Raw genomic sequence first — 72089 nt, forward strand, 5'->3', positions numbered from 1 at the left:
CAGATGTAAAGTATTAAACTACCAATCAATAATTAGTTTGGATCAGCAAGGTAAAAAGTATAATAAAATATAATGTTTAACAATTTAAAAGAGACCTTCAAGCTCAAACTACAAATAATAAACATATTGACATGCAATGACATACTGTACATACTGTAGTACACTAGCAAAATTGTGACGTAATGTGTAAAGCAGTAAAAACTGTGTCCTCATACACATATAATTAGCTTCAAAACTATAGGTGCTACGCCAACAGGGCAAGGTGATGTATAGTGGACTTACTAGACCACTGATGATGCAGTGATAGTTGTATACCCGATACTCAAGAGACAGGAGAATGAGCTTCAAAAACCAAAGATATTTAATAAAGAAAGCTTGACAAAAGGGAAAAGGTGCCTGAGGGGTGAACCCTCTAGAACAAGACACTGTACCACCTAGTGGAGCACTGGGCAAGGTATACCCCTATACAGGTGTAAGGAGGAGAACCGGCCTCGGTGTTCCTTGTCCGGGATGAGTCTGGAACCATCGGTGCTGTCACCCAGGTTGCCCGATACTCAAGAGACAGGAGAATGAGCTTCAAAAACCAAAGATATTTAATAAAGAAAGCTTGACAAAAGGGAAAAGGTGCCTGAGGGGTGAACCCTCTAGAACAAGACACTGTACCACCTAGTGGAGTACTGGGCAAGGTATACCCCTATACAGGTGTAAGGAGGAGAACCGGCCTCGGTGTTCCTTGTCCGGGATGAGTCTGGAACCATCGGTGCTGTCACCCAGGTTGCAGGGGGGAGAGTATAGTGCCCCGAACAGACCTTTGAACTTGAGATCAGAGGGCATGGAGAATATAAGAAGGGAACAGTGCGTGGAAACGGGAGCTCTGTTGGAGGGAAGCTGTGGTGTGTAGAGGCAGAGTGAGAGCCCTCTCGTGCTGTGTAGTCGGGAAACAGTAGGCCCAAGTCAGGGAGGCCTATGGAGACTTACCGGAGACTGTAGGAAGAGACGTCTTCGAGAGACCTCGACATCCACTTCCACAGTGTCACTGAGCGTGAGCGCGTCTTCCCCACGATCCTACCACAGGGGGCGCAGTTCGAGAATCGATACCCCGACAGTGAACCGTGTGCAGCCGCTGTACATTTACATTAGCGTTGATTCGATGCTTCTAAAGAAAGGACTGTTCTCTCTCCATCGTGACTCACCACGGAACCAGGATCCTCAAAAGGACATTCCAGGACCCTCATCGACACGGGAACCCAGGATTCATCTTGGACCAGGACGACGATGGATTATTCAAGTGTTCAGGCCGGAACGCCACCCCCATCTTTACAGAGATTAATCCTCAACACCGCTGGACTGATAAGTTTGATATCTTTTTATCTCCCTCAACCCTTTATTGTCCCTGCTATACCCATGCCTACCAACCTCAGTTTTATTATCCTTATTATCCTTATTCCCCTTATGTACCCTCTCCCTGCGTGGAGTAATGCTGTTTCATTAAAATCCCCTGTTAACCTTTGTTTTACCTCCGACCGTTACTGCATCCTGGTACATGCTCACACAGGGATTCCCCCATTGCAACACCAGGAGGCCTAAATGGCACGAATCCCAGACCAGAGGCGCAACCCATACAGACCGTATAGAAGAGACTGTGGAATACTAGCTCTGTTGGTGGAGAGAATCCCGAAAGCTTTGTTTAATCCCAGAAAGGCTGATTCAGCTGGTTGTGGTATCTGGATGGATCCGTGAGGAGAGGCTTGGTGAGCCTGGAGTGGAAATTGGAGTGTCCAGAAGTATCCAGGATAGGGAACTGCCAGCAGAAGATTCTGAGGAGACAGAGGTATTAGTATAATGCAAAGCAACAGTCTTCAAATTGCAGAGCACAACAGAGTGTGGCATGAGCAGAAAGCAATGATCCTACAGAATGAACATGTTTCCCAGGCACCTCCCTTAAGGGGAGGATGCCTTTTATGCACAGAGCATCACAGCACAGACAGCCCTAATAGAGAACAGGTGCCCTGCAGCTTTAAGTATGTGCTGGAAGCGGGGCGTGCCTCCTAAGAGCATTTCCAGGAGACCTGCCATGGGAATGCAGTTTCCTAACAGAGAAAGGAGCCATGGGCAGGGTGAGCAGTACCTGTGGAGCTGCGTGAATGACACCGGTGTTTCTGCACTGCGGAGACCGGACCCACAGCACGGCAGGTGCATAGCGCCATGTGGTGAGCGCCGGTCTCCCTGTCCATGAGAGACCAGACCCATGGCTGAAGGCATGACAATAGGTTAGCACATTACATATAAATGGGAATGATCTCACCAATATTCTGCAGTGATGTCCACACATTGCAATCCAGAACTGAGCTCTCTGCTGTTTACATCGAAATAGGCGATCCTCTTTGGAAATGAGGGTGAGGGGGAAGTCATTCATTAGCCACACATTACCTCACCAAAGAAAAATCCCATTGGATAGCTGAAATCAGTGCCCCATAATACTCCCAACATGTTTCATTTGGCAAATCTTCAGGGGAAATAGTGACCAGAAAAAACTATATAAGGGTCCGATATGTCAGCTGTTAAGACTGAAGAGATATGTGATTCTGCATCTTCTTTATGGGGAAAAAGCGGTCTGGCGCCATGTCATGGGTGTTAAATAACCCGCCACTGTCGCTAAAGAACGTTACTTCCGGTGAGCTCATGTGTGGAATGAGCATCGGAGCATTAGAAATTGCTTGGTTCGAGTAATGGACATCTGAGTATTTTAGTGCCTGCTCATCCCTAGTCAGAAATAGAGATGTGCCAATATGTTCGGATAACGCTAGCTGAATCTGAATTTGCCATATTCGTGCCAATTTTATGTTTAAAGATCGTTTACGAATAATCGGTCCTGCCAGGGGCGTAACTACCGCGGTCGCAGGGGTCGCAATTGCGACGGGGCCCCAGTGCTTAGGGGCCCCTAAGAACTCTGAGCTACAAAATGGGCCGCCGGCCCTTTAAATAAATCTTCTTTACAGGCCCTGGTGCGCGTGCACTCTCTCAGTGCATGCGCGATCACGGGTGGGACTGCACTTGTCCCGCAGCAGAGCCCCTCCACCGCAGAGAGCCGCACACCACAACTATGGCTGCAGCTGCTCTGTGCGCACAGGACCTGTGATGAGGTCACAGGAGGGGAGGAGTCGGAGTCACATGATTAAGGGCTTCCATGTAGTGCAGTGCTGGTCGTCATCGTGCTGGAGGAGGTAAGCTTTTGTGTGAGGTCAGGAGGGGTTTGTGTGGATGTAGCAGAGCCGTGTGTGTATGAGGTGTACAGAGTGGAACCGTGTGTGTATGAGGTGTACGGAGCGGAGCCGTGTGTGTATGAGGAGTACGGAGCGGAGCCGTGTGTGTATGAGGTGTACGGAGCGGAGCTGGGTGTGTATGAGGTGTACGGAGCGGAGCCATGTGTATGAGGTGTACAGAGCGGAGCTGGGTGTGTACGAGGTGTACGGAGCGGAGCTGGGTGTGTATGAGGTGTACGGAGCGGAGCCGTGTGTGTATGAGGTGTACGGAGCGGAGCTGGGTGTGTACGAGGTGTACGGAGCGGAGCTGGGTGTGTACGAGGTGTACGGAGCGGAGCTGGGTGTGTACGAGGTGTACGGAGCGGAGCCGGAGGTGTACGGAGCGGAGCCGGGTGTGTACGCGGTGTATGGAGCGGAGCCGGAGGTGTACGGAGCAGAGCCGGGTGTGTACGCGGTGTATGGAGCGGAGCCGTGTGTGTATGAGGTGTATGGAGCGGAGCCGTGTGAGTACGAGGTGTATGGAGCGGAGCCGTGTGTGTACGAGGTGTACGGAGCGGAGCCGTGTGTGTACGAGGTGTACGGAGCGGAGCCGGGTGTGTACGAGGTGTACGGAGCGGAGCCGGGTGTGTACGAGGTGTACGGAGCGGAGCCGGGTGTGTACGAGGTGTACGGAGCGGAGCCGGGTGTGTACGCGGTGTATGGAGCGGAGCCGTGTGTGTATGAGGTGTATGGTGCGGAGCCGTGTGTGTACGAGGTGTACAAGGCGGAGCCGGGTGTGTACGAGGTGTACGGAGCGGAGCCAAGTGTGTACGAGGTGTACGGAGCGGAGCCGGGTGTGTACGAGGTGTACGGAGCGGAGCCGGGTGTGTACGAGGTGTACGGAGCGGAGCCGGGTGTGTACGAGGTGTACGGAGCGGAGCCGGGTGTGTACGAGGTGTACGGAGCGGAGCCGGGTGTGTACGAGGTGTACGGAGCGGAGCCGGGTGTGTACGAGGTGTACGGAGCGGAGCCGGGTGTGTACGAGGTGTACGGTGCGGAGCCGTGTGTGTATGAGGTGTATGGTGCGGAGCCGTGTGTGTACGAGGTGTACAAGGCGGAGCCGGGTGTGTACGAGGTGTACGGAGCGGAGCCGGGTGTGTACGAGGTGTACGGAGCGGAGCCGGGTGTGTACGAGGTGTACGGAGCGGAGCCGCATGTGCAATGTGTACAGAGCTCAGCCGCGTGTGTAGGAGTAACTGTGTGTGGCCATTATACTGTAGGCAATATCATGTGTGGCCATTGTACAGTATAGAGCACTATGTGTGGCCATTGTACAGTGTGGACAGGGGCGTAACTACCGCGGTTGCAGCGGTCGCCATTGCGACCGGGCCCGGCAGGTCAGGGGGCCGGCAGGTCAGAGCAGGGCCGGACTGGCCATCGGGCACTTCTGGCAAATGCCAGAAGAGCCGGTGCCAGTCATGGGCCGCTCGATCCACCTCCCCCCGCCGCCGCCGACTCACCCCCCCCTGCCGTCGCATTCAACTATACCGGCGTCATAGGTACAGTTGAATGCAATGACGGAGGAGAGAGCGTCTACAGACGCTCCCTCTCCCATCATTCCCCGCTCTGCCTCTGACACTGCGGGTGCGCGATGACGTCATATCATCGCGCACCTGTTGTGTCCCGGGCAGACTGCAGCCCAGCCTGAGACCGGAGCAGGAAGCAACGCTGGCAAGAGGAAAGGTAAGGAGAGTGTTTTTTTTGTTTTTTTTACTGGACTGTGGTGGCATTCTCTGGGGGGGGGGGGGGGGCGAGAGATGCGGGCTGTGCTGTATATGCCACTGTGCGGGCTGTGCTGGATAGACCACTGTGCGGGCTGTGCTGGATAGACCACTGTGCGGGCTGTGCTGGATAGACCACTGTGCGGGCTGTGCTGGATAGACCACTGTGCGGGCTGTGGTGGATAGACCACTGTGCGGGCTGTGGTGGATAGACCACTGTGCGGGCTGTGGTGGATAGACCACTGTGCGGGCTGTGGTGGATAGACCACTGTGCGGGCTGTGGTGGATAGACCACTGTGCGGGCTGTGGTGGATAGACCACTGTGCGGGCTGTGGTGGATAGACCACTGTGCGGGCTGTGGTGGATAGACCACTGTGCGGGCTGTGGTGGATAGACCACTGTGCGGGCTGTGCTGGATAGACCACTGTGCGGGCTGTGCTGGATAGACCACTGTGCGGGCTGTGCTGGATAGACCACTGTGCGGGCTGTGCTGGATAGACCACTGTGCGGGCTGTGCTGGATAGACCACTGTGCGGGCTGTGCTGGCACCCAACACCATGTTGCAGTGCAGGAGATTCCTCCTGCACGGCAACAGTCCGAGGCGTATCTAGGGGAAGGGTGCAGCCGGGGCACGTGAGAGACAGGAAGCAGCTCCAGTCATCACGATGAGACAGCTTCTCAGTCTGTATTTTTCCCCCCTCATACATCTCATGTACGTCTGAATGAGATCGTATTTAAGAGAAAGCCAAAATAACCCCGGGATAGAAGGCGAGAGCAGGGGGGAGGTGCGGGACAGAGCCGCTTTAGTCAGGAGAAGCTGAGGAGCTGCAGCCGGTTTACATCAGCCACCCCTGTACCAGAGAGGAGATTGTGAGTTGTGTATATGAGCTGGTATCTCTGGTGTGTGTGTGTGTGTGTGTGTGTGTGTGTGTGTGTGTGTGATATCTGTAGTATGTCTGTGTGTGATATCTGTAGTGTGTGTGTAATATGATGTGTGTGTGTGTGATATCTGTAGTGTGTGTGTAATATGATGTGTGTGTGTGTGTGATATCTGTAGTATGTGTGTGTGATATCTGTAGTGTGTGTGTGTGTGTGTGATCTGTAGTGTGTGTGTGATAACTGATGTGTGTGTGATATCTGTAGTATGATGTGTGTGTGTGTGTGTGTGTGATATCTGTAGTGTGTGTGATATCTGTAGTATGTGTGTGTGTGTGTGTGAGGCAGCGGCGTAACTACCACGGTCGCAGCTGTAAGCGGCTCTGGCAGGTCAGGGGGCCGTGTGTCCCCTTGAGCCTGTCTCCCTTATGCTTGTGTCCCCATGTGCCAGTCTCCCTTGCCCATTAGTCCCTGTGTGTCCCCATGTGCCTGTCTCCTTTGTCCCCTTGTGCTTGTGTCAGTCTCCTTTGCCCACTAATCCCTGTCAGTCTCCCTTTCCCACTGGTCCCTGTGTGTCCCCTTGTGCTTGTATCCCTTGTCCCCTTGTGTCAGTCTCTTGCCCACTAGTCCCTGTGTGTCCCCTTGTACCTGTCTCCCTTGTCCCCTTGTGCTTGTCCCTGTGTGTCCCCTTGTGTCAGTCTCCATTGCCCACTAGTCCCCTTGTATCAGTCTCCTTTGCCCACTATTCCCCGTGTGTCAGTCTCCCTTGCCCACTAGTCCCTGTGTCCCCATGTGCCAGTCTCCCTTGTCCACTAGTCCCCGTGTGCCCTTTGTGTCAGTCTCCCTTGCCCACTTGTCCCCGTGTGCCCCTTGTCAGTCTCCATTGTCCCCTTGTGTCCGTCTCCCCTGCCCACTAGTCCCCTTGTGACCTTCTCCCCTGCCTCCTAGCCCCCATGTGTCCCCTTGTGCCTGTCTTCCTTGCCCCCTTGTGCCCTCTCCCCTGCCCCCTCATCACCATTTGCTCGTGTCTTTCTCACTGCCCCTGTATGGAGGGGCTGTATTATACTATGAGGGGGGCTGCATTGTATTCTATGGGGGTTACATTGAATTTTATGGCGGGGGGGGGGCCCATTTGGAAGTTCGCACCGGGGCCCATAACTTTGTAGTTACGCCACTGGGTCCTGCCATATGTGTGACACATACACTTTGTAATTGTTCAAATAATTTTACTCTATATTTTTCTTTTATCCTTCTAGTTGTTTTTGTTTTAATTACCCTGCCATGAAAAGTAGTATCAAAAAACTACTAGGTAATCAATTACAGCCAGTATTGGAGTGGAGTACGACAAAATCAGACCAACAAAACAGGTGTACAAATCAGTCCTGTGTGTGACACTTTTTCAAAGACAGTCAGGAGCAGTAAAATTGTATTTTTTTATTTAAGCAATACAAAGTGACTATGACTAAACCAAAATGAACATGTTCAAAACAAAATGCAGACATTAGAGAACATGATTTCCCTGTGCAGAGAGCACAGAATGATTGAATTGCAGAGTAGGCTTTTGAGCAAGCACAGCCAGTACCTGTTGTTCACACACGCTGCCTAAGGGCTTATTCACAGATCAGTATTTCATCAGTATCTGTATGCCAAAACCAGGAGTGTCTCCAAAGCACAGAACAAGTGTCAATCTTTCAACTATAGTTTTTATCTGTAAGTTTCACTCTTGGCTTAGGCTGACAAACACTGATGGAAAATACTGACCAAATACTGACATGAGAATGAGCCCTAATGGGGTATTAGACACAGTGACAGAGTGATCTTCTCTCCTATCTCTCTTCCTATCAATTGCATATGTATTATTCTCCTTTTTTCACACACTAATTTTCATTGCTGTTACACACTATCTGTATAGTATCAAACATAATTGCAGCGTTCCGAAGCCGGCCCTCTGCCGTTGGATTGGAGACCCCGCGGCATGACGCGGGAGCCATATAGCTCCATCACCTGAAAAATAAAAAGGTCATAGCTCTCAGAATAAAGTGATGCAAAAATAATTATTTTTTATATAAAATAGTTTTTATTGTATAAAAGCACCAAAACATAAAAAAATTATATACAGTGCCTTGCGAAAGTATTCGGCCCCTTGGAACTTTTCAACCTTTTCCCACATATCATGCTTCAAACATAAAGATAGCAAATGTAAATTTTTGGTGAAGAATCAACAACAAGTGGAACAATTGTGAAGTTGAACGAAATGTATTGGTTATTTTAAATTTTTGTGGAAATTCAAAAACTGAAAAGTGGGTCCGTGCAATATTTTTCTGTTCCTTTACTTTCAATGCAGCAAACTCACTCCAGAGGTTCATTGTGGATCTCTGAATGATCCAATGTTGTCCTAAATGCCTAATGATGATGAATATAATCCACCTGTGTGTAATCAAGTCTCCATATAAATGCACCTGCTCTGTGATAGTCTCAGGGTTCTGTTTGAAGCACAGAGAGCATCATGAAGACCAAGAAACACAACAGGCAGGTCCGTAATACTGATGTGGAGAAGTTTAAAACCGGATTTGGATACAAAATGATTTCCAAAACTTTAAATATCCCAACGAGCACTGTGCAAGTGATCATATTGAAATGGAAGGAGTATCATACCACTACAAATCTACCAAGACCCGACCGTCCCTCTAAACTTTCATCTCAAACAAGGAGAAGACTGATCAGAGATGCAGCCAAGAGGCCCATGCTAACTCTGGATGAACTGCAGAGATCTACAGCTGAGGTGGGACAGTCTGTCCATAGGACAACAATCAGTCGTACACTGCACAAATCTGGCCTTTATGGAAGAGTGGCAAGAAGAAATCCATTTCTCAAAGATATCCATAAAAAGTGTTGTTTAAAGTTTGCAACAAGCCACCTGGAAGACACACCAAACATGTGGAAGAAGGTGCTCTGGTCAGATGAAACCAAAATCGAACTAATGCCAAACGATAAGATTGGCGTAAAGGCAACACATCTCATCACCCTGAACACACCATCCCCACTGTCAAACATGGTGATGGCAGCATCATGGTTTGGGCCTGCTTTTCTTCAGCAGGGACAGGGAAGATGGTTAAAATTGATGGGAGGATGGATAGAGCCAAATACAGGTCCATTCTTGAAGAAAACCTGTTGGAATATGCAAAAGACCTGAGACTGGGATGGAGATTTGTCTTCCAACAAGACAATGATCACAAACGTAAATGTTATGATCCTTAGTGGTTGAGGATGACAAATTACTCCAGCTAAGTAACATACATAGGACAAGCTCTAGGGAGGTGGCAAACTGGACTGACCGCAAATCTGAACCTATCCAAACACACTAGAAGTAGCCGGTGAACGTGTCTAAAAATCCTAGACGTCTCGAGCCAACCTGAGGAACTAACTACCCCTAGAGAGAAAGAAAGACCTCTCTTGCCTCCAGAGAAATAATCCCCAAGATATAGAAGCCCCCAACATATAATAACGGTGAGGTAAGAGGAAGGCACATACACAGGGGTGAAAACAGATTTAGCAAATGAGGCCCACTAATACTAGATAGCAGAAAATAGTAAAGGGGTCTGTGCGGTCAGTAAAAAACCCTTACAAAATATCCACACTGAGATTTCAAGAACCCCCGCACCAACTAACGGTGTGGGGGGAGAAACTCAGTCCCCTAGAGCAACCAGCAAGCGAGGAAATCACATTTTAGCGAGCTGGACTAAAAACATAATAAATGCTGATAATCAAAAAATGATCAAACAAAAACTTAGCTTGTCTTGGAGAGACTGGGAGCAAGGTAGTCACAAGGAATCTGAAGAGCACAAAATACATTGAGAGCAGGCAAGGAACTGAGTATCCAGGTGAGCTAAATAAGAAACCAACCAAGGATAACGAACCAGCTGATGCTGCCAACCTGCAGAAAGACAACACTACACAGTACCGCTTATGACCACTAGAGGGAGCCCAAAAACAGAGTTCACAACAGTACCCCCCCCTTGAGGAGGGGTCACCGAACCCTCATCAAGACCCCCAGGGCGATCAGGACGAGCCGCGTGGAAGGCACGAACCAAATCGGCCGCATGAACATCAGAGGCGACAACCCAGGAATTATCCTCCTGACCATAGCCCTTCCACTTCACCAAATACTGAAGCCTCCGTCTAGAGATACGAGAATCCAAAATCTTCTCCACCACGTACTCCAATTCGCCCTCGACCAGCACCGGAGCAGGAGGCTCAACAGAAGGAACCACAGGTACCACATACCTCCGTAACAAAGACCTATGGAACACATTATGAATGGCAAACGATGCTGGGAGATCCAAACGAAAAGACACCGGGTTAAGGATTTCCAAGATCTTATAAGGACCGATGAAGCGAGGCTTGAATTTAGGAGAGGAGACCTTCATAGGAACATACCGAGAAGACAGCCACACCAAATCCCCAACACAAAGTCGGGAACCCACACCGCGGCGGCGGTTGGCAAAGCGCTGAGCCTTCTCTTGTGACAACCTCAAATTGTCCACCACATGGTTCCAAATCTGCTGCAACCTATCCACCACAGAATCCACCCCAGGACAGTCAGAAGGCTCAACCTGACCCGAGGAAAAACGAGGATGGAAACCAGAATTGCAGAAAAAAGGCGAAACCAAAGTAGCAGAACTAGCCCGATTATTAAGGGAAAACTCGGCCAATGGCAAAAAAGTCACCCAATCATCCTGATCAGCAGAAACAAAACATCTCAAATAAGTTTCCAACGTCTGATTAGTTCGCTCGGTTTGGCCATTAGTCTGAGGATGGAAGGCCGAAGAAAAAGACAAATCAATGCCCATTTTAGCACAAAAAGTCCGCCAAAACCTGGACACAAACTGGGATCCTCTATCAGACACAATATTTTCAGGAATGCCGTGCACGCGAACCACATTCTGAAAAAATAGAGGAACCAAATCGGAGGAAGAAGGCAACTTAGGCAAGGGCACCAAATGGACCATCTTGGAAAAACGATCACACACCACCCAGATGACAGACATTTTCTGAGATACCGGAAGATCCGAAATAAAATCCATGGAAATGTGCGTCCAAGGCCTTTTCGGAATAGGCAAAGGCAAAAGCAAACCGCTGGCACGAGAACAGCAAGGCTTAGCCCGAGCACAAATCCCACAAGACTGCACAAAGGAACGCACATCCCGCGACAAGGAAGGCCACCAGAAGGACCTAGCCACCAAATCTCTGGTACCAAAAATCCCAGGATGACCCGCCAACACCGAAGAATGAACCTCGGAAATAACTCTGCTAGTCCATCTATCCGGGACAAACAGTCTCTCTGGTGGACAACGGTCAGGTCTATCCGCCTGAAATTTCTGCAGCACTCGTCGCAAATCTGGGGAAATGGCAGACAAAATCACTCCCTCTCTGAGAATACCAGCCGGCTCAGAAACTCCCGGAGAGTCAGGCACAAAACTCCTAGAAAGTGCATCAGCTTTCACGTTCTTCGAACCAGGCAGATATGAGACCACGAAGTTGAAACGGGAGAAAAACAACGACCAACGAGCCTGTCTAGGATTCAGGCGCTTGGCAGATTCAAGGTAAATCAGATTTTTGTGATCAGTCAAGACCACCACACGATGTTTAACTCCTTCGAGCCAATGTCGCCACTTCTCAAATGCCCACTTCATAGCCAACAACTCCCGATTACCAACATCATAATTCCGCTCGGCAGGCGAAAACTTTCTTGAAAAGAAAGCACATGATTTCATAACAGAGCCATCAGAGCTTCTCTGCGACAAAACAGCCCCTGCTCCAATCTCAGAAGCATCAACCTCAACCTGGAAGGGGAGAGAGACATCTGGCTGACATAAGACTGGAGCTGAAGAAAATCGGTGCTTCAGCTCCCGAAAGGCCTCCACGGCCGCAGGAGACCAATTAGTCACATCAGAACCCTTCTTGGTCAAATCCGTCAAAGGTTTAACCACGCTAGAAAAATTAGCGATGAACCGACGGTAAAAATTAGCAAAACCCAAGAACTTCTCAAGACTCTTAACAGACGTGGGCTGAGTCCAGTCATGAATAGCCTGGACCTTGACTGGGTCCATCTCCACAGTAGAAGGAGAAAAAATAAAACCCAAAAAGGAGACCTTCTGTACTCCGAAGAGGCATTTTGAGCCCTTCACAAATAAAGCATTAGCACGCAGGACCTGAAACACCATCCTGACCTGCTTCACATGGGACTCCCAATCATCAGAAAAGACCAAAATGTCATCCAGATAAACAATCATAAATTTATCCAGATATTCTCGGAAGATGTCATGCATGAAAGACTGAAACACAGAAGGAGCATTAGAGATTCCAAAAGGCATCACCAAGTACTCAAAATGGCCTTCAGGTGTATTAAATGCTGTTTTCCATTCATCTCCCTGCTTAATGCGCACAAGGTTATACGCACTACGGAGATCTATCTTGGTGAACCAACTGGCACCCTTAATCCGAGCAAACAAATCAGACAATAGTGGTAAAGGATACTGAAATTTTACTGTGATTTTATTCAGAAGATGATAATCTATACAAGGTCTCAAAGAACCGTCCTTCTTGGCCACAAAAAAAAAATCCTGCACCAAGAGGGGAAGAGAATGGGCGAATATGTCCCTTCTCCAAAGACTCCTTTATATAACTCCGCATCGAGGCATGCTCTGGTATAGACAGATTAAAAAGTCGTCCCTTAGGGAATTTACTACCAGGAATTAAATTTATAGCACAGTCACAATCCCTATGAGGAGGCAGGGCACTGGACCTGGGTTCATCAAATACATCCTGGTAGTCAGACAAAAACTCAGGGACCTCAGAAGGAGTGGAAGAAGCAATAGACACCAACGGAGCATCGCCATGAATTCCCTGACAACCCCAACTTGACACAGACATAGCTTTCCAATCTAAAACTGGATTATGAGCCTGCAGCCATGGCAGACCCAAAACGACAACATCATGCAAATTATGCAGAACAAGAAAGCGAATCACCTCCTGATGTACGGGAGTCATGCACATGGTCATTTGCGTCCAATACTGAGGTTTATTCTCAGCCAATGGCGTAGCATCAATTCCCCTCAGAGGAATAGGAAATTCCAAAGGCTCCAGGGCAAAACCACAGCGCCTGGCAAACGACAAATCCATCAGATTCAGGGCAGCACCCGAATCCACAAAAGCCATAACCGGGTAGGATGACAAAGAACAAATCAAAGTAACAGACAAAATAAATTTAGGCTGCATAGTACCAATGGTGACAGGTTTAGCGATTTTTTTAAGCGTTTAGAGCATGCTGAGATAACATGAGTAGAATCACCACAGTAAAAGCACAACCCATTTTGACGTCTATGACTTTGTCGCTCAATTCTGGTCAGAGTTCGGTCACATTGCATAGACTCAGGTCTCTGTTCAGAAAACACCGCCAAAGGATGAGCAGATTTGCGCTCCCGCAAACGCCGATCAACCTGAATGGCTAAAGCCATAGAATCACTCAGACTTGTAGGGGTGGGAAACCCCACCATAACATTCTTAACGGCCTCAGAAAGACTTTCTCTGAAATTTGCAGCCAGGGCACACTCATTCCATTGAGTAAGCACCGACCATTTCCGAAATTTTTGACAATACACCTCTGCTTCATCCTGACCTTGAGAGATAGCCAGCAACGCTTTTTCTGCCTGATTCTCAAGATTAGGCTCCTCATAAAGCAATCCAAGAGCCAGAAAAAATGCATCTACATTAAGCAATGCAGGATCTCCTGGCGCCAAAGAGAAAGCCCAATCTTGAGGGTCGCCACGCAACAAGGAGATAACAATTTTAACTTGCTGAGCGGAATCACCAGAGGAACGAGGTCTCAGAGATAGAAATAACTTACAATTATTCTTAAAGTTTAGAAACCTAGATCTATCACCAGAAAACAACTCCGGAATGGGTATCTTTGGTTCTGACATAGGGCTATGAATAACAAAATCCTGAATACTTTGCACCCGTGCAGTCAGATGATCCACACTAGAAGTCAGAGTCTGAACATTCATGTCTGCAGCTGAGCTCAAAACCACCCAGAGTTCAAGGGGATGAAAGAAGCTAAACAGACTGCAGCAAAGGAAAAGCGGGAGGAAAAAAAAAAAATGTACTCAGGTCTTCTTTTTATCCCACTTCTGCGATGCATTAAACACTTTTGAGGCCTGCTCTACTGTTATGATCCTTAGTGGTTGAGGATCACAAATTACTCCAGCTAAGTAACATACATAGGACAAGCTCTAGGGAGGTGGCAAACTGGACTGACCGCAAATCTGAACCTATCCAAACACACTAGAAGTAGCCGGTGAACGTGTCTAAAAATCCTAGACGTCTCGAGCCAGCCTGAGGAACTAACTACCCCTAGAGAGAAAGAAAGACCTCTCTTGCCTCCAGAGAAATAATCCCCAAGATATAGAAGCCCCCAATATATAATAACGGTGAGGTAAGAGGAAGGCACATACACAGGGGTGAATACAGATTTAGCAAATGAGGCCCACTAATACTAGATAGCAGAAAATAGTAAAGGGGTCTGTGCGGTCAGTAAAAAACCCTTACAAAATATCCACACTGAGATTTCAAGAACCCCCGCACCAACTAACGGTGTGGGGGGAGAAACTCAGTCCCCTAGAGCAACCAGCAAGCGAGGAAATCACATTTTAGCGAGCTGGATTAAAAAAATAATAAATTCTGATAATCAAAATTGATCAAACAAAAACTTATCTTGTCTTAGAGAGACTGGGAGCAAGGTAGTCACAAGGAATCTGAAGAGCACAGAATACATTGAGAGCGGGCAAGGAACTGAGTATCCAGGTGAGCTAAATAAGAAACCAACCAAGGATAACGAACCAGCTGATGCTGCCAACCTGCAGAAAGACAACACTACACAGTACCGCTTATGACCACTAGAGGGAGCCCAAAAACAGAGTTCACAACACGTAAAGCAAAATCCACAATGGAATGGTTCACAAATAAACGTATCCAAGTGTTAGAATGGCCAAGTCAAAGTCCAGACCTCAATCCAATTGAGAATCTGTGGAAAGAGCTGGATTGCTGTTCACAAACGATCTCCATCAAACCTCACTGAGCTCGAGCTGTTTGCCAAGGAAGAATGGGCAAGAATTTCAGTGTCTCAATGTACAAAACTGATAGAGACACACCCCAAGCGGCTTGTAGCGGTAATCGCAGCAAAAGGTGGCGCAACAAAGCATTAAGTTAAAGGGGCCGAATAATGTTGCACGCCCCACTTTTCAGTTTTTTAATTTCCATAAGAATGTAAAATACCCAATAAATTTCGTTCAACTTCACAATTGTGTTCCACTTGTTGTTGATTCTTCACCAAAAATTTACATTTGGTGTCTTTATGTTTGAAGCATGATATGTGGGAAAAGGTTGAAAAGTTCCAGGGGGCCAAATACTTTCCCAAGGCACTGTAAATGAGATATCGCTGTAATCGTACTGACCCGAAGAGTAAATCTGCTTTATCAATTTTATCACATGTGGAACGGTATAAATGTCCCCCCAAAAGAAATTCATGAATTGCTGGTTTTTGTTCATTCTGCATCATGAAAATCGGAATTAAAAGTGTTAAAAAAAGTGATGTGCCTGAACATGGTACCAATAAAATCATCAACTCGTCCCACAAAAAATAAGACCTCACATGACTCTGTGGGACCGAAATATGGAAAAATTATAGCTCTCAAAATGTGATGCAAAGACTATTTTTTGCAATAAAAAGCATCTTTTAGTGTGTGACAGCTGCCAAACATAAAAACACGCTATAAATAGTAAATCAAACCCCCTTTATCACCCCCTTAGTTAGGGAAAAAAAATAAAATAAAAAAATGTATTTATTTCCATTTTCCCATTAGGGGTAGGGTTAGGGTTGGGGCTAAAGTTAGGGTTAGTGTTGGGGCTAACTTTAGGGTTAGGGTTGGAGCTAAATTTAGGGTTAGGTTTGGGGCTAAAGTTAGGGTTAGGGTTGGGGCTAGGGTTGAGCGAAACGGGTTGGCAATTTTCAGAAGTCGCCGACTTTTGGCAAAGTCGGGTTTCATGAAACCCGACCCGACCCCTGTGTGGGGTCGGCCATGAAGTCGGCGATCTTCTGAATCTGGAATCGGAATTCCGATACCGATTCCCGATATGTTTAAGATATCGGGAATTGGTATCGGAATTCAGATTTAAGTGTAAAATAAAGAATTAAAATAAAAAATATCGCTATACTTATCCTCTGACGGGCCCTGGTACTAACCGGGAACCTTCCTTCCTTAGAATCAGCCTTCCAGGACCCTGCGGTGATGTCGCGGTGACGTCGCGGCTTGTGATTGGTGCGCGGCCGCCCATGTGACCGCTCGCGCGACCAATCACAACAGAGACAGGATATACTATATCTTGATATTCTTGGTTTATCAGACCTACGGGCTACAAATGTTTGTATATCTGATAGCATCTCTAAAGAGCGTATATTCTATCACAGTGGATAAACCTGCTTTTTCAGCTTACTCACTACAAGCTGGTAGGATACACAAAAACATTGACATCTAATTATATTTCTTCTAGTACTGACCAGAAAGAACTAGATTTAGCTAAACAGTGGCTAACTATGAGTTACTGGATAGATATTTGCAAGATACACGCAGACACTTGTATGGAATTTCCTTTCCAGAACAAATCTGTTGTAAAAGAGCAACAATCCAGCCCTTAGTTTTCCTAGCTTCCTTCACTTGATTGATTACAAGTAACAGTGGCTGATTGCTTTCTATGGTTTACACTTTATTACTAAATTTCATGCTCACATACCTGTGTACATGCCACAAATAGGCTAAGCTCAATGCCAGAAGGCTGCAGTATAAGTTTTACAAGAGCTAGTATCAGTATAAATTCAGGCCATGTTAGCATCACTGCAGAAGTCATATGTGAGTTTGGGGCTACACAGGGATTTTGGCAGTAGACACAGATTGTGTGGGTAAAGACCACTAGTAGTCACTAGGGTTGAGCGAAACGGATCGGACAAATTCAAAAATCGCCGACTTTCGGCAAAGTCGGGTTTCATGAAACCCGACCCGATCTTAGTGTGGGATCGGCCATGAGGTCAGCGATCTCCACGTTAAAGTCGCGTTTTATATGACGCTTTCACCACCATTTCTCAGCCAATGAAGGAGGACGCAGAGTGTGGGCAGCGTGATGACATAGGTCTCGGTCCCCACCATCTTAGAGAAGGGCATGACAGTGATTGGCTTGCTTTCTGCGGCGTCACAGGGGGTATAAAGGGGCGTACACGCCGACCGCCATCTTACTTCTGCCGATCTTAGCATAGGGAGAGGTTGCTGCAGCTTCATCAGAATAAGGGATATAGTTAGGGAGGGAACATTAACCCCCAAACTGCTTGTGCTGTAGCGATTTCCACTGTCCAACACCACCTTTTTTTTGCAGGGACAGTGGAGGCTATATCTTTGTGCATCAGCTCTGTAGCTTATTAGGCTGCCTTATAAGGCTCGCTGATAGCTGCATTGCTGTTTGCACGCTGCTGTGCAAACCAACTGCTTTTTTAAAAGCAAAAATCCTGTTGCTCCTTTCTGCACAGTTATCTTGTTTATTTGTCCACAGTGCACTTTTGTGTGCAGCAGTCCTTTTTATTGCTGCCATACTTGTCCTGAGATCATTGTAGGGAGATTGAAATTGTACTACAGTCCTTGGATTTTTTCATATATCTTCCAGCCACTTTCTGCCACTTACATTGTGTTGTTTTATACACTGGGCCTGAGTTTTGGTTCAGTCTCCCCCCCAAAAAAGGGAGATTGAAAGTCTCACAAAGTGGATATACTACAGTCCTGTTAGTTTGTCGTATATCAGCCAGCCACTTTCTGCCACTTACATTGTGTTGTTTTATACCCTGGGCCTGAGTTTGGGTTCAGGCTCCCCCTAAAAAAGGGAGATTCAAATTCTCACAAAGTGGATATACTACAGTCCCAGGGGCGTAACGACCGCGGTCGCAGCGGTCGCCATTGCGACCGGGCCCCGCAGGTCAGGGGCCCCGGGCCGGCAGGTCAGGGCAGGGCCGGGCTGGACATCGGGCACTTCTGGCAAATGCCAGAAGAGCCGATGCCAGTAGTGGGCCGCTGCACTGTTCCTCCCCCCCCGCCGCCGCCGCCGCCGCCGCCGCATTTAACTATACCGGCGTCTATGACACCGGTATAGTTCAATGCAATGATGGAGGAGAGCGTCACCTGACGCTCCCTCTCCCATCATTCCCCGCTCTGCCTCTGACAGTACACTGCGGGTGCGCGATGATGTCATATCATCGCGCACCTGCAGTGTCCTGGGCAGACTGCAGCCACCAGGAGCAGCGCGGGCAAAAGGAAAGGTGAGGAGAGTTTTTTTTTTTCTTTTTCACCGGACTGTGGGGCCATTATCGGGGGGGGGGGGGATGAGATGCGGGCTGTGCTCTATATACCCCTGTGCTGGCTGTGCTCTATATACCCCTGTGCTGGCTGTGCTCTATATACCCCTGTGCTGGCTGTGCTCTATATACCCCTGTGCTGGCTGTGCTGCATATACCCCTGTGCGGGCTGTGCTGTATATACCCCTGTGCGGGCTCTGCTGTATATACCCCTGTGTGGGCTCTGCTGTATATACCCCTGTGCGGGCTGTGCTCTATATACCCCTGTGCGGGCTGTGCTGTATATATCCCTGTGCGGGCTCTGCTGTATATACCCCTGTGCGGGCTGTGCTGTATATACCACTGTGCGGGCTGTGCTGGATATACCACTGTGCGGGCTGTGCTGGATATACCACTGTGCGGGCTGTGCTGGCACCCAACACCATGTTGCAGTGCAGGAGATTCCTGCAACAGTCCGAGGCGTATCTAGGGGAAGGGGGTGGGGGGGCGTCACGGAGGTAGGGGGGGGGGGCCCCATTTGGAAGTTCGCACCGGGGCCCATAACTTTGTAGTTACGCCACTGTACAGTCCTGTTAGTTAGTCGTATATCAGCCAGCCACTTGCTGCAACTTAGATTGTGTTCTCACCATGGAAGACAGTAAGATCAAAAGTAAATTACAGCAGTAATAATGTCCCCTGATTGGCCCCTACAGCAATTATGTCCCTATTTGCCACCATAAAACAATAATGTATGTTCCTCATCCTGACCTCAATACAGTAATTATGTCACCCCTTTATTTAATAAGGTGCCAGATCCTTAGTCCCTTTATTTAATGTCTCCATCTTGGACCCCAATGTCCACCTTAATAAGGTCCCTATCCTGGGCCCCTTCCAGTAATAATGTCCTCATCCTGGGCCCCTTTATTTAATGTACCCTCCCTGGGCCCCTATGTCCGCCCTATGGCCACTACAGAGGGGGGATTCTTCTCACCTTCTTGCGCTCCCCAGCATCCTCTTTTGGCTTCATATTCGGCGTGGTCATTACAATGGCTGCCGACTGCAGCTGTGACAGGGCGCTCTGCTCTGTGACAGGCCACGCGCTGATGTCACATAGCAGTAACATTGAAAGGCCGCCGGCCTATCAAAGGCTGCAGGAGTCATTTAACAAAACTGCTATGTGACTTCAACACATGGCCTGTCACAGAGCAGAGTGCCCTGTCACATTAGCAGCCGGTATTCATTTTGATGTGCTTTGTCGCCAGGGTTGGCTCCAGGTTTTCATGGGCCCCTTTAAAGGCCCCGTCTCACATAGCGATTTACCAACGATCACGACCAGCGATACGACCTGGCCGTGATCGTTGGTAAGTCGCTGTGTGGTCGCTGGGGAGCTGTCACACAGACCGCTCTCCAGCGACCAACCATGCCGAAGTCCCCGGGTAACCAGGGTAAACATCGGGTTACTAAGCGCAGGGCCGCGCTTAGTAACCCGATGTTTACCCTGGTTACCAAAAAAAACAAACAGTACATACTCGCCTTTCGGTGTCCGTCAGGTCCCTTGCCGTCTGCTTCCTGCTCTGACTGAGCCGCCGTACAGTGAGAGCTGAGAGCAGAGCGCAGCGGTGATGTCACTGCTGTGCTCTCACTGTACGGCCGGCAGTCAGTGAGAGCAGGAAGCAGACGGCAAGGGACCTGACGGACATCAGAAGGCGAGTATGTACTGTTTTTTTTTTTTTACATTTACGCTGGTAACCAGGGTAAACATCGGGTTACTAAGCGCGGCCCTGAGCTTAGTAACCCGATGTTTACCCTGGTTACCAGTGAAGACATCGCTGGATCGGTGTCACACACACCGATTCAGCGATGTCAGCGGGGCCTCAACGACCAAAAAAAGGTCCAGGCCATTCCGACACGACCAGCGATCTCGCAGCAGGGGCCTGATCGCTGGTACGTGTCACACATAGCGAGATCGCTACTGAGGTCGCTGTTGCGTCACAAAATTTGTGACTCAGCAGCGATCTCGCTAGCAATCTCGCTATGTGAGACGGGGCCTTAACATATGCTACGATTCCTGATGCACAGATAAAAAAACAGATATAGTACAAAATATAGGCACCACACAGTGCGCCATACAGTATTACGGTCACCTCATAGTCCTTCATACAGTATTATGGTCAACCACATAGTCCTCCATACAGTATTCTGGGCACCTCATAGTCCTCCATACAGTATTATGGGCATCTCATAGTCCTCCGTACAGTATTATGGTCATCACATAGTGCTCCATACAGTATTACGGGCACCTCATAGTCCTCCATACAGCATTATGGTCAACCACATAGTCCTCCATACAGTATTATGGGCACCTCATAGTCCTCCATACAGTATTATGGGCACCTCATAGTCCTCCATACAGTATTATGGTCAACACATAGTGCTCCATACAGTATTGCAGGCACCTCATAGTCCTCCATACAGTATTATGGGCAACCACATAGTCCTCCATACAGTATTATTGGCCCCATATAATGCTCCTCCATACAGTATTATTGGCCCCATATAATGCTCCTCCATACAGTATTATTGGCCCCATATAATGCTCCTCCATACAGTATTATTGGCCCCATATAATGCTCCTCCATACAGTATTATTGGCCCCATATAATGCTCCTCCATACAGTATTATGGGCACCTCATAGTCCTCCATATAGTATTATGGGCCCCATGTAATGCTCCTCCATACAGCACATCATGGGCCCCCTGCTCCTACATACAGTATTGTGGGCCCTGTGCTTCTCCACACAGTATTATGCCCCTCAGCTCCTCCACACAGTATTATGGGCTCCCTGCTCCTCCACACAGTATTACGCCCCCCCAGCTCCTCCACACAGTGTTATGCCCCAGCTCCTCCATACAGTATTATGGGCTCCCCGCTCCTCCACACAGTATTATGCCCCCCCGCACAGTATTATGCCCGCACAGTATTTCCCCCCAGCTCCTTCACACAGTATTATGCCCCCCGCACAGTATTATGCCCACCACCTGCACAGTATTATGCCCCCCCGCACAGTATTATTGCCCCCCTGCACAGTATTATGCCCCGCACAGTATTTCCCCCCCCCAGCTCCTCCACACAGTATTATGCCCCGGGCCCCGCACAGTATTTCCCCCCCATCTCCTCCACACAGTATTATGCCCCCACACAGTATTATTGCCCCTGCACAGTATTATTGCCCCCCTGCACAGTATTATGCCCCCTGCACAGTATTATTGCCCCCTGCACAGTATTATTGCCCCCTGCACAGTATTATGCCCCACACAGTATTTTCCCCCCAGCTCCTCCACACAGTATTTCGCCCCAGCTCCTTCACACAGTATTATGCCCCCCGCACAGTATTTCCCCCCCCAGCTTCTCCACACAGTATTATGCCTCCGCACAGTTTTCCCCCCCAGCTCCTCCACACAGTATTATGCCCCGGGCCCCGCACAGTATTTCCCCCCCAGCTCCTCCACACAGTATTATGCCCCCCTCCCCCTGCACAGTATTATTGCCCCCCCCCTGCTCCTCCATAAATTATTATGGCCCCCAGTCAGACAAAGAAAAAAAAAATCCTCACCTCTCCCGTTCCCAGTGCAGGTCCGATGCACTCAGCATCTCTCCGGCTCTGCAACACTCAGGACAGAGAGGCTGAGCTCGCAGTGATGACGTCATCGCACCCTCTGCCCTGAGACGTCGCTGAAGACACTGCAGCTGCCGCAGGAACCAGGAGAGGTGAGTATTAGAAGGGGGGCCTGATGCCAGCTCTGGCATCGGGGGGGCCCCTGGTCGTGGCGGCGGTCGGCGCCGCCCGAAGATTTAAAGGGCCCACGTCTCTTTTTTTTTTCTTCTTCCTCCTCCTCCTCCTCTTCTTCCTCCCTGGGTCGGGGTTCACCGGGCATTTCACTGGTATCCCGGTGGGCCAGTCTGACCCTGCAGTCATGTATCAACTATAGCATTACATCAGCATTCACGCTCTGTCAACAAAGTAGAGCATAAGAGAAGCAACTATTCTGTCAACGTGTCTATATCGGAAGCCGCTGAATCGCTGGCAGTCTGTGACCAGTCTGTGCTGACAGAGATCGGCGTTGGGCGCAACAGGCAGGTACTTAGCAACTACTTGCCTATTAATTTTTAAGCCCATAGTAAAAAAATAAAAATAGTCCTTGATAAACCCTCCAATGTTGAATATTTCCTCTAAAATGTACGACTTGTTCACACTAGCATCTGGCTATATTTCAGTATCACAAATAATGATGGTAAAAACTTATTTTCTTTTCTCTTGTTGTACCCGGTATATTTCATGCATTTTTAACCATTGGAGCATTAAAGAAAAGCTTCCTTTCTGAAGAAAATGAATTGAAACTTGGTCTAAGGGTATATACAGTCTTTTTTCATGCTGATCTACTTGAGAAATCAACAGTAAACCTACTTTAAATATTCTGAATACTCTTTGATGTTGATTTTAAAGTGGATCCACTTCAAACTACATGTTGAAAAATTCTGTGCTTACTGTACATATCCTAGGGCTTCAATAATATGACAATATTATGTATGCTGAGACTTTACTGTGGTCCCAAAGTTACAGCAAAGTTTGTTGAAGAGGGAGCAGTAACCCAGTAGAACCTGGTGCTTCAGGGAGCATGATAGCCTCTCTGCTATGTAAGACGAGAAAAATCCCATATACAAAAAGGATGTAAGTATAAAAATAGAAGCTTCATTACCGGTCATAAAAAAATAAAGTAGAAACCAGAATGAGCCACAGAGAAAAAAGGTGACTTGACAGCCAGAGGAGAAACCCTAGAAAACAAGAACATAACAATACAGAATATCAGCAGCAACGGACTGTGCATAGACACAGCAATTATTTATATATATATATATATATATATATATATATATATATATATATATATATATATATATATATATATATATATGTGTATATATATATATATATATATATATATATATATATATATATATATATATACATATATACACACTGCTCAACAAAATAAAGGGAACACACACAACAGAATATAACTCCAAGTAAATCAAACTTCTGCTGTGAAATCAAACTGTCCACTTAGCAAGCAACACTGTTTGACAATCAATTTCACATGCTGTTGTGCAAATGGAATATACAACAGATGGAAATTATTGGCAATTATCAAGACACACTCAATAAAGGAGTGGTAATGCAGGTGGGGACCACAGACCACATCTCAGTATGAATGCTTTCTGGCTGATGTTTTGGTCATTTTTAATGTTGGTTGTGCTTTCACACTCGTGGTAGCATGAGATGGACTCTACAACCCACACAAGTGGCTCAGGTAGTGCAGCTCAACAAGGATGGCACATCAATGCGAGCTGTGGCAAGAAGGTTTTCTGTGTTTGTCAGCGTAGTGTCCAGAGGCTGAAGGCACTACCAGCAGACAGGCCAGTACACCAGGAGACGTGGAGGGGGCCGTAGGAGTGCAATAACCCAGCAGCAGGACCGCTATCTCAGCCTTTGTGCAAGGAGCAACAGGAGGAGCACTGTCAGAGCCCTGCAAAATGACCTCCAGCAGGCCACAAATGTGCATGTGTCTGCACAAAAGGTTAGAAGCTGACTCCATGAGGATGGTCTGAGGCCACAAATGTGCATGTGTCTGCACAAAAGGTTAGAAACTGACTCCATGAGGATGGTCTGAGTGCCCGACGTCCACAGATGGGGGTTGTGCTCACAGCCCAACACCGTACAGGACGCTTGGCATTTGCCACAGAACACCAGGAATGGAAAATTCATCACTGGCGCCCAGTGCTCTTCACAGATGTAAGCAGGTTCACACTGAGCACATGTGACAGACGTGACAGAGTCTGGAGGCACCGTGGAGAGTGATCTGCCTGCAACATAATAATAATAATAATCTTTATTTTTATATAGCGCTAACATATTACGCAGCGCTTTACAGTTTGTACACATTATCATTGCTGTCCCCGATGGGGCTCACAATCTAAATTCCCTATCAGTATGTCTTTGGAATGTGGGAGGAAACCGGGGTGCCCGGAGGAAACCCACGCAAACACGGAGAGAACATACAAACTCTTTGCAGATGTTGTCCAAGGTGGGATTAGAACCCAGGACTCCAGTGCTGCAAGGCTGCAGTGCTATCCACTGCGCCACCGTGCTGCCCATCCTTCAGCATGATCGGTTTGGCAGTGGGTCAGTAATGGTGTGGGGTGGCATTTCTTTGGAGGGTTGCACAGCCCTCCATGTGCTCGCCAGAGGTTGCCTGACTGCCATTAGGTACCAAGATGAGATCCTCAGACCCCTTGTGAAGCCATATGCTGGTGCGGTTGGCCCTGTGTTCCTCCTAATGCAGGACAATGCCAGACCTCATGTGGCTGGAGTTTGTCAGCAGTTCCTACAAGAGGCATTGAAAAAGGCATTGAAGCTATGGACTGGCCCGCCTGTTCACTAGACCTGAATCCGGTTGAACACATCTGGGGCATCATGTCTTGCACCATCCGCCAGCGTCATGTTGCACCACATACTGTCCAGGAGTTGGCGGATGCTTTAGTCCAGGTCTGGGAGGAGATTGCTCAGGATACCATCTGCAGCCTCATGAGGCGCATGCCCAGGCTTTGTAGGGAGGCAATACAGGCTCATGGAGGCAACACACACACAACTGAATATTATTTCCTTGTCTTGAGGCATTTCAACTGGAGTTGGATCAGCCTGTAATTTGATTTTTCACTTTGATTTTGAGTATCTTTCCAAATCCAGACCTCCATGGGATATTCATTTTGATTTACATTGATCATTTTTATGATCAATATAAATCACAATTGATATCCCATGGAGGTCTAGATTTGGAATGGTACTCAAAATTAAAGTGGAAAATCAAATTACAGGCTGATCTGTAGTGTGTGGCCTCCACATGCCTGTATTAAAGCATCAGTCAACTCCCGGACAGTCTGTGGTGCAACGTGGCATTGGTGGAAGGAATGAGACATGATGTCCCAGATATACTCGATTGGATTCAGGTCTGGAGAATAGGCAGGCCAGTCCATAGCATCAATGCATCATCATGCAGGAACTGCTGACACACTTCATCCACATGAGGCCTAGCATTGTCATGCATCAAAAGAAATCCAGGGCCCACTGCACCTGCATATAGCCTCACAATGTGTCTGAGGATCTCATCTCAATACCTAATGGCAGTCAGGGTACCTCAGGCTAGCACATAGAGGTCTGTGATGACCTCCAAAGAAATTCCTTCCCACAGCATCACAACCCACTGCCAAACTGGTCATGGTGGAGGATGTTGCAGGCAGCAGAAGTCTCTCCACGACGTCTCCAGACTCTGTCATATCTGGCACATGTGCTCAGTGTGAGCCTGGTCTCATCTGTGAAGAGCACAGGGTCCCAAAGTTGAATCTGCCAATCTTGGTGTTCTCTGGTAAATGCCAATTGTCCTGCATTTGTGGATGTTGGCCCTCATACCACCCTCATGAAGTCTGTTTCTGACAGTTTGAGCAGACACATGGATGTTAGTGGCCTGTTGGAAGTCATTTTTCAGGGCTATGGCACTGCTCTTTCTGTTCCTCTTTGCACAAAGGAGGAGGTAGCAGTCTTGCTGCCAGTGATGTGTCGTTTGTTGAATGATCCAACACAAAGAGCCAGCTCCCTGCTGTGAACGATGCGAGCTGACACCCCAGTGAGAGCCACTAAAATTCCTGAATGGCTCTCACTGGGCGTAAAATTCAGGACTTTGGCAGACATAACTCCACCCACCTGAGCAAAACCCCACCCACTATTCAATGTATTTTTTTCCTAGCCAGTGGGCGGGGTTTGGGATGCCTGATCAGGTATTCAATAGCGACCCATTTAGGATCCAAAAAGAGCCGGCTCTTTTTGGTGAGCGGAGCCATGAGAGCTGGATCACCAAAAAGGCCCGGACTGCCCATCACTACTTGCTGCTAGGTTGTTGCCCTCCTATGGCCCCCTCCATGTCTTCTGGTGCACTGGCCTGTCTCCTGGCACAGTATACATGCTTTGGACACTGTAATGACAGACGCAGCTACCATTCTTGCCACAGCTCACATTGATGTGCCATCTTGGATGAGCTGCACTACCTGAGCAACTTCTGTGGGTTGTAGACCCCACCTCATGCTACTGTATCTCTAGGGGTAAGAAGAATGGCAAAATGCAAAAGTGACCAACGGTGGTCTGTGGTCAGCACCTGGAGAACCACTCCTTTATAGGGTTTGTCTTGCTCATTTCCTATTATTTCAATCTGGTGTCTGTTCCATTTGCACAACAGCAGGAGAAATTGATTCACAATCAGTGTTGCTACATAACTGGACAGGTTGATTTCACAGAAGTGTGACTGACTTGGAGTTACATTATGTTGTTTAAGAGTTCACTTTATTTTTTGGAGCTGTGTATATATTTATATATTAATCAGAAATATATAAATAGGTAAATATGATATGCTAATTAAAAAGAACCTGTCATGCTGGAAATTGCTATTTACTTGCCAAAATAGAGTTAATCTACATTTAAAAACAGCTATAATGATGCCTGGATGCCTTACTGAAAGCGTGGTTATCGGGAGAAGATGAACTTATTTCCTCACTGCAGCCATTAACTTTCAGTCATGGGGGTGGGTATGGGGAAGTTACAGTCACGTTCAGGGTAGGTGCACAAGTTCAGTAAGCGCTGTGAGTTGGACGCTACGTACTTGTGCAGCGTCCAACCCGCAGTGTCCAGATGTTACAGCATAGTGGATGGGATTTCAAGAAATCCCATGCAAACTACTGGTGAATGAATGAGATGCTGCCGGCGCAACATCAGTGACTAGCGGTGCCGTCACTGATGTTGCGCTGACTCACAGCCTGACCCGCGCTGAACTCTGGACCATGGGAGAATGTACAGGCCTTTTCCCATGCTCCAGACTTCAGCATAGGTCAGGCTATGAGTCAGCGCAGCATCAGTGAACGCATCACTAGTCACTGATGCTGCGCTGGCAGCATCTCATTCATTCACCAGTGGTTTACAGCCGTGGTGGTCGCATCTTATCACCAGCGCACCTGTACACAGTGGTCTGTCAAAGTGCTGGGGTCTGTATACAGCCTCCGCTCACTGTATACTGACCAAATCTGGGAGTGATGACTGTAACTGCTTCATGCATGCCTGCAAGGCTGAAAGCTGATGACTAGAGGAAATGAGTTCATTATCTCTCTGTAGTCACACCTTCAGTAAGGCAACCTGGCAGTATTGTAACTCTACTTACTTGCCGAATAACTTTACATCTTCGCATGAATAGTGTTTTCCAAGGTGACAGAATATGGACAGTGCAGCAATGTTAGAATGGCTCAGGGAACTAGTGAAAGAACACATTATTTATGCTAAAAAGAATGTTAAAACAACATATTAGAGCATATTAGAGTATATTGGGTATAGGCCACATGTGGGCACCATACCAGTAGGAGGAGATACCAACAGGTATGCATTGCTTTATTTATGTTTATTTCTTAGATTTTTGGCTGATATAGAGTCAAAATATTTTGTTTTAACAATCTACTTTGATTAAATAGTGTGTTGTTTCACTAACCGAGACATGCAGCTTCCAATATCTGTGCATTGCTCATATTCTCCCCTATTTGCTGTGCCCTATTTATATATTTTTGGCTGTATACACTGCTCAAAAAATAAAGGGAACCGTAAAATACCACATCCTAGATATCACTGAACGAAACATTCCAGTTGCAAATCTTTATTCATGACATAGTGGAATGTGTTGAGAACAATAAAACATAAAAATGATCAATGTAAATCAAAATTAATATCCCATGGAGGTCTGGATTAGGAATGATACTCAAAATCAAAGTGGAAAATCAAATTACAGGCTGATCCAACTTCAGTGGAAATGACTCCAGACAAGGAAATGATGTTCAGTAGTGTGTGTGGCCTCCATGTGCCTGTATGACCTCCTTACAATGCCTGGGCATGCTCCTGATGAGGTAGCGGATGGTCTCCTGAGGCATCTCCTCCCAGACCTGTACTAAAGCATCCGCCAACTTCTGGACAGTCTGTGGTGCAACGTGACGTTGGTGGATGGTGTGAGACATGATGTCCCAGATGTGTTCAATTGGATTCAGGTCTGGGGAATTGGCAGGCCAGTCCATTGCTTCAATGCCTTCATCTTGCAGGAACTGCTGACACACTCCAGCCACATGAGGTCTGGTATTGTCTTGCATTAGTAGGAACCCAGGGCCAACCGCACCAGCATATGGTCTCACAAGGGGTCTGAGGATCTCATCTCGGTACCTAGTGGCAGTCAGGCTACCTCTGGCGAGCACATGGAGGGCTGTGTTGCCCTCCAAAGAAATGCCACCTCACACCATTACTGACCCACTGCCAAACCAGTCATGCTGATGGATGTTGCAGGCAGCAGATCTCTCTCCACATCATCTCCAGACTCTGTCACGTCTGTCACATGTGCTCAGTGTGAACCTGCTTTCATCTGTGAAGAGCACAGGGTGCCAGTGACGAATTTGCCAATCCTGGTGTTCTGTGGCAAATACCAAGCATCCTGCATGATGTTGGTCTGTGAGCACAACCCTCATCTGTGGACATCGGGCACTCAGACCATCCTCATGGAGTCGGTTTCTAACCGTTTGTGCAGACACATGCACATTTGTGGCCTACTGGAGGTCATTTTGCAGGGCTCTGGCAGTGCTCCTGCTGCTGGGTTGTTGCCCTTCTACAGCCCCTCCATGTCTCCTGGTGTTCTGGCCTGTCTCCTGGTAGCGCCTCCAGCCTCTGGACACTACGCTGACAGACACAGCAAACCTTCTTGCCACATCTCGCATTGATGTGCCATCCTGGATAAGCTGGACTACCTGAGCCACTTGTGTGGGCTGAAGAGTCTGTCTCATGCTACGAGTGTGAAAGCACAACCAACATTAAAAAGTCGCCAAAACATCAGCCCAAGGCATTCGTACTGAGATGTGGTCTGTGGTCCCCACCTGCAGAACCACTCCTTTACTGAGGGTGTCTTGATAATTGCCAATAATTTCCATCTGTTGTCTATTCCATTTACACAACAGCATGTGAAATTGATTGTCAAACAGTGTTGCTTCCTACATGGACAGTTTGATTTCACAGAAGTTTGATTTATTTGGAGTTATATTCTGTTGTTTAAGTGTTCCCTTTATTTTTCTGAGCAGTGTATATACATACACACATACATATATACACACATTGGTTTCTTGGTTCATGGCTATTTATATTCTGAAATGTTATCCACCTCTTTTCCTTGGTGTCTCCTCTCACTGTTATGTTTCCTCTCATCTCTATGACTCATGTTGCCTTTTTACGTTATCATTTTTATGGTATGTAACAATAAAGTTGTATTTTTATACTTACATCTTTTTTGTCTATCTGCCATTTTGGCTATATAGTTTTTCTGTTTATCTTTCTGTGTCAGTAACCACTCACTACCCCATGTGATTATTATCTGAGGGGCTCACTATTATGTTCTATACACAGATGATCTGGCGCTCCTGTCCACATGACTGGGAACTGTCCCCCCATTCACCACAGGAGCCGGGTGACCGACGCATGCGCTGCTACACTCTGCATTATATATTACTTCATTCAGACTTCACTACACAGGCACACGCGCAGATAGAACGGCAACTGTGCACAGCTGATAACTATCCTTCTACGTCCCTCTTTTAACATCCAATCAACAACACCACACATACTATTTATACCAGCATACCCCCTGCCTTGACACGCCTCCCGTCGGGGCAGAGGGACGCCGAGGGATTTCCACGTGGCTGCACATCATCTACTGTATAATTTTCTAAGGGTCACTTCCGTCTTTCTGTCTGTCTGTCTTTCTGTCTGTCTGTCTGTCTGTCACAGATATTCATTGGTCGCGGCCTCTGTCTGTCATGGAAATCCAAGTCGCTGATTGGTCGCGGCAAAACAGCCACGACCAATCAGCGACGGGCACAGTCCGGCGGCAAAATGTCCGCTCCTTACTTCCAGCAGTCAGTGCCCGATCCATAATCCCCTCCACTCAGCGCTCACACAGGGTTAATGGCAGTGGTAACGGACCGCGTTATGCCGCGGTGTAACGCACTCCGTTACCGCTGCTATTAACCATGTGTGACCAACTTTTTACTATTGATGCTGCCTATGCGGCATCAATAGTAAAAAGATCTAATGTTAATAATAATAATAAAAAAAAAATTCGTTATATACTCACCGTCCGTCGGCCCCTGGATCAGGAACAGCCCTTTCCCGCTCCTCGCGACGCTCCGGTGACCGCTCCATGCATTGCGGTCTCGCGAAATGATGACGTAGCGGTCTTCTGAGACCACTACGTCATCATCTCGTGAGACCGCAATGCACTCTTGGGACCGGAGAACTATGTTGAATAACCTTTGTTTTCAGATCATTTGACAGTTGTTTTGAGGAGCCCATGATGCCACTCTTCAGAGGAGATTCAAACAGGAGAACAACTTGCAAGTGGCCACTTTAAGTAGCTTTTCTCATGATTGCATACAGCTGGCTATGAAGTTCAAAGCTCAATGAGGTTACAAAACCAAAAAAAGGGCTTTAGTAAGTCAGTAAAAAGTAGGTAGGAGTATTTAAAACAAGAAAATGATAAGGGTGCCCATACTTATGCACCTGTCAAATTTTCTTTGAATGCAGATTGCACATTTTCTGTTAGTACAATAAACCTCATTTCAAGGCAGAAACATTACTGTGTCCAACAGTTATTAGATATATGAAACTGAAATAGCTGTTGCAAAAAAAAACAATTTTTATAAAACATTAAGCTTAAGATTAATAGGGGTGCCCAAACTTTTTCATATAACTGTAAATAATTGCAATAGTGCACTGTGGCTAATTTATCCAAGGCATCTTGTAATGACTCTACTCTGGCTATAGGGATTAGAATTAGGATTTGTTAGACCTTGATGTTAATCTGGTATCAAATTTAATTAAACCGACTATAAATATGTGGATTGTTGTATATATACTTTGATATTATTCCATATTATCCTGTATATGGCGGTACTTTTTGCATTTGTATCTCTGTTTTTGTGCTTGTTTGTGTATTTTTAAATTATTTAATAAAGACAGTTGTTGAACTTTATTTGGATATCTGGCATTGGCTTCCGTTGTTTTTGTAGGTTTTGCATACATATTCTAGAATACCCGATGCGTTAGAATCGGGATATCATCTAGTGTAATATAACTTTCTAACATTTATCATCTGAGAGCAAAATAACTTTTAACAACATTGTGCACATAGGCACAGGGGGACAAACATAGATTTACCCAAGAAAATGGGAATGTACTAATAGTGTTTTTTTGTTCTCATACATATCCTATGTGCATAAGGAATTCTATTAACTCTCACACAGTGGGAAACTAACTTACACTTCACTAAGGGTAATTATTAGAGAGATATTTATTTTATTGTCTATGTGGCCAATGTTTTGGAATACCCTAATGGAGTTCCTCTTTAAAGGATCTAGTACCCTTGTGATAATGTATATCTTGGTTTTAAAATGTTTATTAATAAAGTAATATTTTAATGAAAAGTACAGTGTACTACTTTTGAGATCATTCCTTATTGATGCTTGGTCACCATCACAGTGATATATCATTCAACATAGTAGTACGTTACCCTCAATGTTGAAGGGTGTTATTTTGGGCACCTCATTGTGAATAAATGTTCTATACATTTGTCTGGTATGTCTTGTTTGCAATTTTGACTGTCATATAAGACATAATTAGTATTTTAAATAGCACATTGCATGTAGGGTATTGTTATAGATTTTGAATTGCAGCAGGAGAGATTTATCAATCTATATTTTATAACTAATTGAAAAAACTTTGCCACTACAAGAAAATGGTCTTGTTCACATTTATTTTTATTTTTTTTTAAATATAAATGTTTATGCACAATATTTTTAATGCTGCATGCTCTAACAGATTTTTTTTGCCCAAAAAAGGGATATCATTTTAAAATGCATGTTGTGTGTTTAAATAATTGTGCTTTTGTATCCTTTCTATCGTTCATATTTCTCCAATATTAAAAACTGCACAAATCAAGTAAGTATAAACAATAGACAACTCAAAATAATCAAACATAAATACAAAAATAAACCTTCAAAAATTCAACCAATTTGGAAGAAAAAAACAAAGCAAAAAAAGGAGCCCTGCTCTGTGTGCGAAGTTCGTGAATTACATATTACATATCTGAATCTCATATACAGCAATTTCAGGGTAATTCCAGAAAATGCTTTTTTCAACATATTTTGGAATACATTTTTTGTTTATTTATGGTAGAATATGATTCTGTTTTGGGACTAAAATTTACCACCAAATGTGTGATTTATAATGTACCTTTATAAATACTGTGGTATAGTGACCCCTGTTACAGGTAGGGAGCGCTGGATGGGCTTCCCAGAGTGCGCATGGAGGCGTATTGAGGCCATAGGAATGGATGGCAATCGCAGATATAACTGTGGTGATGAGTTAAAGTCCGGCATTATTGTGAATGGCCGGTATGTGTGTCGCAGAGGAAGACACTCTGCACTGTCAGCCTGAAGTAAGGATGTTCTGGGACCTGTAGTCCTACAAGTAAATTGTGTTGTTTAACTAGGGAGGCTGGCAGGGCTAGTTCTGAGAGATGGGCGGGTCAAACTAGCCACACACACTCCCATCTAGGGGAGTGGTTACAACCATATAATGTGACTGAGGTCTGGTCACATGGTCTCTGAGTGTGGACCTGAATGGTCCATGCTGGAAAGTCCTGGAGAGCCTTTGTGTTGGGAGTGTGGTCTCCCTGAAGAGCACATGGTAGGGGCTTTGGACCTGGCACGTGCCAGTGTGTGGAACGGACTGATAACTATGGGTAATACTGACCGGGGTCATTGAGAACATCTGTGGGATGCCTCTGAGGAAGAGAGGTATCCGAGAACCTGTGCGGCACCAACAGGTAACAGAACGGGATCCGTGTTATACTGACTGGGGTCAGAGAGAGAGAAAGAGAGAGACATTGTGTATGGGACACCTCTGAGGACAAGAGGTGTCCAGGAACCTGTGAAGGTCGCCAACAGGTAACGAACAGGAGTCCGTGTGTTATGCTGACCGGGGTCAGTGAGGGACTGTGGTAAAGTTGAATATGTACAGATGGTGTTCAGGCTGTTGCTAAGTTCCTGAGGATGTGGTTTATAGTGTTGTGAAATAAACCTAAGACACTGTGTTTTCGTAAGAAAACCGTGCCTGAGTGCGTTAATCCCGCGCCAAGTGAGTGTCCCCCAAGACATGTAGTAGGCAAAATGCTACAATATGTTGCATGAGCTATGGAGCTTAACCATCGCATTTTAAAAATCTGTTGCTAATGTCAGAATAATCATAATTACTCATACTAAGTTTAGTGCACACATGTTAAGTTTTTGTCCAAGCTCCCCTTCACAGGTTTGTTGTAGCATGCAGTATACGGATAGCGTAAGGCCAGGGTCACACTTGCGAGTGCAATGCGAGAAACTCACATGAATCTCTTGCATCAACATCTGTCACTGCCGCCAGCACTCAGGACTGGAGTGTGCGGCTGCATGTATTTCTATGCAGCTGAATGCTCCAGTCCCGAGAGCCGGCGGCAGTGCCAGGTATTGATGTGAGAGACTTGCATGAGTTTCTCGAATTGCACTCGCAAGTCTTAGGGGTCGAGTTCCCGCCTCTGCACAGGGGGAATCTCGGGCCATCTCTGCTGCGGTCTCCCATTCGTCTCTTGCCACAGTGGAGTCTGCTCAGCGGAAACGTTGGTCCCAGCGTCTCGCTCAGTCTGACTCTGTACAAAGGGTTACTGCTGCTTTTCCAGCTTCTGCCATTGAAGCCAGTGCTGGGCAGCGGCGAGCAGACACTTTTGGGACTAAGTCCTGCTTTTCTCCTTCTGGGCATGCCCAGGGTAAGATCTCTCATTAGAGATCGAGGGTCACATGCTTAGATACTGCAGCAAAGTCCATTGGTTCTCCAGGAAGGTCCTGAAGGTGCTCAGGTTCTGTGGCAGCCTCTCATTGGTCCTTCTAGGAAGGTCTTGTACTTGCTGCAGCTATATAAGGCTATATAAGGTTCGCATGGTCGCACGGCCATGCGCTAGTATCAATCCAATCCAAATATGTGCTTTGCGCCAGTGTGGTTATGTATGAATGGATTCAAGGACCTGGCTGAAATAAGCCCCTAGAATACTGGCACCTCCGGTGAGGACATTGTATGAATGTATTCAGGGACCCGGCTGAAATAAGCCCCTAGAATTCCGGCACCTCCGGTGAGGAGATTGCGTGTGTGCATAACCACTGACTGCTATCAGTTCAGCAGCAAGCTTGTGCTCCTGTGAGGCTAACAGGGCGCAGTGCTTTCCTCTCACGGCTACTCTGTGAAGTAACAGAGCTAGTCTATACCGCCAAACAGTGCCACCATTCACTAGCAGCAGGTTCCTCCTGCACGGTGGACCCCGGGCTGCGAACGCACCATTTATAATAAACATCTATGTTTACTCGGTGTGTTCTGCTAGCCGTAACAGCAAGTGTGATCCCGGCCTAAGGACCTTAATAGTAAGATTTTAGCCATCCAATTTTCACCTTGGTTATGAAACATTTAATTCTTCCTTGCTTACAATACCGGGCCTCAATACTCTTCCTCTTGGTTAAGACTCGTTTGTACAGAATTTTCCACACATACTGCAACAGTTATTCAAAACTTTTAACTCCCTCCTCTTCCCCCCACTGCCCCCTCCAACCTCCCTCATCTCTGCTGAGGACTTTGCCACACACTTTAAAAATAAGATCGACCAAACAAAGCAAGTCTTCATTGTTCAACCACCACAACCCCTTTTTATACCAGACCAATGCCAAAACCCCATAACCTCCCTATCCAACATCACTGAAGGGGAGATTAAAGAGAACCTGTCACCCGCCAGGCGTTTTTAACTAAAAGAGCCACCTTGTGCAGCACTAATGCTTCATTCTGTCAAGGTGGCTCTTTTAGTTGGGGTATCTGCCAACGCTGAACTATTAGTTTTTAGAATTTGCCTTTCCTACCTGTAGTTTGTCAGGGGGGCATGTCTTTTTCCCCCCTGACACAAACAGCTCCCAACCATCATTCAGGGCCTCCATGCGCCGGGCGCCACCTCCGCTTCCTTCATTAATGTCCCTGGAGCCTGCGCTGTAAGTTCCCATCATGTGATGGGGGTCGAAGGGCAGCGCAAACTGCGCATGCCAGAAAAAAAAACTTACAGCGCAGGCACATGGAGTACTGTGTCCAGTTTTGGGCACCGGTGCTCAAGAAGGATATAATGGAACTAGAGAGAGTACAAAGGAGGGCAACAAAATTAATAAAGGGGATGGGAGAACTACAATACCCAGATAGATTAGCGAAATTAGGATTAATTAGTCTAGAAAAAAGACGACTGAGGGGCGATCTAATAACCATGTATAAGTATATAAGGGGACAATACAAATATCTCGCTGAGGATCTGTTTATACCAAGGAAGGTGACGGGCACAAGGGGGCATTCTTTGCGTCTGGAGGAGAGAAGGTTTTTCCACCAAAATAGAAGAGGATTCTTTACTGTTAGGGCAGTGAGAATCTGGAATTGCTTGCCTGAGGAGGTGGTGATGGCGAACTCAGTTGAGGGGTTCAAGAGAGGCCTGGATGTCTTCCTGGAGCAGAACAATATTGTATCATACAATTATTAGGTTCTGTAGAAGGACGTAGATCTGGGGATTTATTATGATGGAATATAGGCTGAACTGGATGGACAAATGTCTTTTTTCGGCCTTACTAACTATGTAACTATGTAACTATGCATTGGGGACATTAATGAAGGAAGTGGAGGTGGCGCCCGGCACACGGAGACCCTGAGTGATGGCTGGGAGGCGTTTGTGCCAGGAGGGAAAAGACATGCCCCCCTGCTAAACTACAGCTAGGAAAGGCAAATTCTAGAAACGAATAGTTCAGCGTTGGCAGGGAACCCAACTAAAAGAGCCACCTTGACAGAATGCAGCATTAGTGCTGCACAAAGTGGCTCTTTTAGTTTAAAACGCCTGGGGGGTGACAGGTGCCCTTTAATTGTCTCCTCTCCAAATCACACCTCACCACCTGTGTGCTCGACTCCATCCCATCCCTCTTCCTCCCCAACCTCACCGCCACTCTTATCCCATCCCTAACCCACCTCTTCAACCCATCACTAACTTCTGGTACCTTCCCTTCTGCTTTCAAATATGCTACAATCATGCCTATCCTTAAAAAGCCAACCCTCGATCCAACTGCTGTATCCAACTATTGCCCAATATTGCTGCTCACATTCACTTCCAAACTTTTGAATCAGCACGTCCACGCTGAACTTTCCTCCCATCTCTCATCTAACTTGCTCTTTGACAATCTACAATCTGGTTTCTGCCCCATCACTTAAATGAGGCAGCACTGACCAAAATTACTAACGATCTACTTACAGCCAAAGCTATCGGACAATACTCTATACTCCTCCTCCTAGACCTGTCCTCTGCTTTCGACGCAGTTGACCACTGCCTCCTACTACAGATCATCTCCTCCTTTGGCATCAAAGACCTTGCCCTATTCTGGATCTCCTCATACCTTTCCAACTGCACATTGAGCGTCTCCCACTCCCACACTATCTCCTCATCTCACCCTCTCTCTGTTTGAGTCCTCCAAGGCTCTGCTCCAGGACCGTTACTCTTCTCAATCTATACACTTGGCCTGGGACAACTCATAAAGTCCCATGGATTCCAGTACGACCTGTATGCTGATGACACTCAGATCTACCTCTCTGGCCCAGACATCACCTTTCTGCTACCCAGAATCCCGGAGTGTCTATCAGCCATATCCTCCTTTTTCTCCTCTCGCTTCCTCAAACTCAATGTGGACAAATCTGAACTCACCATCTTTCCTCCATCTCATAGATCTTCTTTACCTGACCTATCTATCACAATTAACAACATCACGCTTTCCCCCGTACCAGAAGTCCTCTGCCTTGGAGTAATCCTTGACTCTGCCCTGTCCTTCAAACCACACATCCAAGCTCTTTCCACCTCCTGTCGCCTCCAGCTCAAAAATATCTCCAGAATCCGTCCTTTCCTCAACCTTCAATCTACGAAAATGCTTGTGCCCTCATCATCTCCCACCTCGACTACTGCAACATCCTTTTCTGTGGCCCTTCTGCTAACACCCTTGCACCTCTTCAGTCCATCCTTAACTCTGCTGCCCAACTAATTAATTTCTCTCCTCGCTAGTCCTCCACTTCCCCCTTCTGCAAATCTTTTCACTAGCTCCCATTCCTCCAGCGTATCCAGTTCAAATTACTAATACTGACCTACAAAGCCATCCATAACCTGTCTCCTCCATATATCTCTGAACTAATCTCCCGATATCTTCCCTCAAGTAATCTTTGGTCCTCCCAAGACCTCCTTCTCTCCTCCACACTTATTCGCTCCTCACACAACCACCTCCAAGACTTCTCCCGAATATCCCCCATCCTTTGCAATTCTTTGCCCCAACATGTCCGACTATCAACCACATTCGGATTCTTCAGATGGAACCTTAAAACCCACCACTTCAGGAAAGCTTACCGCCTGCCCTGATCCCGCTGCCTCCTCACCACTACCGGAGCTACCACCTCACCAACACTGGAGCTGCTGCAACCCTCAACCTATTGTCTCCTTCCCCACTATCCTGTAGAATGTAAGCTCGCAAGGGCAGGGTCCTTGCCCCTCTTTTTCAGTCTGTAATTGTTAGTTTGCTTTCTGTAAGTGATATCTGTATGTAACCCCTTCTCATGTACAGCACCATGGAATCAATGGTGCTATATAAATAAATAATAATAATACTAATGATGATGATGTTGATGAACATGTCAGCACTAACTCTACACAAGGAAATGTTTTCTTCTGTGAGGGCTGTATCTGTGTCATAAAAAATGTCGAGTAGGAATACAAAGAGAACTCTTTGACCTGTTTTTATCTGTGTTCCACTTCGTGTTTGACATCATTGTTGGAAAATGCATGGAATGTGTTGTAAAGCATCTATGGGAAGTCTTGCTAATATGATTTACAACTCTGATGGTGGGGGGCAACTTAACAAGTGGTGGCTGGAATTTCAAAGCAAAAGGGGCATCCCAGGTGGACCCTAAGAGCACAGAAAAAAAAGTTATTTTGCATATGATTATTATATTGAAGCTACTATATATAAAAGCGAATAAGGCTATAAAAGGAAAAAGTTGAAGGATTTAACAAGTAAAGTACAATGTGGATTCTGTATCTAATGACATAACTAGAGATCGTTTAGTCTGCTTTGTGAAGCTAATTCATAAATATTTGTGTCTTGGTGACTCACACATTTTGGATCACGTGGTCAATACCTCCCGAGTTTTGTTTGGGTCCATATAAAGTCCACCAATCTCTAATTGTCTTCTGTAATGTATAAATATTTTGGTTACACAAAGGTGAAGCTTTACTAAAACATTGCTTCATATATACATAGAAAGGTTTTGAGAAGGTTAAACACTTTCAGACAGTTTTGGCTTCTCTTACATGTCCCGTTTCCCCTATCACAGTGGGTGTATAGATGACAGACGACAAAAAAAAGTAACTGATGCAAAGTGAAATCTGACTTCAAGCAATCCTAAACCAGTCTGCAGATAAAAATAACATGAAAGTTTAGCACCATGTGGAGGCTTTATTATTGTAAACAATTGCTACACAGCTTGCAAAAAATGAAATAATAAGTAATATCATGCCATGATAGGATAAAGTAACATGTTTGCAAGCATTGAAAATATTGTAAAAGGAAAGTAAGTCAAATATGTGGTTTCATTGTAAAGATATGTGACCTTAGGCCAAAGCAAAAATTAAAGATAGGAGCATTTGTACTTGCAAAACCCGGGATGTGTGGTGCGACTTAATAAATTTTGAAAAAACATTGAAATAATATAGTGATATTCTTTCATGGGCTGTCTATGCTATATGTATGTGTTATTATTACCTATTCGTTGTGTTGCGAGTTGCATTCTGGTAAGAAAGCGAAGTCTTTTAAGCATACCTGTAGTTTCATGTTGTTTTGTTTTAGAGTTAGCTGTTGTGCATATATATACAGAAGAATCACACTTTTTCTGACTTTTAGATGACTTGTATTCTTTCTCTTTTATCAGTTTTCCACTCTGCTTTATCCATCTCCAAATATGTTTTCCCTGAGCTGGTGAAAGGAATCAGGCTGCTATTTTCTCTCCCATACATTGCAAGCACATAAAAGAGAAGATCATGCTTGCTGTAGTACATGCTTACAAGCAAAAACAGCATGAAGGACAATATTCAGAAGTAGTGAGCAGTGTAGATGTGAATCAATTCCTAATGTAAAATAAACACTTAAAGACAATATGTCAGCAGAATCATATGCTTTAAGGCCTTTACATGGGAATAGAAGTCATTGAAAGATAATTGCATTTGTACCTTTATAGCTGCTATCTGATGCCTAAATCCACAATAATTGTGAATGGGCATGTACTTTACTGAAAAATAATATCTTGTTACCTTTATATCCGCTATCTGCTGCCTCAATATTAAGTATTAACTGGATTGTGAGAGCCCTTAACAAAACTGCCTATTTAGGTTATTTTCATCCTCGGTGCCTCCTTCTCTAAGTTGAGTGACAGCTCAATATATCTGTGACAAAAGGTACCAGGCCAGGCAATTTAGCACAGGTTGACATCCAGACTTCCCTGTATTCTGTGTACTAAGGTGCTTTGTTAAGGGCACTGGCTTCCGCTTTCTGCTGTACTTTTGTTGCCCAGTCTTGCTGAAAACCCATAAGTAGAGCAGGAAGGATGTTTGGCATTTCTGGGTGTATAGCATGGCTGAGATGAGAAGTGCATGCACAGTACAGCACTGAAGCCATTGGGCTTAGCAGGGCAACTTAGTGTGAAAACATAAGTAAAAGAGTGATTTAACCAAGAGCTCAGTTTTCAGGCTAGCACGACATCATGCTGGACATCTAGATACGCCAAGCGTCCTCCTTGCTCTTCATCCAGGTCTGCTGCATGAAAGGGCAGCATACGTGCAGCAAAATGTTGATTCAAGTCATAGGTCGCAGAAGCTAGGAACGTGGCGATCTGTACAGGTACGTGTTTATCTGGCTTATGCCTGATGTTGCAGACACATGGAGCTATCACTCAACATAGAGAAGAAAGCAATAAAGAAGGAAATAACCTCTACTGGCAGAATGTCCTTAAGAACAACCAGCATGACAAAGCATTTAACACCTTGTTTGTACAGTATATTGTAAAAATCATGACTTTCTCCAGATTAAGGCAACAGATAATGAATATACTGTACATGTACCAATGCATTTATCTTTCACTGGCCTACATGCTCATATACAGTAAATGTTTTCTTTTTTGGGTGGGTTCTGATCTTGCTGACAGACTCACTTTTATAGAAAATGGTGGCAGTTTGTGTGTCTCTGCGTTTGTTTTCTTACAGCAGCTATTCTCTCCTCCTCTCCCCTTGATCACGACTCTAATGGGCATCTTGTAACCTGATCTGTAAGTCAGCTTAAAGTCCATCTGGTAGTTAAAGATTTCAACTATTTTTTGAGAGTGAGTTTCAATTTATGGCGCCTGGCAGGGTAACCAGTGGTCCGGAAGGGATTAAAAAAACATTACATATATAAAGTTTATTCAATTTGATTGTACTATTGATTCATGCAAAGCTTGACTAAATGAACACATTTTGGCAAAGATAATGCTGGGCAGATGTGTATGTCTATTATTTACTTTTTGGATTTTGGGCAGTCAACATTTAGATTACCACCAAACTTCGGAATAACTAAGTTTACCTATTCCCTTCTGCATCTGGCACAGAACTGATTGACTTCTTAGACACTATAGACATACGATAAATGACAGCAATAACAGATGATTTTGACACTATGTAATTTTTACAATTAGAGGATCACTGACTGATAATTTGTTATATATTTGAGCTCCAGTATGTTTTATATACTTTTGTATTAGTCTGCTTGTGCACTTAAGACCATGTAAGGCCGAACACCAGAGAGATAATGCAGATCCCTCACTTTGTCACGAGAACGCAACTCTGCTACCTTCAATCAACAGGACAATTAAATAATTGACTAATGAGTGATGGACGAAGCAGCGGCTGCTTCCACTACTAGGCTGGTAATTTGGCAACTCACAGTGAGCATATGGTATTTACACCTCCAATTCTAACACATGGAATATATAAGGTGTGTTTGGACACACCTTCTCATTTAAAGATTTTTCTATATTTTCATGACTATGAAAATTGTACATTCACACTGAAGGCATCAAAACTATGAATTAACACATGTGGAATTATATACTTAACAAAAAAGTGTGAAATAACTGAAAATATGTCTTATATTCTAGGTTCCTCAAAGTAGCCACCTTTTGCACACTCTTGGCATTGTCTTGATGAGCTTCAAGAGGTAGTCACCGGAAATGGTTTTCACTTCACAGGTGTGCCCTGTCAGGTTTATTAAGTGGGATTTCTTGCCTTATAAATAGGGTTGGGACCATCAGTTGTGTTGAGCAGAAGTCTGGTGGATACACAGCTGATAGTCCTACTGAATAGACTGTTAGCTGCTTTTTTCTTGCCATAATACAAATTCTAAGTAAAGAAAAACGAGTGGCCATCATTACTTTAAGAAATGAAGGTCAGTCAGTCCGAAAAATTGGGAAATCTTTGAAAGTGTCCTCCAGTGCAGTTGCAAAAACCATCAAGCGCTACAAAGAAACTGGCTCACATGAGGACCGCCCCAGGAAAGGAAGACCAAGAGTCACCTCTGCTTCTGAGGATAAGTTTATCCAAGTCACTAGCCTCAGAAATCGCAGGATAACAGCATCTCAGATTAGAGACCAGGTCAATACCACACAGAGTTCTAGCAGCAGACACATCTCTACAACAACTGTTAAGAGGAGACTTTGTGCAGCAGGCCTTCATGGTAAAATAGCTACTAGGAAACCACTGCTAAGGACAGGCAACAAGCAGAAGAGACTTGTTTGGGCTAAAGAACACAAGGAATGGACATTAGACCAGTGAAATTCTGTGCTTTGGTCTGATGAGTCCAAATTTGAGATCTTTGGTTCCAACCACCGTGCCTTTGTGTGACGCAGAAAAGGTGAACGAATGGACTCTACATGCCTGGTTCCCACCGTGAAGCATGGAGCAGGAAGTGTGATGGTGTGGGGGTGCTTTGCTAGTGACACTGTTGGGGATTTATTCAAAATTGAAGGCATACTGAACCAGCATAGCTATCACAGCATCTTGCAGAGGCATGCTATTCCATCCGGTTTGTGTTTAGTTGGACCATCATTTATTTTTCAACAGGACAATGACCCCAAACACACCGCCAGGCTGTGTAAGGGCTATTTGACCAAGAAGGAGAGTGATGAGGTGCTACGCCAGATGACCTGGCCTCCACAGTCACCAGACCTGAACCCAATCGAGATCGTTTGGGGTGAGCGGGACCGCAGAGTGAAGGCAAAAGGGCCAACAAGTGCTAAGCATCTCTGGGAACTCCTTCAAGATTGTTGGAAGACCATTCCATTTGACTACCTCTTGAAGCTCATCAAGAGAATGCCAAGAGTGTGCAAAGCAGTCATCAAAGCAAAAGGTGGCTACTTTGAAGAACCTAGAATATAGGACATAATTTCAGTTGTTTCACACTTTTTTGTTAAGTATATAATTCCTCATGTGTTAATACATAGTTTTTCATAGTCATGAAAATACAGAAAAATCTTTAAATGAGAAGGTGTGTCCAAACTTTTGGTCTGTCTTGTGTATATATATATATATATATATATATATATATATATATATATATTTATATATCCCCCAGGATGATGACTGCTAACTCCACTGTAACAGAATGAACTACTAGCTGCCATCACCGATCATTTATACGGGTCGATTGGACACCCATTACAGGTAATGTATGACTTAAGGGGTGCGGCTTACAGAGCAAAAGGAACAGAGCAATTCAATTTTATATATTTAATCCAGAAAGGTAAGCAGTGTTAAGGGATATGCAAAAATGTTGAAAAATGGGAACAACACAATATGGTATTTACAAATCATCTGTGCCACTGAAATGGCTCAGAGCTTAGTGGAAGGAGGTAACCATTAGAAAAACAAGCAGAACTACAGCAAGCTGTACCTCCCAGGACTGACAAATAACCAAACCCAAATTCTTCTTTTTATTACATAAAGGTTACGCCCACATACCTCCCCTTGGTGAGCTTATGTGGGAGTGTCACATTGTGATGGTGTTCGATAAGGAAGAAGGACTTCAAACTGTCCCTGGAACTGGGACCCAAACTACCCCTGTCCCAGTGGTACTCTTGAAGATAGAGAGGCCTGAGTCTCTGACCTTACTATACTCCTGTTAAACTCTGATCTGTCCCTTCCCTCACCCCATTGGGCATGGGCAGAAATGTAAGGCAAACAAGACACAAAGACAAAACAAGTATAGCAGAAAGCAACAAACATAAAAACACTCACACAAAGTTAGAGAGGTATAAAGGGAAGGACAGGAATGTACCAACCAATTGGGAGTAGAACAATGAGGAAAGCATACACCCAAAAACAGCACGAAACAATCTCCAGTAACAACAACGATCTTCAATTCAGCAAAGCGTCTCCAAGGAGCCAAGAAGAAAAGCTTTCACTGGCAAGGCACAGTCTAACCAGGTTTTATAGGGAGAGGTCACACAAACACACAGACTAAATGGAAGATCTGCGATTTACAATATGTAGTGATCTTCCAAGCCCAGATCTCCGAGGAGGACGTAACACACTCATGACAGGGAGCTTGGATGTGCTAGGTCTTTTAGAATTTTATGAGATCCCTAGCTTTCTGGATATCTTCGCCCATTGGAGGTTCTAGGTGGTAGATATTGTGTCATGTTTCTTATCCCAATTTTATCTTTCTGTAGAAATGAAACATCGCGTGGATAGTATAGGGCAATATTAAGTTGGAGGGGTGAGAATGGCCTTACGGTGATGTGAGTGAATGCATTATGTTGGTCCCTGTGCTACAATGACGAAAATATATCTCCCATAAATACTGGATCGATGTAAACCTCAATATTCATCACTCAGCTCTGGCTCCAAAAAGTCTGCTATTAATGCTTTGAACAGAGGAAGCTTTTGCCTTGAAAGTGTACATCTTCACCTCTAAATACACTAATCCTAGGCTTAGTGTCTGGCTCTCAGAGCAAATTGTTGCTGTAATTATCTGTTCACTACAGGAAATCCCTACTTCAATAGAGGTTGGAGTGTCAACTCTTTCACTTCCCCAGTTATAATTGGTTTCTCACTTCTTCAGTTCTAATTAATCCTATATGTTCAATGTGAGTGTGATATGTTCCCTCTCTAAAGATGTCTTTATGGATTTTTAATTTTTCTCTACAACATATGATATCTCACTGGACTCCGTAGTAATAGTAATAATTTTATTTCTATAGTGTCGACATATTCCGCAGGACTTTACATTTTAGAGGGGACTTATACATACAATAGACATTACAGCATAACAATAAACACATAGATCAAAACAGTTACCAAGAGGAATGAGGGCCCTGCTCGCAAGCTTAGAATCTATGAGGAAAAGGGGAGACACGAAAGGTGAATGGTAACAATTGCTTTCGTTGTTTAGACCAGCGATAGTGTAAGAATCGGGTGTTCATGTAATGCTGCATGAATTGGTTATCAGCCTAAGTATGTAACAGTACAGACACAGAGGGCTATTAAATGCATGAAGCATGTGAGAGCATGATGCGAGGAACATGGTTATGGTAAAAATTTTGAATGGGCAACACAGGGGCAGTTACGTTAATGTACTTCTATTGATCTGTCTGATGCAACTTAAATATATAGCTGCTATCTTCTGTGATTGACCACACAGAATACAAGAGCACACTGAAAATGCTTGTGCAGACATCAGTTTAGAAATAGCTTGCTTAATGCAGCATATGTCAGTTAATGAACCTGGAAAATCAGATATGACAAAGTAGTAGGAAGTACATCTATGCCTCCCACTAAGAAGATAAACACAGAAGTATTTACAAGATTGCGATATATGGTGGATGACAGCTGGATTTATATACCCACTTGCCTGTTAAACTTTTCAGTATGTTATCAACATCTGTGACAGCTGTCAGGAATAGTTATTAAATGAGTGGAAGTAAATGTCAATCTAAATTCATTAGTTACTTTCCAAATTTATTATAGTTAAACGTTTTGAGGACATAGGTTTTCTCAATGGATGGAATATTAGAAAATGTTTTTCTTTCTATTTTAGTTACAGAGGAATGAGGCTTAAGTTTTGTGTTAGAACAATGCATTTGCATAGTTTTATCAATTTTCTAAGCATCGCGCAACATTCAGCGAAAAAAAAACAACTCTTGTCATGCTAGGAATTGAGCTGCATCATTATTAAGAAAATAGAATGTTCAGATTGAATCAAGTTGTTGGTTGAGTGAGATTAATGAGTGTATCTATTTATTGAAGGATTTGTCACTCAATGGACATTTATCATCCATCTACAGGACGGTTGATGAGTGTCTGATTTCTGTGGGCCTCCCCATTGGCACCCCCCGACAATTAACTAAAATAGGTGTCCTGAGCCCAAAGGTCCCCCTGACTACATAACTGCATAACTAAAAACATATTACAATGGTGGCAATTGGCAATGCACGGCATTATAAGAATAGGAATTGGTGAAAATGGCCCCTGTGTTGTACTACATTTCACCTGGTGTGCAATGATTTTTCAAGGAATTATCTTGATAGTGTTGGAGAAAATTTGTAGATATTGTTCCAGAGACTGATTCTTTCAGTTTGCCCATTACTACAGTATGAGGGCGATAGATTGAGGAGATATCTAAGTAGATAATTAAATTTTTGCCCACTGTCCTCCAGAAGAAATTGAACACCAACTTCAGAGCTCATGTGAGCAGGTAGGCCATGGAACTGGAAAATTTCTTAGGAAAACACTTGGACCAACTATGGAGCAGATGGAAATACAGATAATGGAACAAAATGGGACATCTTGGAGAAACGATGGTATTGAACTCCTGCACCTCATGAATTTTTGAAACACAATGCATAGAAATCTCAGCCCAGGACTCTTATGGCATAGGTAAATGCTGAAGAGGACTAGGAGGTGCTTTACATGAGGGTTTGAACTGTGAACACTGATTGCAAAATGCTACAAATTCTTTTCTGTCATGTTTCCATTGAACCACCATTATAAATGATAAGGGAATTTTGTAGGTTGTTTAACTCCTGAGTGACAGGAGAGCAGAGAAGAGCGATTCCAAGATAAGACGTTCTGTCTGAGTGCTTTTGAGACTAGAGAACCTTCTACAGTTGGAGCATTGGAAGAAGAGATGGTAGCAAGGATATGCTCATGTTCAATCACATAAACACGCATCGTCATTGGCAACACAAGGATCAAAAGGACCTGAAGAGAACATCAATTCTGTGATTTTTTTCTCAACTGGATAATAGATGAGGGTGAAGTCAAACCATGAGAAGAAGAGTGACCATGGCAGGTATTTAGCCTAATGGCATTTTTAAGCGATTCCAGATTTTTTGGTCAGTATGGATGGACATGGGAGCTTAGCTCCTTCATATATGTGTCACCAGTGCTCTATTCTGCTGCAGGAAATTTCTTGGAGAATAATCTGAAAGAATGATTTTTCCAGATGAATTTTATGTGAGAACTGCTTTTATACCAATAACAGAGGCATCCATTTTGAGAAAAACAGTATGTTGATATCAGGATAGTGTAGAAACAAAGCTAAAGATCCTGAAAGGCTTGAACAGCAGAATCTGACCTGTTTAGCAAATTACCATACTTCTGAGATAGAGCAACAAAAGGAAAAAACACTTGAAAGTAGTTTTCAGTGAACTGACTGTAAGGGTATGTGCACACGTCAGGATTTCTTCAGGAAGTTTTTGCGTTTTTTTTGCGGATTTCCCTGATAAAAACACTATAATACCGCATAAAAAATGCATACATTATGCATCCTATCATTTAGAATGCATTCCGCATTTTTTGTGCACATGTTGCGTTTTTTTCTGCCAAAAAAACGCATTCCGGAAAAAGAAGCAACATGTTCATTATTTTTGCGGATTTTTTCCGGATTTCTCATTAAATTGGAGTGTCAGGAAAAAAACGCAAAAAATCCGCATAAAATCCGCAAAAAAAAAACCGCACAAACCCCCCCCCCAAAAAAAACAAAACAAAAAAAACGCATGCGGATTTCTGGCAGAAATGTCCGGATTTTGTCAGGAAAATTTGTGCACATACCCTAACAATTGGCAAAACTGAGGAATCTTTGGAGAACTTTGAGACCAATGGATTGTGGTCAATCCAGAATAGCAGAAACTTTGTATGGATCCATACAGTGACCTGCTGATGAGATTATATATCTGATAAATGGGTCTCAAAGTACTTTTGGCACAGTCTATTCAGGATGGGAACGTTTATAAAGATGATGTGAGTCTACTTCTCTGGAGATTAGGATGTCACTTTGATAGACTATGACACAGAACATCATGAAAGATACATTAAAAAAATGCTGTCATAATCCAAAAGGCATGACAATTTATAGCTATCACGGGTGTTAAACAAAGTCTTTTATTCATGACCCCTATGTGGGTCAATTAGCATCTATCTCATGGGGTTTTTGCCGTCGTTTGGATCAACATGTAAACATTAGGTTTAGATTGAACTCGATGGACTTAGATCTACTTTCAATCATAAAAACTATGAAACAAGTGGGACTTCTTCATTCAAAAAGGGGTTGTCCAGCTAGTGGACAACTGTATTAAACTTAGTAGCAGTAGATGTAGATTACAGAAACCACAGTGATTTGCATGGCTAATAACATTTTTTTGTGAAAAATCTCTAAATAACAGTTCGTAATGCATAAAGCAGTAGATGCAGATTGCAGGAAACACAGTAGAATGCAGGAGATGATTGTGAACAGTCTATAAATAACTGTTCGTAATGCTTATCGCAAATGTAGGTTAACCAGCAGGTCTGAGGAATAGTAGATACAAATAGTAGAAATCACGAGTTTGTAAATATGACTGGAGCTTGACACTATCCAGTGTCTTCAGCTACAAACTCCAAACAAACAGAAACTGACAAAATACACTGACTGCTTACTTGGACACACAGGGGTGTTTAAGTGAACCATTAAGCCTTGTATGATGAAGTCAGAGAGGTATTCTGCACAAATAGTGAAATTTGATGTGGAACATTGTAAAGGGCAGCAGACATAGAAGAAGGGAGCTGAGCCTGACCCTGCAGTCGAGATTTGTAGGTATGTAACAACACACAATAATAAAATAAATCATTTGGTGGCCAGACGCCTTATAATTTGCAGAAGTAGATTTTTTTTAGTGATTTTTTTTTGTCATTATCATAACCAATTATTGTAGAATTATTTGTAACCATGAGGCTCTGAAGCAAAACTACAGGTTTTACTTGTAAAAGTAATGCATAAATAATAGACTGTCCATACATAGTTTAAAGTTTATGGTACGTATCTTCATTGGATCTTTGTATAGGAGCAGCATATGGGCGCTCTCCTATCTGCTAATTTCAAGATAGAAACGTGCTAATCACACAGTAGTACTCTAGAAAATCACTCACAAGTATGTCAATCCAAACTGACAATTATGAGCAGTGAAAATCATTATCTTCTGGCATATCAGCCAATAGACTGGAGGAATTGATATTTTTCTTTTTAGGTGCAAGTGCTACCGATTGCTTACACAGCCCCTATTCGGTTGTGCAAGTTACACATAGTATTTCCACACTAATAAGTTAAAGCTAGCCCAGACAATAAAAGCATATTTATTAATTTGAGGCATAATTACTTACTTGGCACCGATGGAAGGGTGAACTCACAGCATAAAAAAGTTGTACCGATGTACAGTACAGTTCCAGAAGCCCAGATTGTTTTTCCCTGCTTCCAATTACAGGCTACATTGAGTTGATAAATTATTGACTAAATAAAACAACTAAATAAAATGCAAATATTTACATCATTGTCCATAATACTGGTGAAGTATTTCCCAATACAGTCCTTGAGGAACCCCAACAGGTCATGTGTTAAGAAATTTCATAATATTGCATGAGGGAATGATTTAGTTTTGCAAAATCAATAATTAGCAGCATGTGTGTTTTCTTCACAGGACATGACTGGCTGTGTTTTTTTTTTTTGTTTAAGATTGGGAAACCCTGTGCTAGTGCAAAGAGTGCAAAGTAAGTGAGAAGATCAGTAGAGCTAACACTTTTGTTGTGCACTATCATAATTTTTTCCATACATTCTACCCAAAGATCTGCCGTTTGCCAAGTATGTCATGGATTAGTCATGGATTTTTACAAAAGATTCAACCAATTGCAATAAATTTCTACTAGATTTGGGGCACATTCTGTTTCTGGATCTTTCAGCTGCATCTAAATGTAGCCTTAAATGAACACTAGACCTAGAAATCAATGCTTAAAGGGAATCTGTCACCCCAAAAATGGCCTATAAACTAAGGCCACTGGCACCAGGGGCTTATCTACAGCATTCTGTAATGCTGTAGATAAGCCCCCAATGTATCCTGAAAGATGAGAAAAACAGGTTATATTATACTCTCCCAGGGGCGAGCCCGCTGCGGTCCGGTCCGATGGGCGTCGCGGTTCGGGTCCAGCGCCTCCCATCTTCAAACGATCACATCCTCTTCTTGTCTTCTTGCCACGGCTCCTGTGCAGGCGTACTTTGTCTGCCCTGTTGAGGGCAGCATATAGTGCTGCAGTGCGCAGGCGTCCGGCCTCTCTGACATTTCCAGGCACCTGTGCAGTGCAGTACTTGGCTCTGCCCTCAACAGGGCAGATAAAGTACACCTGTGCCGGAGCCGCAGCATGAAGACAAGAAGAGGATGTCATCGTAAGAAGACTGTAGATAAGCCCCTGATGCCGGTGGCCTTAGTTTATAGGCCATTTTAGGGGTGACAGATTCCCTTTAAAGGGGTTTGCCAGTATATTTCTAAACTTGACAGGAGAAAGCTGGCCGGGAGAAAGAGAAAGGAACCTGTCATGTCTGATAATGCTATTAATCTTTATATATGGGGTTAATAGCTTTATGATACTGTTCGGTAGCTGTACTGTACCCAGTGACCTGGAGATTAATTGCTTTGGGCATACCTGCATGACTGAAAGCCAGCAGCTGCCGGGAGTAATAAAGTGCATTTACTCCCCAGGAACCGTTTTTGAACACAAAGCCATGCTGTCTGTTACCAATGCGACTGCAAGCAACCTGCATTCTACTATGGCCTTCAACTTTTCTGGACTTGTTTCCCATCATGCACACATGTTAAGGTCATCTGGCATGTCACTGGTTGTCAACTGCAAAAGTAGCTACCAGCAGCGGATCTTGATAATTTGCCCAAGTGCATTCAGAACATTCCTCAGACAACAACTAATAACCTCATCGATAGTAGCATAGGTGTGTAAGTGTGCGTATTTCTATGCACGGCGATCATACTCGATACTGATTAAATCAAAATGTTTTGAAAATAATTTATGCATTTTTCATTATTTGCATAACATTAACATTTCTATTGAACCTGTGATTGTCATAATTCCATGACTTTCAGTATTGAGGAGTATATTTCTTTCCATGGCTATCAACTGCATGACTTTAACCACTACCGTGCGATGCGATTTCTAGTCATTTATAACATTCTCCAGATGGTGGCCCGATTCTAACGCATCAGGTATTCTAGAATATGTATGACAGAACTTGTTCAGTAAACGTTTCACATAACAGCCCACATAGCATATAACACAGCCCACGTAGCATATAGCACAGCCACGTAGTATATAACACAGCCACATAGCGTATAGCACAGCCACATAGCATATAACAGCCCATATAGAATATAGCACAGCCACCTAGTATATAACACAGCCAGGTAGTATATAGCACAGCCACGTAGCATATAACACAGCCCACATAGCATATAGCACAGTCACGTAGAATATAACACAGCCACGTAGTATAGAGCACAGCCACATAGTATATAGCACAGTCACATAGCATATAGCACAGCCACGTAGCATATAACAGCCCACGTAGTATATAGCACAGACCCATAGCATATAACACATCCCACGTAGCATATAGCACAGCCACGTAGCATATAGCACAGCCATGTAGTATCTAACATAGCCCACGTAGCATATAACACAGCCCACGTTGTATATATTACAGTCCATGTAGTATATAGCACAATCCACGTAGTATATAGTACAGTCAATGTAGTATATAATACAGTCAACGTAGTATATAACACAGCCACGTAGTATATAGCACAATCCACATAGTATATAGCACAATCCATGTAGTATATAGCACAGTGCAAGTAGTTATATAGCACAGCCACGTAGTATATAGCACAGGCATGTAGTATATAGCACAGGCACAGCCCATGTAGTGTATAGCACAGCCACGTAGTATATAGCAACCACGTAGTATATAGCACAGCCACAGAGTATATAACACAGCCCACGTAGTATATAGCACAGCCCACGTAGTATATAGCAGTGTGGGCACCATATCCCTGTTAAAAAAATGATTAAAATAAAAAATAGTTATATACTCACCTTACGAGGGCCCCCGAATCCAACCCAGGACTTAGCGATGCTCTCGCCAGGTCCGTTCCCAGTGATGCTTTGCGTCAATAACCCGTTATGAAGTAGCGGTCTCGGGTGATTACTGGGAATGGAGCTGCCAAGAGTATCGCGAGAATGGGGAAGGCTTCGGGCGCCGCCGGTAGGTGAGAATAGCACGATTTATTATTTTTTAAATTATTTTTAACATTATATCTTTTTACTATTGATGCTGCATAAGCAGCATCAATAGTAAAGGCTGTCACGGATTGTTCGCGGCCGGGCGCGACCAATCAGCGACGCGGGGTTTCCGATACAAACAGACGGAAATGGAGCTTAGACAGTTATATATATATATAGATAGCCAGTGTAATAGTATCAGAAGATGGAAGGTCTTCCACATACGGTATCCTAAAACCAGGATTGCCAACTTGACTTTTTAGTTCTCTGAATAGATTGCCACAAAATCACAGACATTGAATATTTCTATGGACACATTGCAAAACTATAATAAATCATCATGATTACAAGTGATGCATATCTGCAGCTCATAATTCTGATATAAAATCATCAGCTGCATTCACTGTTAGCTGTAAAATTATGTTAATCAGTCAAAATAATCTGTAAAAATTGCTTTAGCTTCAAAAGAAAAAAAATCACAAATAACTTAATTTTTTTTTACGGTCAGGTAAAAAAGTATCTATTTGTACTTACAGTCCTGGAATTTCTGAACGGCTGGCAACCCTGCCTAGGATGCACACATATGGCAAGGGTTTTACTATAACTTTACTTATTGAACTGATTAAATCTACCATACCTTTCCATAATCTAGGCAATTTAGTACATGACCACATATTATGCATTAGAATCACATCCTGAGTATTGCACATATAATATACTGGAGAGTCACAAGCTTATATTTTCTATAAGAACAATGGTGCTTTACAGTGGGGAAAACACTATTTAGTCAGCCACCAATTGTGCAAATTCTCTCACTTAAAAAGATGAGAGAGGCCTGTAATTGACATCATAGTTTGACCACAACTAAGAGAGTCAAAATAAGAAAACAAATCCAGAAAATCACCTTGTCTGATTTGGCAAAATTTATTTTGCAAATTGTGGTGGAAAACAAGTATTTGGTCATTAACAAAAGTTCATCTCAATATTTTGTGATATATCTTTTGTTGGCAATGACAGAGGTTAAACATTTTCATTAATTCTTCACAAGGTTGGCACACACTGTTGGTGGTATGTTGACCCATTCCTCCATGCAGATCTCCTCTCGAGCAGTGATGTTTTTGGCCTGTTGCTGGGCAGCACAGACTTTCAACTACCTCCAAAGTTTTTTTATGGGGTTGAGATTTGGAGACTGGTTAGGCCACTCCAGGACCTTTATATACTTCTTATGAAGCCACTCCTTTGTTGTCCAGGCAGTGTGCTTGGGATCATTATCATGCTGAAAGACCCATTCACATTTCATGTTCAATGCCCTTGCTGATGGAAGGAGGTTTTCACTCAAAATCTCACAATACATGGCCCTATTCATTCTTTCATGTTCATGGATCAGTCATCCTGGTGACTTTGCAGAGAAACAGCCTCAAAGCATAATGCTGCCACCCCCATGCTTCTCAGTAGGTATGGTGTCCTTTGTTCTTTTGCAACTCAGCATTCTGTCTCCTCCAAACATGACAAGTTTTGTTTCTACCAAACAGTTCTACTTTGGTTTCATCAGACCATATGACATTCTCTCAATATTATTCTGGATATTCCAAATGCTCTCTAGCAAACTTCAGATGGGCCCAGATATGTACTGGCTTAAGCAGGGGGACATGTCTGGCACTGCAAGATCTGAGTCCCTGGTGGCGTAGTGTGTTACTGATGGCAGCTTTATTACTGTGGTCCCAGCTCTATGCAGGTCATTCACTAGGTCCCCCCGTGTGATTCTGGGATTTTTGCTCACCGTTCTTGTGATCATTTTGACCTCATGGGGTGAGATCTTGCATGGAGACCCAGATTGAGGGAGATTATCAGTGGTCTTGTATGTCTTCTATTGTCTTATTATTAGTGTTGAGCATTCCGATACCGCAAGTATCGGGTATCGGCCGATACTTGCGGTATCGGAATTCCGATACCGAGTTCCGATATTTCTGCAATATCGGAAATCGGAATCGGAAGTCCCCACAGTACAAAAATCACTATAATGGAAAGTGGGCAGTGCGTGGGCGGAGACTGCATGTCTCTGTGCGGGCGGGGTCTGTGCGAGTGTGCGTGCCTGCCGGGGGGTCTGTGCGGCCTCTCCGGGATCTGTACGGCCTGCCGGGGGGTCTGTGCGTCCTCTCCGGGGTCTGTATGGCCTACCGGGGTGTCTGTGCGGCCTCCCTGGGGTCTGTACGACCTGCCGGGGGGTCTGTACGGCCTCTCCGGGGTCTGTACGACCTGCCAGGGGGTCTGTGCGGCCTCTTCGGGGTCTGTACGACCTGCTGGGGGGTCTGTGCGGCCTCTCTGGGGTCTGTACGACCTGCCGGGGGGTCTGTGCGGCCTCTCCGGAGTCTGTACGACCTGCCGGGGGGGTCTGTGCGGACTGCCGGGGGGTCTTTGTGTCTGTGCAGGCATTGTCCAATGGGACTACAAGTCCCATCGGACGATGCCTGCTACACTGACAGTGATTGACACATTAGCCAATGATGGGACAGTAGTAGTCCCATCATCCGGCTAATGTGTTGAATGTTAAAAAAATAAATATTCCATACATACTGTACATAAATACATACATACATGCTACATACATACATGCTACATACATGCTACATACATACTCCATACATACATACATGCTACATACATACTCCACACATGCTACATACATACATACATGCTACATACATGCTATATACATACATGCTACATACTCCATACATGCTACATACATACATACATACATGCTACATACATGCTACATACATACATACATGCTACATACATGCTACATACATACATGCTACATACATACATACATGCTGCATACATACATGCTACATACTACATACATACATTCTACATACATACATACATGCTACATACATACTACATATGTGCTACATACATACTATATACATACATAGATGCTACATAGATGCTACATACATGCTACATACTACATACTACATACATACATACTACATACATACATGCTACATACATACATACTACATACATGCTACATACTACATATATATGCTACATACATACTACATGCTACATACATACATGCTATATACATCCTACATACTACATACATACATGCTACATACATACTGCATACATACATCCATACATACATGCTACATACATACTACATACATACATGCTACATACATACATACATGCTACATACATACACACATACTACATACATACTACATACAGGCTACATACATACTACATGCATACATCCATACATACATGCATACATACTGCATACATACATACAATACATACATATAGACATACAGTACATTAAACATAGATTACATACTCACCATTACTTGTCACTTTGTTCCCCGAAGCCAGTGTCATCTGTAAAAAATGAGAAAAAAACAAACAACCAATATACTCCCTGTCTGCAGAAATCCACGAGTGTCCCACGACGATCTCCCGTGGAGAGCAGCAGCATCAGATAATGCGACTGCTCTCCAGGGGCTCCAGGAACACAATGACGGGAGGAAGGTATCTGTTGTGAATTCCGTTCTCGGGCTCCCTCCTGTGGTCATGAGTGGTACTGTGTGAGTTTGTTCTTGGGCTCCCTCTGGTGGCCTTTAGCGATATGGCTGGTCTTGGCTGGGCTCAGCTGTTTCATCTCCTGCTAGGCTGGGCCTATTTAACTCACCTGGACCTTTACTCCTTGCCTGCTGTCGGTGTATTCGGTCCTGATCCTGTGCTCTCCTGAATATTCCTTGTGACCAGTCTCCTGCTATGAGAAGCTAAGTTTGCTTGTTCAGTTTCTCATTATTTCCTTGAAATGTTTCTCATTATATAATGAGTTCAGCCCAGCTTGCTTTTATGTGATTTTTTGCTTGCTGGTTAGTTCTGGGGTGCAAAGTGCGCCCCTCACATCGTGAGTCGGTGTGGGGGTTCTTGTATTCTCTGCGTGGTTTACTTTTGATAGTTTTTGTACTGACCGCACAGACACCTATCTATTTTCTGCCTATCTAGTATTAGCGGGCCTCATTTGCTAAATCTGTTTCATCTCTACGTTTGTGTTTTCCCCTTGACTCACCGTTATTATTTGTGGGGGGCTATCTAAAACTTTGGGGTACATTTCTCTGAGGCAAGTGAGGTCTTTGCTTTCTCTCTAGGGGTAGTCAGTTTCTCAGGCTGTGACGAGACATCTAGGTTTTCAGGTAACGTTCCACAGCTGCCTTTAGTGTGTTTGGATAGGATCAGGATTGCGGTCAGTATAGCTTCCACATCCCCAGAACTTGTCCTATATACTCAGGGTATATTTGTCAGGTCAGTTTGAGATCCTACCACCAGGATCATAACAGGTATTCTTCCGCCACTGTATTCCTCCGCCGCTGTAAAAAAAAAATCCCTAGTCTCACTTTATGGCATTGCTGTATGAGACATTTTCCCATGCAGCAATTGGCATAAAGTGACACTTTGAACTCAGGTAACCTCAGTGATACACTGCAGGAGCCATTGTCTCCTGTCAGTGTGTCACTGAGGGTCCTATAGAGCAGTGACATCACCCGATGTCACTGTTCTATAGGGATGATCGTCGTTGGACACTCGTTATTAATTGGACTACGGCGGACAGGTAGTTTACGGTTTGTTACATTACATTTTTTGCAGGCGCTGAAGTATGGTAAGTATGGTGAAATGAAGAATATTAAAATACTTTTTCCTAATGTGTGCGTGTTTTATTAACCCTATTCTTATTATTGGATTAATAACGGATAGGCATCTTATTGACGCCTCTCCGTTATTAACCCGGCTTAATGTCACCTTACGATAGCAAGGTGACATTAACCCCTTATTACCCCATATCCCACCGCTACACGGGAGTGGGAAGAGAGGGGCTAAGTGCCGGAATTGGCGCATCTTACAGATGCGCCATTTCCGGGGCGGCTGCGGACTGGTATTTGTAGCCGGGGGGGCCAATATCCATGGCCCCTCTCTAGGCTATGAATATCAGCCTGCAGCTGTCTGCGTAGCCTTTCTGGCTATAAAATATAGGGGACCCCATGTCATTTTTTTGGGGGGTCCCCGTATTTTAATAGCCAGTAAAGGCTACGCAGACAGCTGCGGGCTGATATTCATAGCAGGCTACAAATATTGGCCCCTGGCTGTCGGCTTTCCCCCTCTGGCGCAGAAAATTGCGCGGGAGCCCACGCCGTTTTTTTCCGTTTTTTTTTTAAATTCAACGCTCATAAAGGCCTCTTTCACCCTTGCGTCGGTACGGGTCCGTCGCTATGCGTCGGGCCGACGTACTGACGCACGTGATATTTGTACACGACATGGGCAGCGGATGAAGTTTTTCAAGGAGGGGGCAGAGTTTCTGCTGCGCATGCGCGGTAGAAAATGGCGGGCGCGACGGACAAAAAAAGTTCACTTGAACATTTTTTCGTGCCGACGGTCCGCCAAAACTCGACGGATCCGTTGCATGACGGACGCGACGTGTGGCCGTTCGTCGCGATCCGTCGCTAATACAAGTCTATGGGAAAAAAACGCATCCTGGGAGCACATTTGCAGGATCCTTTTTTTTCCGCCAGATCCGTTTTTTTCCGTTAGATCCGTTTTTTTTCCGCCAGATCTGGTTTTTTCCACCGGATCCGTTTTTTCCACCAGATTCGTTTTTTTTCCGCCGGATCCGTTTTTTACTGCCAGATCTGTTTTTTGCCGCCAGATCTGTTTTTTGCCGCCAGATCCGTTTTTTTCTCATAGAGTTGTATTAGCGCCGGATTGCGCCTGATGGCCACACGTTTCATCCTTTTTTTGCAGGATCCGTCAAAAAAGCTGTTTCCGCCGGACGGAAAACACATAGGAACGGTTTTTGTCTGTTTTTTTCATGCATGTTTCCATTCAAATCATGCACATTTTCCGTTTATTTTCCAAAAACCTCATCAAAACCTGCATCAAAACTGCACCAAAAACTGCATGAAAAACCTACACCAAAAACTGCACCAAAAACTGCATCAAAAACCGCACCAAAAGCCTGCATCAAAAAGTCACCAAAAACTGCATCAAAATCAGCATCAAAAACCCCACCAAAAACCTACATCAAAAACTGCACCAAAAACTGCATCAAAAACTGCACAAAAAACCTGCACCAAAAACTGCACCAAAAACGGCATCAAAAACCGCATCAAAAACAGCATCAAAAACAGCATCAAAAAGCTACATCAAAAACCGCACCAAAAACTGCATAAAAAACCGCACCAAAAACCTGCACCAAAAACTACATCAAAAACCGCACCAAAAACTGCATGAAAAACTGCATCAAAAACTGCACCAAAAACCTGCACCAAAAACTGCACCAAAAATGGCATAAAAAACCGCATCAAAAACCTGCACCAATAACTGTGCCAAAAACCTGCACCAAAAACTTGCATCAAAACCTGCATCAAAAACCACATCAAAAACCGCATCAAAACTGCACCAGTTTTTTATGCAGGTTTTGATGCAGTTTTTGGTGCAGGTTTTTGGTGCGGTTTTTAATGCAGTTTTGGGTGCTGTTTTTGGTGCTGTTTTTGATGTATGTTTTTGGTGCAGTTTTTGGTGCTTTTTTTCTATGCATGTTTTTGGTGCGGTTTTTGATGCGGTTTTCAATGCAGTTTTAGGTGCAGTTTTAATGCAGTTTTTGTGCAGTATTTGGTGCAGGTTTCTAGTGCGGTTTTGATGCAGTTTTTGGTGCAGGTTTTTAGTGCGGTTTTTGATGCAGTTTTTGGTGCTGTTTTTGATGTAGCTTTTTGGTGCGGTTTTTGATGCTGTTTTTGATGCAGTTTTTGGTGCTTTTTTGATGCAGGTTTTTGGTGTGGTTTTTGATGCGGTTTTCGATGCAGTTTTTGGTGCAGTTTTGATGCAGTTTTTTGGTGCAGGTTTTTGGTGCAGGTTTGTGGTGCGGTTTTTGATGCAGTTTTTGGTGCTGTTTTTGATGTAGCTTTTTTGGTGCGGTTTTTGATGCTGTTTTTGATGCAGTTTTTGGTGCTTTTTTGATGCAGGTTTTTGTGCGGTTTTTGATGCGGTTTTCGATGCAGTTTTTGGTGCAGTTTTGATGCAGTTTTTGGTGCATGTTTTTGGTGCGGTTTTTGATGCAGTTTATGGTGCAGGTTTGTGGTGCGGTTTTTGATGCAGTTTTTGGTGCTTTTTTTGATGCAGGTTTTTGGTGCGGTTTTTGGTGCAGGTTTTTGGTGCGGTTTTTGATGCAGTTTTTGGTGCAGGTTTGTGGTGCGGTTTTTGATGCAGTTTTTGGTGCAGTTTTTGATGTAGCTTTTTGGTGCGGTTTTTGATGCTGTTTTGATGCAGTTTTTGGTGCTTTTTTTGATGCAGGTTTTTGGTGTGGTTTTTGGTGCAGGTTTTTGGTGCGGTTTTTGATGCAGTTTTTGGTGCAGGTTTGTGGTGCGGTTTTTGATGCAGTTTTTGGTGCTGTTTTTGATGTAGCTTTTTGGTGCGGTTTTTTGATGCTGTTTTTGATGCAGTTTTTGGTGCTTTTTTGATGCAGGTTTTTGGTGCGGTTTTTGGTGCAGGTTTTTGGTGCGGTTTTTGATGCAGTTTTTGGTGCAGGTTTGTGGTGCGGTTTTTGATGCAGTTTTTGGTGCAGTTTTGATGCAGGTTTTGATGAGGTTTTTTGAAAATAAATAAACAGAAAATGTGCATGATTTGAATGGAAACATGCATAAAAAAACGGACAAAACCCATTCCTATATGTTTTCCATCCGGCGGATACAGCTTTTTTGACGGATCCTGCAAAAAACGGATGAAACTTGTGCCCATCAGGCGCAATCCGGTGCTAATACAACTCTATGAGAAAAAAACGGATCTGGCGGAAAAAAACGGATCCGGCAGGAAAAAACGGATGCGGTGGAAAAAAACAGATCTGGCGGAAAAAAACCAGATCTGACTGAAAAAACGGATGTGGCGGAAAAAAACGGATCCTGCAAATGTGCTCGCGGGATGCGTTTTTTTCCCATAGACTTGTATTAGCGACGGATCGCGACAAATGGCCACATGTCGTGTCCGTCCTGCAACGGATCCGTCGTGCTTTGGCGGACCGTCGGCACGAAAAAACGTTCAAGTGAACGTTTTTTTGTCCATCGCGTCCTCCATTTTCTACCGCGCATGCGCGGCCGAAACTCCGCCCCATCCTCCCCGCACTTCAGAATGGGCAGCGGATGCGTTGAAAAACTGCATCCGCTGCCCACGTCGTGTACAAATTTCACAACGTGCGTTGGTACATCGGCCCGACGCATAGCGACGGACCCGTACCGACGCAAGGGTGAAAGAGGCCTTTATGAGCGTTGAATTTAAAAAAAAAAAAAAAAACGGAAAAAAACGGCGTGGGCTCCCGCGCAATTTTCTGCACCAGAGGGGGAAAGCCGACGGCCGGGGGCCAATATTTGTAGCCTGCTATGAATATCAGCCCGCAGCTGTCTGCGTAGCCTTTATTGGCTATTAAAATACGGGGACCCCCCCAAAAAATGACGTGGGGTCCCCTATATTTTATAGCCAGAAAGGCTACGCAGACAGCTGCAGGCTGATATTCATAGCCTAGAGAGGGGCCATGGATATTGGCCCCCCCGGCTACAAATACCAGTCCGCAGCCTCCCCGGAAATGGCGCATCTGTAAGATGAGCCAATTCCGGCACTTAGCCCCTCTCTTCCCACTCCCGTGTAGCGGTGGGATATGGGGTAATAAGGGGTTAATGTCACCTTGCTATCGTAAGGTGACATTAAGCCGGGTTAATAACGGAGAGGCGTCAATAAGATGCCTATCCGTTATTAATCCAATAATAAGAAAAGGGTTAATAAAACATGCACACATTAGGAAAAAGTATTTTAATATTCTTCATTTCACCATACTTACCATACTTCAGCGCCTGCAAAAAAAGTAAAATAATAAACCACATACTACCTGTCCGCCGTAGTCCAATTAATAACGAGTGTCCCACGACGATCTCCCCTATAGAACAGTGACATCGGGTGATGTCACTGCTCTATAGGACCCTCAGTGACACACTGACAGGAGACAATGGCTCCTGCAGTGTATCACTGAGGTTACCTGAGTTCAAAGTGTCACTTTATGCCAATTGCTGCATGGGAAAATGTCTCATACAGCAATGCCATAAAGTGAGACTAGGGACTGTTTTTACAGCGGCGGAGGAATACAGTGGCGGAAGGATACCTTCCTCCCGTCATTGTGTTCCTGGAGCCCCTGGAGAACAGTCACATTATCTGATGCTGCTGCTCTCCACGGGAGATCGTCGTGGGACACTCGTGGATTTCTGCGGACAGGGAGTATATTGGTTGTTTGTTTTTTTCACATTTTTTTACAGATGACACTGGCTTCGGGGAACAAAGTGACAAGTAATGGTGAGTATGAACTCTATGTTATATGTACTGTATGTCTATATGTATGTATTGTATGTATGTATGCAGTATGTATGCATGTAGTATGTATGTAGCATGTATGTATGGATGTATGCATGTATGTAGTATGTATGTATGTATGCATGTAGTATGTATGTAGCATGTATGTAGTATGTATGTATGTAGTATGTATGGATGTATGTATGTAGCATGTATGTATGTAGCATGTATGTAGTATGTATGTAGCCTGTATGTAGTATGTATGTAGCATGTATGTAGTATGTAGCATGTATGTATGTAGCATGTATGTATGTATGTAGCATGTATGTATGTAGCAAGTAGCATGTATGTATGTATGTAGCATGTATGTATGTAGTATATAGCATGTATATATGTATGTAGAATGTATGTATGTAGCATGTATGTAGCATGTATGTATGTATGTAGCATGTATGTAGTATATAGCATGTATGTATGTATGTAGAATGTATGTATGTAGCATGTATGTAGCATGTATGTATGTAGAATGTATGTATGTAGCAGGTAGCATGTATGTATGTATGTATGTAGCATGTATGTATGTATGTAGCATGTATGTATGTAGTATATAGCATGTATGTATGTATGTATGTATGTAGAATGTATGTATGTAGCATGTATGTAGCATGTATGTATGTAGAATGTATGTATGTAGCATGTATGTAGTATGTAGCATGTATGTATGTAGCATGTATGTATGTATGTAGCATGTATGTATGTATGTAGAATGTATGTATGTAGCATGTATGTAGCATGTATGGAGTATTTTTTTTTTTCATTAAATACATTAGCCGGATGATGGGACTACTACTGTCCCATTATTGGCTCATGTGTCAATCACTGTCAGTGTAGCAGGCATAGCCCGATGGGACTTGTAGTCCCATCGGACGATGCCCGCACTGAGACCCCCGCATGCTGCAGAGACCTCCCCACGCCGCAGAGACCCCCCCACGCTGCAGAGGCCCCCCCAGCATGCCACAGAGACCCCCCCCAGCATGCAGCAGAGACCCCCCCGCACGCCGCAGAGACCCCCCAGCACGCTGCAGAGACACCCCCCACGCCGCATCAAGCCCCGGCACGCCGCATAGAGCCTGGGCAGCCCAGATACAGCGCCAGCCGCATAGAATTAGATCCCTGGCAGGCCCGCACAGACCCCGCCCGCACACACAGACACTCAGTGTCCGCCCACGCACCGCCCACACTCTTCCCTTCTCCAGAACCCCATATAGAAGGACAGAAAGGGCTGATTTACATTCAGATACTTGTGTCCCATTCACTTGTATTGGTATCGGGTATCGGCGATATCCAATATTTTTCGGGTATCGGCCGATACTATCCGATACCGATACTTTCAAGTATCGGAAGGTATCGCTCAACACTACTTATTATTGCTCCCACAGTTGATTTCACACCAAGCTGCTTGCCTATTGCAGATTCAGTCTTCCCAGTCTGATGCAGGGCTACAATTTTGTTTCTAGTGTCCTTTGACAGCTCTTTGGTCTTCACCATAGTGGAGTTTGGAGTCAGACTGTTTGAGGTTGTGGGCAGGTGTCTTTTATACTGATAACAAGTTCAAACAGGTGCCATTACTACAGGTAATCAGAGGAGGACAGAGAAGCCTCTTAAAGAAAAAGTTACAGGTCTGTGAGAGCCAGAAATTTTGCATGTTTTTAGGTGACCAAATACTTATTTTCCACCATAATTTGCAAAATAAATCTTGCCAAATCAGACAAGGTGATTTTCTGGATTCGTTTTCTCATTTTGACTCTCATAGTTGTGGTCTACCTATGACGTCAATTACAGGCCTCTCTCATCTTTTTAAGTGGGAGAACTTGCACAATTGGTGGCTGATTAAATAATTTTTTCCCCACTGTATATATATATTTTATACTCGCTGTAATAAGTACATTCTAATTATGGGATAATCATTGTGCTTCACTCAATTACATTTTCAGAATTGCACTCAGTATATCTGACCATTGCTCATCCTCCATTGAGCCAAGATTGCCTTTCTATCTTTCTTTATTAGTTAAAGGAATGGTCTAGAAGTGCTCTACTGTTATCCATCAGTACTGTAAGATCTGCAGCTTTCAGATCTTGCCTTTTGGACAAACCACCAATGACTGTGACTATCTTCCCAACTGGAAACTGCAGTGCTGCTGCCATTGAAGATCAAACAATTGTCGTCAACAGTGTCTCATTATTTCTAGCAACTCATTATAAAAGTTTCGTGAAAAATGTTTTATTTTCCATAATTTCCATATACATGGCCTTGTAGTGCACCTCGTGCCTCCTTCCAATTTGCTTCTAAGCTCTCATTGGATTGTAATATATATATGGTTCATCTGTCTCTGATGGTATTTTGCCAAATGGTCTACTCTTGAGCTTTGACTGATTAGTTTTATTAATACCTCACATAGAATGCCACACTATATCACTCCATGCAGACCACATTTTCACCTGGAAATATTCAATTATGTCAATTAGCATCAGCCAGAATGCTTTCAGTTTCCATAGTCTCATACATACACACATGCTTGAAGAAAACTGTACAGCTCACAATATGGAGAGTGATCTTAATACTCGTCATGTACTCTATACAGATCACTTTAGATACTACTAACTCATTAGTAAGACATAGGTTTTTGTGAAATATAATTGAGCAAACTTGAAAAACAAGAAAAGGCTCATACACCAGGATGTCAAACCCTCCATACATCTATCAAAGATAGCTCCTGAAGCAATCAACAAAGGTTGATGGGTGAATCATCTGTTGCCACTTGGCTATTTCGTAACCTATGCCAGAAGGCTTGAACAATGTTATTAAAATCACCCATTATCATTAAAGTACATAAGTTGTTTTCTAAGCAACTACTCTTTTTAGAGCAACACTGGAATGCATGAGAGATACTGTATATATACATCAACCAAGATATATTCTACTTAATGTATCTGGCAATCTAGACTTACAGTGAGGAAAAGAAGTATTTGATACACTGCCAATTTTGCAAGTTTTCCCATCTACAAGAATGGAGAGATCTACAAGTTTTATCCTAGGCACACTTCAATTCAGGGACATAATCAAAAATAAAAACCAAAAGAATCACATTGTATTATTAAATAATTAAATTGCCTTTTATTTAATGAAATAAATATTTACCAACCAGCAAGAATTCTGACTCCCACAGACCTGTTCATTTTTCTTTAAGAAGCCTTCTTACTTTGCACTAACTACCTGTATTAATTGAACCTGTTTGAACTTGTTATCTGCATAAAAGATACCTGTCCACACACAATCAGGCTCCAACCTCTCCACCATGGCCAAAACCAAAGAGCGGTGTAAGGACACTAGGGACAAAATTGTAGACCTGCGCAAGGCTGGGATGGGCCACGGGACAATAGGCAAGCAACTTGGTGACAAGGCAACAACTGTTGGCACAATTATTAGATAATGAAAGAAACACAAGATGACTGTCAATCTTCCTCAGTCTGGGGCTCCTCTTGGGTTGAGGATGATTCTGAGAAAGGTCAGGAATCAGCCCAGAACTACATGGGAGGTCGATGACCTGAAGAGAGCTGGGACCACAGTCTCAAACATTATCATTAGTAACACACTAAGCCATCATAAATTTAAATCCTGCAGAGCACAAATTGTCCCCCTGCTCACGACAGCACATATCTAGGCCCATTTGAAGTAAGTTCCCAGTAACCATCTGGATGATCCAGAGGTGACATGGAAGAAGGTCATGCAGTTAGATCAGACAAAAATAGAACTTTTTGCTATCAACTCCACTCAACGTGCTTGGAGGAAGAAGAAGGATCAGTACAACTCAAAGTACACTTTTCAGCCACGAAGCATGATGGGGAAACATCATACTTTGGGGGTGATTTTCTGCAAAGAGAACAGGATGACTGCAAAGTATTGAAGGGACGATGGATGGGGTAATCTATCGTGAGATTTTGGCATACAACCTCCTTCCCTCAGTAAGAGTATGGAAGATGGGTTGAGGCTGGGTCTTCCATCATGACAATGACCAAAAACACACAGCCAGGGAAATTAAGGAGTGGCTCGGTGAGAAGCCCTTCAAGGTCCTGGAGAGGCCTAGTCAGTCTTCAGACCTGAACCCAATAGAATATCTTTGGAGGGAGCTGGAACTCAATGATGCTCAGCAACAGCCAAGAAACCTGAAAGATCTGGAGAAGATCTGTATGGAGGAGTGGGCCAAAATCCTTGCTGCAGTGTGTGCAAACTTGGTCAAGAACTACAGGAAATGTCTGACCTCTTTAATTGCAAACAATAGTTTCTGTACCAAACATTACGTTCTGTTTTTCTATTGTATCAAATACTTATTTTTGCAACAAGTGCAAATGAATTATGAATTTTCTGGATTTTTTTGAAGATTCTGTGTCTCACAGTTGAAGTGTACCTACGATGAAAATTACAGACCTCTCCATTCTTTGCAGGTGGTAAAACTTGCAAAAATAGCAGCGTTTCAAATACTTATTTTCCCCACTGTATATACATAACCTCATTATCTGTCTTTAGCTGGTAATGTGAAGGGAAATGTCCTGTGAATAAAGAGGCTTATAACCTGAGAGTATGACATACGTGTGGAATGGAAAAAGTGTCTAATCCATGGGTTATTAAGTGTAATTTGCAGTTTAATTTTTATTTCAAGAATCAATAGTAAAAACACTACCTATATAGTATACATAGCACTTGTTTAGCACTGTGTATAAAGCAATTGGGTAGACATACAGTGGCTTGCGAAAGTATTCACCCCTTGGCTTTTTACCTATTTTGTTACATTAAAACCTACGTTAGAATATGTTTGCAATACGATTTGTGTGTGATGCATCAGCACTGAATAGTCCAAGTTGGTCAAGTGAAGTGAGAAAAGTATAGGCATAAATTAAATTTATGGGATCAAATAACTAAAATTTGGCATGTGCATATGTATTAGCCCCTTTTGCTATGAAGCCCTTAAAAATTTCAGGTGCAAGTAATTAGTGAAAGGAAGTCCATCTGTGTGCAATCTAAGTGTCATACAATCTGTCAGTATATATGCACCTTTTCTGAAAGGTCACAGAGGCTGAAACACAATTAAGCTTGAGGCACCATTAACAAAACAACACCAAAAAGACCAAGGAGATCTTCAAATAAGTCAAGGACAAAGTTGTTGAAAAGTACAAGTCAGGGTTGGGTTTAAAAAAAAATTCCAATCTCTGTTTTCCTGGAGCACCATCAAATACATTATCATCAAATGGAAAGAACATGGTAGCATATCTAGCCTGCCAAAGAGGGACACCCACCAAAACTCTTAGCCTGAGTAAAGAGGGCATTAATCAGAGAGTCAACACACAGACCAAAGGTAACCCTGAACGAGTTGCAGAGATCCCAAGCAGAGAATGGAGTATCAATACATATGACCACAATAAGCCGTATACTCCATAGAGGTGGGCTTAATGGAAGAGTGGGCAGAAAAAAGCCTTTAATTACACACAAAAATTTTAAGGCTCATTTTCAGTTTGCCAAAAGGAAGACTCCACAATTGTATGGAGGAACGTGCTGTAGTCAGATAAGACTAAATTAAACATTTTGGTCACCAAGGTAAACGCTAACACACCTCATCACAGCAATAACACCATCCCCACAGAGAAACATGGTGGTGGCAGCATCATGCTGTGGGAATGTTTTTGTCAGCAAGAACAGGGAAAATGGTCCCAGTTGAGGAGAGGATCGATGGTGCAAAATTTAAGGATATTCTATAGCAAAATTTGTTTCAGATTTGCCTTGAAGAATGGTCAAAAGTCCCAATGGCAAGATGTGGAAAGCTCATAGAGACTTATCCAAAGCAACTTGCATTTGTAATTGCTGCAAAAGGAGGCTCTACAAATTACTGACTTTAGGGGAGTGAATACTTATGCTTATTCAAGTTTTCAGATATTTTGTCCTATTTGTTATTTGCTCCACAATAAAAAGAAAACCAAATGTTCACAGTTGTAGGCATGTTCTTTACATCAATTGATACAAATACGGAAAAAAATAGTGAAATTCCAGGTTGTGAGGTAGCAAAACATGAAAAATGCCAAGCCTCTGTACACAGTAACAAACCCACTCTGCCTTCTCTATAGAAAACCTATTTTTTTCTGACAGATGGGTCCCTGCTCAAACAGCTTCTATACCATGTGAATTCAAACACTTTTAGATTTGGGAGAAGGACTGGAATTATGTATGACAATTAAGATTTCATTTCCAGATTCACCGATTAAGTGAATTAGACAGAACATATGGAAAAAAAATTTATTATTATTGTGGTCTCTTCCCCTCTGACCCTTTTTCTCCCTCTTCCTCTCTTTGAAATTATGCATTTGGATTCTTGCCTTCTATCTTTTCTGAAACTCCTACGAATTGCACATTTTTGCATCTAAGGTGGATTTCAAGGTTGACTATTTTAGCCACCATTGACATCAGCGATTGATCATCCCTATGGATATCTCTAGTAACTGGTTATGTGGTCTTCTAAAACCACTTTTTCTTCTCTCTGCTGCTGTTGTCCTCTCTGAGACTTTTGGCAGGTGATATCCTTTTTATAGTGCCCAACTGAGTTACACTGTGTGACAGCTAAATAAATATCTTTAAGGGTTCATTTGTCAGTATCTGCAATGGCCATCCGTTTATTATCCTGTATTTACTTGATTGTTAGAGCATGTATCCCCCAAATTTTCCTCCTCACGAATCTCTTTCATCTCCTCCTTTACCTGTTCATATCTGCACTGATTCCTTCTTCGCTGCTACCTCTGCTGATGATTTTCTTGCAAAGTACTCTAGCTTCCCTGCCACCTCAGCAGATCGATCCTCTACTTGTGTTAGGTTCATTGATGTAGTAGGAGAGATGGCACCATCTTGGGCCTCTTGTTTAACGGCTACTGTCCCCTTGTTCATGGGGGTCATAGTGTGTATTGCGTGTTTCAAACAGTGTCTATTGCATCTCATCACACTTGGTCCCGGCTAACTCATATGTAGGCTTTGCTGAATAGAGGTGTCCACATTCACCCAGGCATACAGATATTGGCCTTTGGTAAGTGTTCACATTTGGACAGGGAGGTCAGGGACCCATCAGTCTGAGACCACTTTGACGAAGTTGATGGGCTCACACTATTTGATTTATATCAAATTCTGTGCAAAGCGTCTCTTAAATATTTTTCTAATGTTCAAAAGCCATTTTGCTATTCAAATGTCATGTATTCCATATTAGACATGCTTTGGCACGATAGAGTGCAACCTTTTTTGTATATTTATGTATGGAGGTAGCTGCTCCTGGTATGCACCTATTCACACTGGTTAGGATGTGCGAGCCGTTTTTCTGTTAATCAAACAGTGTCTAAACAGGGTCTCCAGATGTACTGCCAATGGAATACTCTGTATATCAATATTACGGTGTCCTTTATCAGGAAGGACTCAGGAGTCTTGCTGGAGCCTTCACAGAAACACAACAACATACATAATGCCTCAGGTCACACTCATGATTAAAGATGAGCGAACATCGTTGGCTCTCTCCTTATTCGGCAAGCTATAGTGCTTACCGAAGAAGCTGCATTGGGAACCCGGATACCTGGAACGCTCCCGATAATCAGCTGTTCGGAGCCGCAGCTGCATGGGTCGCGGCTGTGTGATAGTCACAACACACAGGCTCTCCATGTAAGTGTTGTGACTGTCACACAGTCATGACACATACAGCTACAGCTCAGAACAGCTGATTATCGGGAGCGCTCCAGGCATTCGGGTTCCCGATGCAGCTTCTTCGGTAAGTGCTATTGCTTCCCGAATAAGGAGAGAGACGACGATGTTCGCTCATCTCTACTCATGATCTCTATTTTCAGTTGGAGGCTGACTGAAGCATTCACTCTTCAGCCAAACTTTAAGGGCCTTTGTGATATTTTGTCCAAACAGAGCAGCGAGGGGAGAATTCTGCAATAGCCAGTTATCTAACATCCAAACCCTAGGACAAGGTGGACATGGCTGAGCAATTGAAACATTCGGGAAGATTTCTTTGTATATTTCTTTTTTCTTTTTCTGTGCTCTTCGTATTGGCCTTTATGGTTTTCCATAAACTTAGGTCTATAAATATCCATCGTAATTCTATTACCTAGCTTTTTGCTTTTGTGGTCTTTCGTAAATATAAGTCTGTAAGCACATTTATACTCTATAAAATAATAGATAAATATATGAACTAACATGGGGACATTTGGTACACTTGCTATATCTGCACTATTGGGCGCACTAGTATAATTTAGGTTCAGTGCATGTTGTATCTCAGCTCCACATTTAGAGTGCATACTTGTAAAAGCTGCTGTCGTATATGTTAAACGCAGCCATAAGTCTTCAAACATCCGTCAGAGACCAGGTCAGAATGATAAGCATCGGCACAATGCTTTTCACCTGTTTAGGAAAAAGCAACAACCTATTTTTTTCTAGAACAAGGGTTACTGAAAAAAGCATACATATATTTTTAACAATACAGTTCTATGGGTGGCCACTGCATAACTATACAATATTATGAGTCTTAGCCTTCCATCAAAAGAATAAGTCGTAAGAATATATCTCCTACAGAAGTGTCAAACACTGTGTATAGAGAGCATTACTCACATGAAGGGAACGGCCTCATTTATTTAACATTGTTCATATGATCAATGGAAGTCAATCTGCCATGATTGCAGTGTGAACGGGATAAAGAGCGAGAGAGGACAGGCTGGTGCATACAGTCGCTCTTAAATAGCTCAATTAGGTCAGCTTATCGGTCTTATTCAATTAGACTTGGAGAATTCAAGGCACTGGAGTGAAAGAAACTTGAAAGTTATGAGACATAAATGCTAAAGAGAACTCACTTGGAAAAAAGGATTTTCTTTACTGTTTGCTAAATTAAATACAATTCAGGAGAGCAAAATTCCCCTTGTGTGGTCTCAGATAACTCCACGGCTCATGGAAAGCTTTGGATGTTTGAATCTTTTCTTTTTTCCACTTTCTACTTTTTTAATTTGCTATACAGTACATATAATGAACTTTACTAATCTCACAAGATTATTTAGGCCTCATTCAGATGCTCGTTATTTTTCATGTATGTAAAAACGGCTCCAGTTTCATCAGTGTTTTCATCGAGTTTGGCCCGTATGTCAGTTTGTTACTATCTGAGATTGGTCAGTGAATTACAGACTTCTATTAATTGCAATGTTAATTATGGACAGCACACAAACTGTACACAGATGCCATCCATGTTCTGTCTGTGATTTAATGGACCCATATATTTTTTATGGGTCATTTGCCACAAAAAAACACGCAGAGGTGAAAAGCTCCATAAGCTATAGTGGGTACATGTTCTATCGATAAAAACCATTAGTAGAACACGTAAAAATGGATGTCTAAATTAGGCCTCATGCACATGTCTACCCCTAAAAACCTTATTCACATGTCAGTATTTCCATCAGTATTTTCATGCCCAAGCCAGGAGTGTCTCCAAAAGGCAGAACAGGTGTCAGTCTTTCAATTATAGATTTTCTCTGATTGTTCCAATCGTGGTCTCATCCTGCAAACACTGATACAAAATACTGACCAAATACTGATGTGTGAGTACGTCGTAATGCAGCTTTGAGCATGGATACTAAGACCCAGTACCTAATACTATCCCATGTTACTGGAAGGCACATATCTGACATCAGTTGTCTGAATATCTATATTTATTATATGCAAATTCCCTCTTCACAGAGGAAGAGGAGTTGAACTCTGTAGCGCAACCTGTTGGAACAGCAATCCTACAAGTCACTATTAACCCTTTATCCAGCCTTGAAATGCGACTTAGGATAAAAGCCAAATCAGAATCTCAATTTGCAGACATGGTATGTCAGGATTTTGCCCTCATCAATGAAATGTATGAGAACTGATTTGGCTAGGTGAGAGGCCTATGTTCATTATAATATGTAGGTAATATTCAGCTAGGAGTCATATAAATTCTGTAAAACCTTTAAAGATAACTTGTCATTAGATTCATGCAGGCCGAATTATGAGCAGCTCTAATCAGAGCCTGGCTGTATAAGTACTGCCATTTATGTTTTAGGCTATGTTTCCACAATGAGCTTTTGTTGATTTTTTTGTGACACCCCTGGGGTCCAGTTGCCACAGAGGTACTGCACCTCATCCAGAGGTGTGGTATCCCACTCTCAGGTAAGGAGGGAGCACTACCCAGGACTCTAACACTAACATCCAACACACACCAGTTCAGTTGGGGCACC

The 72089-nt window shown here is 44.0% G+C and overlaps 1 long non-coding RNA gene across 1 annotated transcript; it reads left to right on the forward strand.

Moving 5' to 3' along the window:
• Window positions 1-46886: 46886 nt before the first annotated feature.
• LOC143810056 (uncharacterized) lies at window positions 46887-51050 on the forward strand. The gene is made up of 3 exons (XR_013222628.1): window positions 46887-47055; window positions 49715-49784; window positions 50768-51050. It is a non-coding gene; the product is annotated as an uncharacterized LOC143810056 (long non-coding RNA).
• Window positions 51051-72089: the final 21039 nt, after the last annotated feature.

Source organism: Ranitomeya variabilis, chromosome 2, assembly GCF_051348905.1.
Source record: "Ranitomeya variabilis isolate aRanVar5 chromosome 2, aRanVar5.hap1, whole genome shotgun sequence".
Lineage (NCBI taxonomy): Eukaryota > Metazoa > Chordata > Amphibia > Anura > Dendrobatidae > Ranitomeya > Ranitomeya variabilis.